General features: G+C 32.4%; 1 protein-coding gene and 1 long non-coding RNA gene across 2 annotated transcripts; one reads left to right on the top strand and one right to left on the bottom strand.

Annotated features, from left to right (window-relative positions):
- Positions 1-23,054: 23,054 nt before the first annotated feature.
- LOC132254365 (uncharacterized) lies at positions 23,055-23,753 on the bottom strand. The gene is made up of 2 exons (XR_009466643.1): positions 23,323-23,753; positions 23,055-23,222 (listed from the first exon to the last, which is right to left on the bottom strand). It is a non-coding gene; the product is annotated as an uncharacterized LOC132254365 (long non-coding RNA).
- A 21,647-nt stretch (positions 23,754-45,400) lies between these two features.
- LOC109123233 (uncharacterized) lies at positions 45,401-48,929 on the top strand. The gene is made up of 2 exons (XM_019222419.2): positions 45,401-45,886; positions 45,976-48,929. Exon 2 carries the CDS (start codon positions 47,127-47,129, stop codon positions 47,895-47,897), a length of 771 nt encoding a protein of 256 aa, XP_019077964.2. The 5' UTR covers positions 45,401-45,886; positions 45,976-47,126; the 3' UTR covers positions 47,898-48,929.
- The last annotated feature ends 23,160 nt before the right edge of the window (positions 48,930-72,089 follow it).

Below are 72,089 nucleotides of genomic sequence, written 5' to 3'. Positions count from 1 at the left end.
TCACAACTTATGCTTGGAAAACAACCAAATATCTCACTTACGAATCTTTGGTTGTGCAGTATATGTACCAATTGCACCTACACAACGCACTAAAATGGGTCACCAACGAAGACATGGGATTTATGTAGGTTTTGATTCTCCATCTATCATAAGATATCTTGAACCTTTGACAGGCAATGTTTTTACAGCCCGCTTTGCGGATTGTCATTTTAATGAGAGTGTTTTCCCATCATTAGGAGGAGAAAAGTCGATTCCTGAAGAACGACGAGAAATTAGTTGGAAGGCATCTACTATGACCCATCTTGATCCTCATACAAATCAATGTGAACTAGAAGTTCAAAGGATCATTCATTTGTAAAATCTTGCAAATCAATTACCAGATGCATTCATTGATACAAAGAATGTGACAAAGTCACATATCTCGGCTACAAATACTCCAACACGGATTGATGTCCCTGTAGGACAGTTAACAAATGAATCTAAGATACGCCTGAAGCGTGGTAGACTTGTTGGCTCAAAGGATGTAACTCATCGGAAGAGGAGAACCCAAGAAAAACTCAGCACTCTAGAAGAGGCCATCAAAATGACTGATCAGTTTAAAATTGATAAATCTATAGCCCTAGAAGAGGCACAAATAATGCAAAAAGCCCCTGAAGAGGTACATATTGAACAAGAAGCCCCCGACGAGGCACATATTGAATAAGAAGCCCATGAAGAGCTACATATTGAACGAGAAGCCCCTGAAGAGGCATAGATACCTGGAAATTGTGAGATCTCAATAAGTTATGTACACATGGGAGAAAAATGGGATCGAAATAATATTGTTATTAACAATATTTTTGCTTTCCAAGTGGCCTCTGATATTATAAGAAATGATGAAGATCCCGAACCATGAAATGTGGAAGAATGTCAACATAGAAATGATTGGCCAAAATGGAAAGAAGCTATACAGACAGAGTTAAACTCATTAACAAAACGAGAAGTTTTTGGACCTGTAGTCCAAACACTTGAAGATGTAAAGCCTGTTGGGTACAAATGGGTATTTGTACGAAAGCGCAATGAGAAAAATGAGATCATAAGATATAAAGCGTGATTAGTAGCACAAGGTTTCTCACAGAGACCTGGTATTGATTACGAGGAAACATATTCTCCTGTCATGGACACAATGACACAATCACATTTTGTTTCTTAATTAGTTTGGCAATCTCAAAAGGACTGGATATGCGTCTCACGGATGTTATTCAGCATATTTAAACGGATCCATGGATAATGATATATACATGAAAATCCCTGAAGGATTTAAATTGCCTGGAGCAAATAGTACAAAGCCTCGTAGCATGTACTCAATCAAGTTACAATGATCCTTGTATGGATTAAAGCAATTTGGACGTATGTGGTATAATCGCCTGAGCGAATACTTACTAAAAGAAGGGTATGTGAATAACCCTATATGCCCATACATCTTCATTAAGAAATCAGAAACCGGATTTGCAATTATTGTAGTGTATGTTGATGACTTAAATCTTGTTGGAACTCTTGAAGAGCTCACAAGAACAACAAATTACTTGAAAAAGGAATTTGAGATGAAAAATCTTGGAAAAAAAAAATTTTGTCTCAGCCTGCAGATCGAGCATTTTCCAAATGGAGTTTTAGTACATCAATCAACATACATTAAGAAAGTTTTGAAGCATTTTTATATGGATAAAGCGCATCCTTTAAATTCTCCAATGGTTGTCCAATCACTTGATGTGAAAAAGGACCCATTTTGTCCTTACGAAAAAGATGAAGAGTTACTTGGTCCTGAAGTACCATATCTTGGTGCTATTGGTGCACTTATGTATCTTGCCAATTGTATACGCCCTGACATTGCTTTTTCTGTCAATTTATTAGCAAGATACAGTTCCGCTCCAACTCGAAGGCATTGGAATGGTATCAAACATATATTGCGTTATCTTTGAGGGACTAGTGATATGGGTTTGTTTTACTCAAGGGAATCAAAGCAACAATTGCTTGGATATGCAGATGTAGGATATCTTTCAGATCCACATAAAGATAGGTCACAAACAGGGTATGTGTTTAATTGTAATGGTACTGCTATTTTATGGAGATCTGTCAAACAAACAATAGTGGCCACATCATCAAATCATTCAGAAATACTGGCAATTCATGAAGCAAATCGTGAAGGTTTATGGCTAAGGTCTATGATCCAGCATATTCGGGAATCATGTGGACTCTCCTCTATCAAAGGTGACCCAACAATATTATTTGAAGATAATGTTGTATGCATTGCACAAATAACAGGGGGTTATATTAAAGAAGATAGAACTAAACACATTTCACTAAAATTCTTTTATACACATGAACTCCAAAAGAGTGGTGAAATTGATGTGCAACAAATACGCTTAAGTGATAATCTAGTAGATTTATTCACAAAATCATTGTCAATCTCAACATTCAAGAAGTCAATACACAGGATTGGAATGCGTCAACTCAAGGATATCGACATGAGGGTGAGTAAGCTTGTAAAAGGGTGTTAGTGTACTATACTCTTTTTTCCTTCGTTCAGGTTTTGTCCTACTGGGTTTTACTGGCAAGGTTTTTAGCAAGGCGGTCCTAATATACCAAGAAAAGAATATTGTACTCTTTTTCCTACACTAGGTTTTTCTTATAGGGTTTTTTACTAGCAAGGTTTTAATGAGACATATTCTTTTAATATGGTGGTCATCCAAGGGGGAGTGTTGTAAATGAAGAGTAGTGAATGACCACATTGATGGTCATTATGAACTCCATTTACTCATCTTTAAGATAAGTAATGGGAGTTCATATTATGAAGCCTATAAAAGGCTTCTTACACCCCATGTAAGAGCATCCCGAGAAAAAGAAAGAAAAGTTCTTCCTCTCATTCTCTCTCTCTCTCTCTCTCTCTCTCTCTCTCTCTCTCTCTCTCTCTCTCTCTCACTCACTCACTTTCTCAATTCTTTTCTTTGATTCCTTCTTCTCTATTATATATTATTATCAAAGTAAGATATATTTTATTTCTACTACTTTGATTTGCATTATATTTGTCATTGTTTTACAACAATAACTAATTTTAAAAATATTTTATTTTATTTTTATATTTCTAATATAAGAGTAAATATAACAATAGAATTTTAATAAAAAGTGATTCCCACCTTGATGCATTTCATCATTTTCCTTTCCTTTTGCTTTTTCTTTTTCCAAATACTTTCTTTTAGTTTATCTGATGTATAAAGCAAAAGTAGAAACTAAGTGGATTCGTGTTGTTCTTTCCAAACTTTGCCTTTTCTTCTACCATAAGCTAAAATGATTGGCCATGAATATATTTTTACAAGCTTCAGGAGGAGGACTTGTGCTTTTCATTATATTTATTTATTTATTTTTATATTTTTCATAGCAAAAATAAAAAATATAATATAATATTCTTCTGTTCTCTTATTTTATGATAAGGACATTAACATAGAGTTAATTAAGACATTACTAGTGAAATGACTCAAAAAGAATAACTTAACTCTTTGTATTAATTTAAAGAGTATTTTAAGGTTATGTTTGGTTTCTGAAAATTATTGAGGAAAAAAAATTGTTAAGGAAAATGGTTTTCTCATATTTGATTTTATTGTAGAAAATCAAATATAATTAAAATTTGTTAAAATTTTATATTTTTTAAAATTATTTAATCTTTACATAATAGAAAGAAATAAATAAAATGAATTTGAAAAATATATAAAAATAATTTATTAAATTTAAACCTACTTTTTTTATTTCACTTCACTTTTTTTTTTCTTCTACTTTTCCTCTATATTTTCTCGAACCAAACTTGACTAAGGAAAATAATTGTTCAATGGAAGTGAAATATATATAAATAATATTACCTATATAAAATGTAGTGAAAAAAAAAGTTGCTAGAGATGTTGGCCTTAGGTTCCATTCTATGGTGAGTTCCTCATCATGAAATGAAACATAGAGTGATGATATTCAAACATAAAAACAAGGGCAATTTATTTATTTTTTCTAATTATATATGTACATAACCATTTTTTCTTTATCACATCTACTATATATATATATAAACCAAAATTTATCAATTTCTACAAATTAATAAACTCTTTAGTAAATTGAATACATCATTTTTTGTTTGATTTGGAGTGTATTAACCTAAATTAAAATTAGGGAGAATTGTGTTTTGGGCCCAACTGGGCCCAAAAATTAACATTTGGTCCTCCAACCACCCATATTTAAGCCCAAGACCCAAACAAAGTATGAAAATTAAGATGAAGGATATTGTCTTTCATTAATTCCTAAAATACCCTTATCCTTTGTATGCCTACAAGTGAGTGTGAATTTTAATTTTTTTTGTATTTTTTTTCCTTTTCTATTCCCTATTAAATATTACTCATTTCTAACTTTTTTTTTTTCCTTTTTATTCCAATATATATTTCTATTTTATGTCAAATAAAAAACAATAATATTTTTTTATTTTTCATTTTTAAAGATATTGAATCTTTTTGCTCTTATTAAAAGCAATGATAAAAATTTTGGGATTTTTCATCCAAATATTTTTTATCTTTTTGTATTTATCTTTTAGTTTAATTTTCATTTTTTATTTTAAATTTATATTACCTTTTCATCTATATTTTTCTCTTATTTTTTATACTTTCTACATTAACCATATTTTAAAAAATTTTAAAATTAACTATCACTTCACTTTATTATATATATATATATATATCTTTTTAGCTTTTTAATTTTTAATGTTTTTATTTTAAAATTTTTAAAAAGATAAATTTATTGAAAAAAAATAACTAAGATATGAAGTTCTAATATTATATTAATAATTTTTCTTATCTAGATAGACTAATGCAAAGTATTTTGACCCACAACAAGAAAATTGTCAATATAATTTTTTAGTTAAACTTTAAAAATTAAGTTTCAAATAAAATATATTATATAAAATTTTATCTAAAAATTATTGAAAGTAGTATTTAATTTTTTTATTTATTGACTTTGAAACTTATCTAATTTTTTACTTGAAAGGTAATAGAACATGTTTAAAAAAAAATTAGTTTTTCATTTTTTAAATAAATGAGTATAAATATATTAAAAAAATTAAAGATAATCTTAGTAAAAAATTTGATAAATATGATTATAATTTTAAATATAGATTCATTTGGATAAAATTTCACTAAAAAAAAATAGTGGAAAGAAAGAACATTGCTAAAACTACAAAAACAAAATATGCAATTACAAAAATTTGATGATGAAATTTAAAAATAAAATTCGAAACAATTCTTAAGTGAGAGAATTTGAGTGGGGAAAAAATATTTGAGTGGAAAAAAATGGGAAAGTTTTTCGAAATCACTTTAAATCCTTAACAAAAAGTAGTCTTGTACACTCTTGTACAATTAGTAAATTTGTCTTGTACACCCTTGTACAATTAGTAAATTTGTCTTGTATAGTTAGTGTAATACCCTTGTACAGTTAGTGTAATACCCTTGTACAATAACTCAAATTTCATACATCATTTTATGAATATCTAACAATAGGTCGGTTAACCATGTTTGCATCGGTTTGGTTTTAAAAAGGAAAAAAAATTGTTGTATAATTTTGTTTTACAATCATCATAAGTGAGGTACCTATTAAAATGACCATATACAAGTTAGATAAAATATATGAGATGAATGTATGTTTAACCAATGTGTGTAAGGAATGTCATTTATCATCGGTTAAGGGAAATAAACAAACAAGTTTTTTAGAATCACTTAAAATCCTTCACAAATAATAGTTTTGTACACCCTTGTACAGTTAGTATATTTGTTATGTACACTTAGTGTAAATACCTTGTACAGTGACTAAAAAAAAACGTTATTTTATTTTATTTTCAATGCAAAATGTAATTAAAAATAAGACAAAGAAATTACTTAAAAACTATTATTTAAGCCAAATTTATTTATTTATTTCCTTTTATTTTTGGAAATAAAGAAAAAAGAATAAAAAATTTATTTAACCATAAGAAATATGAATATAGGATCAGTTGGAAAATTCTAAATTTATTTATTTATTTCATTTTATTTTTGGAATTAAAGAAATAAAAAATAAAAAATTTATTTAATCATAAAAAATATTGATATAAGATATATTAAAAAATAGAAATAACCCCAAATTTATTTACTTATTTCATTTTATTTATTAAATTAGAAATTAATTTATTTTAATAGATTAAAATGTGCACAATTGATTTGTTACTTTGTTAATTATGGATATATTAAAATTTTCGATAAAAAATAAATAAAGAAAATAAAATTAAAAAGAGTAATAAATATATATAATTTAGTTATTTAATTATTTTTCATGTAAAAGATAGTCCCACAAAAAACACATAATTGATCAATTTCTTTGTTTAATCGTAAACATACTATATTTTTTTATTATTATTAAAATAACTAATGAAAAAAAATAAAAATGGATAATCAATGAATGAAATTTAGTTCTTTTTATTATTTTCATATAAAAAATAGTACTAAACAAGATTTTCAATTTTTATTTTTTAAAATAGTTTTCATTTTTTAATTAAATGTTTTTTCAAAAAGAAAATATAAAAAATATAAATCATATTACTATTTTTTAGAAAGTATTTTTTTAAATAGCTTTCGAACATAATTTTTCTTTATTTATAATTTAAAATAGAAAATAATGTTGATTTTCAATTATTTATAAAAAAAATTAAAATAATGAAAAATCCAAATTGTTAAAATAAAATTATTATGGTTGCATGAATAATGGTGCAATAAAGACAAAAAAAAAAGTTTATGTGAAAGGTCATTGGGTATTTTAGTCCATCACTATTTTATGTCCTTAAAAGGTAATGTATAGAAATTTGAAGGATATATTGGTCTTTTAACATCTCATATCCTTTTCATCAATTATGGAAGTTATATGGACCAAATATTAATTTTTGGACCCAGTTGGGCCCAAAACACAATTCTCCCTTAAAATTAACCAGAAAAAGTATATCACTATGTGTTGAAGAAACTTTCATAATCGTCCCACTCTAGTTTTATTCATAAAAATTTTGGTATTAACCAACTTAAATTTTGATATCTAAATTATTATTCTTTTGTTAAAAAAAATGATTAATAAATTGAACACATAAATCTCTCCTATTTAGGGTTTCTTTAACTAGTGAAAAATATTGGAAAAATATTGTTGGGCATACTAGACAAATTAATATAATCATTCTAGATGAATTTTAAAATGAAACTAATATTGGTTGGATTTTTTTAGCTTTAGATAAATTTTAAAAATTATTAGATTTATTAATGATAAAATATATATAAATATATTGTATTTAAAATCGCAAATATTAAAGGTTTAAGCTTAACGAAAGAAATGTATATGTACTCACTCCCTTGTCAAGACAGAATTCACACAAATATCTTTTTACAATCTTTACTCATTCTAGCTCTCTTGTTTTGCCTGTTTATATCATACCAATAGGGTATTGGATGTTGTATCTTAACAACCCCACCCAAAACTACGAGCGTTATTGTTTAAGTTAAGGCATGTCCAGACACCGACAATATCCAAGCTCAAGATGAATTCTACACTGGTAAAACCTTAAAAGGAAGAAAAAAAAAAAAAAGAATTTTAAAAAATGATTTTCTTTTTTAATTGTCTTAAGAAAAATATAGAAATATATATATATATATATATATATATATAATTAAGATTAATTCAAATTTTATGTATTTCAAATTATTTATTCTTTATATCCAATAGTTAAAATAAGTGGAATGAATTTAAATTAATATATAAAAATAATTTTTTGGGCTTAAATTTATTTTTTATTTTTCTTTTCTTTTTTTTTCCCTTCTACTTTTTCTTCTTATTTTCTTTCCTCCACATTTTTCAGAACCAAACTGTGGACCCCGCATTTCGGCTCAATGCGTTTCCCACTCGATATCGAGCTCGATTTTTATTTGAAAAATTGATTTGTTGATTAAAAATGACTTAGAGTCGCCACTTATTTTTGTTTTATTTTTAAAGGGTAAACAAAATAAGAAAGAAAAACCCTAAGTGTGACTCCTTGTTTTGGAAGAGGTGGTCTGTGAAAACCGGATCGGGTTCGGGGGTCAGGTTACTTATCGGGAAGGTACGGTAGAGACCGTAGCACCCCTCTAAGTCCTTAAAGTCGGGTCTCTACTAATAAAGTGAAATTGATGTGGCAATCGAATAAGAAAGTCAATGGATACTCGCATCAATCATGCATATATGAGAATCAGAATATGTATAGTGAATGATCAGAATGAGTGAATGCGTACCTGGGCAGCAAACAGCAACGCGCTATCAAGAAACGGGATAAGTGCACAACTAATGAATACAAAACATAGCTCATACATATCGGAGTGCAAAGCGAAGCTCAAGCAAAATACAGCAAGCACGATAATTGACAGTCAAAAGGGGTCAAACATAGGGCCCTCAACAAAGCCCGATTTATTGTTCATGAGCTAATCCCACAAATCCCGTGTTTTGGAATTATGAAGGAATCACTATTGCTTATGTAAGGTCAAGAAGATCAGAAGATTATTTAGGAACTAAAATGTGATTAAAAACTATTCGAGTGAAAACTGGATTATTGGAGCTTATTTGAAAATTGGAGTATTTGGAATTAAATTTTGAATATTAGAGCTCCCGTGATTAAATTGGAATTTGTTAAAGAAAATGAGAAATGGAATTTAGGAAATTGAACTGCGAGACCATAGACTTGTGAAAGTTGAATTTATAATAATGATAGTAATAAGGTCTTGAGAGTTTGAATTAATAATAATAGTAATAATAAGATTTCGAAAGTCTGAATTAATGATAATAATAATAATAATAATAATATTTTGAAAGTGTGAATTAATAATAATAATAATAAGGTTTTAAGAATCGAATTAACAATAATAATAATAATGGTAATAATAATAATAAGATTTTAAAAGTTGAATTAATGATAATAATAATAATAATATTTTGAAAGTGTGAATTAATAATAATAATAATAAGATTTTAAGAATCGAATTATCAATGATAATAATAATAGTAATAATAATAATAAGATTTTAAAAGTTGAGGTAATAATAATAATAATAATGAGATTTTTGAAAGTCTGGATTAATGATGATAATAATAATAATAAGATTAATGATGATAATAATAATAATAAATAGATTTTGAGAGTTTGGATTAATAATAATAATAATAATGAGATTTTGAAAGTTGGGTTAATAATAATAATAATAGGATTTTGAAAGTTTGGATTAATGATTATAATAATAATAATAAATAGATGTTGAAAGTGTGAATTAATAATAATGATAATAATGAGGTTTTGAAAGTTGGGTTAGTAATAATAATAGTAATGAGATTTTTGAAAGTTGGGTTAGTAATAATAATAATAGGATTTTGAAAGTTTGGATTAATGATTATAATAATAATAATAAATAGATTTTGAAAGTTGAATTAATAGTAATAATAATGATGAGATTTTAAAAATTGGGTTAATGATGATAATAATAATAATAAATAGATGCTGAAAGTGTGAATTAATAATAATGATAATAATGAGGTTTTGAAAGTTGGGTTAGTAATAATAATAGTAATGAGATTTTTGAAAGTTGGGTTAGTAATAATAATAATAGGATTTTGAAAGTTTGGATTAATGATTATAATAATAATAATAAATAGATTTTGAAAGTTGAATTAATAGTAATAATAATGATGAGATTTTGAAAGTTTGGGTTAATGATGATAATAATAATAATAAATAGATGCTGAAAGTGTGAATTAATAATAATGATAATAATGAGGTTTTGAAAGTTGGGTTAGTAATAATAATAATAGGATTTTGAAAGTTTGGATTAATGGTTATAATAATAATAATAAATAGATTTTGAAAGTTGAATTAATGGTAATAATAATGATAATAATAATAATAATGACAAGAATAATGATAATAATAATAGTAATACTAGTAACAATGATAATAATAATTAATAACAGTAATAACAATAATAACAACAATGATAATAATGACAATAACAATGATAATAATAATTAATAATAATAATAATAACAATGATAATAAATATAATGATAATAATAATTAATAATAATAGTAACAATAATAATAACAATGATAATTAATAATAATATCAATGATAATAATAATTAACAATAATAATAATAATAATAATAATAGTAATAATAGAAAATGGGCTTAAGACAAAGGCTCCATCTTTAGCATAGGCTTGGGCCCGGGCTCCAAATCCAAACCTAAGCCCATAGCCTTCATAAGCAAACCCAATGCAAACACCCATCACAAACCTGGGCCTAGTGCCCCCAACTCAAACCTGAGCCCAAAGCCAAAACCAAACACAAAATTGGGCCTAGCCTTAGCCCAAGCCCAAAAACCAAACTTCATCTTCCCCACAACTCCTCTTCTCGCCTGGAAATCACCCTCCGAGGGAACTCCTACCGCCGACGGCACCAAGAGACGTTGCCGCCGTTGCCGATGACTGGCGCGGCTATCCACCTGGCCGGAGCGGGTCAAGACGCACCATGCCTGCGTCAGAGAAGGAGTTGCTGGCGGTCCGAGGGTGGGATTGCTGCAAGCAATGGACGATGGAGGACGGGGCTGGCGGTAAGGCGGCCTTCAGATGCTTCCATGGCACGGTGAGCGGGCTCGCCGCCGACGTAGCGGCACCAAAACGCGAGCTGGCTGTGCTTGACAGAAGCCTCCTCACGAGGCATGCTGGAACTCGCCCCGGCGTCGTCTCGAACGGTGGTGATAATGTCGAAGTCTTCGGCGGGGGATCGTCTGCATCCTCCAGACAGCGCATGGAGGTGCGCTCGGCGCATCGCGGCGGCAGCTTTGATAGCTTCCAGCAACCCGATGATGAGAGATGGCTTGGCGGAGGTGATATAGGTGGCCTCAATAATGAGAAATGCATGAAAACAGAGCATAGAAGAAAACAAATAGAAAGGCTCATCAAGGAGGCTTCTCGTCATGAATCGTCAGTGAACCTTCTAGGTGAGAAAACGGCATCAAATGCAAGTATTGGAGGGGTTCTCGGGCATTTCACAATCACAATAGAAACAGAGCATATAAAGATTGACGATAGCAAGCATGAATTCATGGTTATAACTCAACAAGCAACAATCCACTCCAAGCAAAACAACAAATATCCAAAATATCAACAAGAAAATGCAGAGGGATAGCTAAGATCCGAATCTAACAATAAACCTGTTGCATTCATACCCGAGAATACCTTTCTCCCGTAAAGCCTTGTTCGGCTTCAAACGCCTTAGATCCACCTCCAATGTCGACGAAACTGCTGAAACCGTGAAGCTATCTTCCTCAGCTGGATGCTCTGGGTCGTCTCTCTCTCTGAGAAATCCTCTCCTCGCCTTGCTCTGTTCCCTGTCCTCCAGAAAAGCCTCCCTGCCCAAGCCATGTCTATCCCGTCCCATCTAGCCGCCCGAGAGCAGCCCACTTGAGAGCAGTCAGAAAAGCAATAAAAAAAATGATAAATAATCCAAGAAAACTCTCTCCTCGGGGGGGTCTACACAAACATGTTTGGTTTCTGGACGGTATTAAAGAAAAAAAATATTAAGAAAAATAGTTTTCTCATATTAAATTTTATTATAAAAAATGTGAAGGAAAATCAAATATAATTAAAATTAATTAAAAATTTATATATTTTAAAATTATTTAATCTTTATATAATATAAGAAATTAAGTAAAATGAGTTTGAAGAAATATATAAAAATAATTTGTTGATTTTGAAATTTTATTTACCTTCACTTTTTTTATCCCTATTTTTTCTATTTTCTTTCGCTCACAATTTCCCTTAAATTTTTTAGGAAGCAAACATAATCTTAATAGTTTTTTTTTTTTTTTTTTTTTTTTGTAGAAAACCAAAAAAGAACAATTTACAAGATCAACAAAGAGTCACAGAGTCAAAATTTGTCAATTTAACTAGTGAGCATGTGCATTAAGGAAGCTTGACTTAAATTGCATTTTATAGTCATTTTACTTAAAATGTTTGTAATGTAAGTGAATTATCTAGAAGTGATTTTAGGAAAATTTTTGAGAGTGCTTTTAATCGTAATTCTAGGAAGTGTTTTCAATTTTTCTAACACTTAAATTTTTTTATCTTTTAAGTATTAAAAATACTAGAAACACTTTTTAAAATTAATACCAAACATACCTCAAGTGGTTTTTAAAAAAATATTATAAGTGATTTTTCAGATTTTTAAAAATATTTTCTAAATTTTATAAAATATTAATTTTTTTTAAGAATACTTTTGAGGTTAAAAACGATTTTTAAAATCAATGTGAAATGTACTGTTATTTAGGTAGAAGTAAAACATAATCAATGTGAAGTCCTCTTCTTCTCCACCTCTTCTTCTTTGGGCAAGTGTTGTTACAAATTAGATTTTTATATGTGTTAATTTTATATATATCTATATAAACTATTTTTCTTACTTCTTGGACTGTTTGGTTTACAAGAGAGTGAAGAAAAATATTGTATTATATAACTTATGATTAGTTATATTGGTTTTTTAAAAAACATTATAAGTGTCAGATTTTTTAAAATATTTTCTTAACTTTATTAAATATTAATTTTTTTTTAAGAATACTTTTGAGGTTAAAAACGATTTTTAAAATCAATGCGAAATGTACTGTTATTTAGGTAGAAGTAAAACATAATCCACATCCACTTACGGCAACAGATGCATATTCGTATAATGTGTTCGGATTAAAACTTTGCATGGTCCACCTCTGCATATTGGCAATAGTAGCTGATCACTTTTGCCGCTAACCGCTTCCCTCTGCCACTATATCCAGCGATCCAATAAAGTAAAAAGTCTTCATGGCCTTAAATAAATTCTACTATTTCATCATATACACCCTTAACATAAATTAGTAATTGATTTTTGGTTTTGGTAGGAAATCCACCTCAATGAATATGATCATGACATTTCAATCAACCATTGCTTTATGATTACCAATAAATTTAACGGGTGAGAGTGGAAAGTGATTTTGAAACGTGTTACGTACTAAAAGAATAACTTTTAGAAGAAACACCTAATTTGATACATCTATTTATCAAATTTTAATTTAGAGTGGTATTTATTTTTTGGTTAAATATAAAAAGTTAAAATATTTCATTTTTTTTATTTCGTTAAAAGTAACCTATTGATATCAACCAATATAACTTATGATTAGTTAAGACACAAGAAATATGGTATAACAACTGAAGTTCAAATGAAATGAATTTTTCATTTTTTTCATATGTTTGTATCTTAAATTTAGAGTAAGTAAAATCTTTATGAAATAATTAAATCCCTAATAATTTAAGAGAACTAGGAAAGTTAAATTATCGCAAAACTATACAAAAAAGCCAGCAAAGCGTTGTATTAACTAGACTATTAGTATAAGTAATTAATTTGGGAATATACAAAAAAACGCCACATGTTACACTTAGGGGTTGTCAAATGTTACACATAGAGATGAAGAATTGTTGAGAATGTACTAGAAGCGCCATATGTCACACTTAAAGGTTGCCACATGTCACACATGAACACTACAAGACAAGGGGGTATGCTCGAAATTTTGGTGGTAACCAAGGGCGGTTTGATCACATCCTAATGTAGATAAAGGTAATTATTAGTTCATATTTGAAAAGAAAATATAAAAAAAAAATTAAAAAAATAATCATTTCTCTTCATTTTCCCTAGAGGTTTCTTCTTCTTCTTCTTCTTTGAAAATCTGTTGAGAGAAAATGGTGTAAAAGTTGGAGTCAAACATTAAGGAGTAGAGATTTTCATCTCTACTTAAAGGAGACATTAGAGTTAAATAATTTCATCTTATATTTTTTCTTCTTCTATCCTCTTCTTCTCCACCTCTTCTTTGGGCAAGTGTTGTTACAAATTAGATTTTTATGTGTTAATTATATATATTTAAACTATTTTTCTTACTTTTTGGACTGTTTGGTTGACAAGAGAGTGAAGAAAAATATTGTATTATAAGTTTGATTCACATATAAATTGTTAGAAGTATTGGATGAGAATGATATTCTATGATATTGATACTCAAGAGGGATGTAGTAATACCTTTTAACCCATAATAGGTGAACCCCAATTTGTTCCAGTTTTGAAGGACCCAAATCAAGTTCAAACAATCTAATATAATAGATTAAGTTGAGTTTATGGAGGTAACTTCATGAAAAAAGGGGATTTCCCAATAATGAGGAATACTTTGTTTTTGTTTTTGTTTGTTTGTTTGTTTTCTTTTTTTAATTCCAACTAGTTGGAAGTTTTTAAATTTTTGTGAATTTTTGGTAAAGTATTAAAATCCCTTATTATTTTACCAAATGATGGAGTCTATAATAAGCTGTCTGACCATTCAAGTATTGTTACATTTAGACCATATTTACCCTATGAGAAAATTCCAGACATATTTGGAAATTATAGGGGAGAGGTTCACAGAAATGGCTTGGACTAATTATACTTCTCAAAATTGTTAGGATTAGTTTTGAATAAAATTATACTCCAAAGTATTTTTCATATAATATTAGACTCTCTAAGGAATCGAGGCTGTAAATTTCACATCGTTTGGACTTTGATAGCTTAGAACAAAAATTCCAAACCAATAGGTAAGAAAATAGAGTGGTTCAAGTAAAACAGTTTTAAAACCACTCAACTTCAAACTTTCCATTTGGATTTCTTATTTCTATCTCTTTTCTTTTCTTGTAATTTTTCCCCACCTATGTTTCTCTATTTTTTTTTTCTTCTTTTTTCCTTTTTGGTATATTTCCTCAATGTTTTCAAGATCCAAATGAAAGCTAAAGGAGTTGTTTAGCTTAGTAATTCATTTTATATCTATGCCTATATACATTAAAAGAAGGATGAATAGTGTTTTGTTATGGCTATTATTTAGCATCATATGATAAAAAATTACAATACTAAAACATTTATTAATTTTGAGCCTGTCATGAAAAGTCATGTTTTACAATATTCATTGTCAATTCTTTCCTAAATTATGAAAAATCAAGAATTTCAATCAATTAAAGTTAGAATTTTCTTTTAAAAATAGTGGAATTAATAAGGTTTTAAATAATTATAAACTATTAAAAAAAATGCTTTCCATTAACTTGTAGTATATATATATATATATATATATATAAATTAATAATAGAAAAATCATCTCAACAAAACATTATGACTATGTTTGGTTCCTAAAAAGTATTAAGAAAGAAAAAAATAATATTAAGGAAAATAATTTTCTCATATTTGATTTCAATATGGAAATATGAAAGAAAATAAAATATAATTAAAATTAGATTTTAAATTTTTTACATTTTTTAATTATTTAATCTTTATATAGAAAATGAAAAATAAGTTAAATGAGTCTAAAATAGCATATAAAATAATTTATTGATTTTAAATATATTTTTTATTTTTCTTTGTTTTTCTCTCCTTTTACATTTCCTCTCTATTTTTATTTCTTCACATTTTTCCTCATATTTTTCGAGAACCAAACATAATTTATGTGTTTTCTTTCTCTTCAATAAAGGGAGAGATCCTCTTAATAATAATATTATGTATTCATTTTCTTTGATATTTATGTGGATTTTGAGTTAGTTCTAGCTTGAGTTATAGTCTAAAAGAAATTTAAAATGACTAAAAATGAATATATTTATTATTTTTGTTTTAAAAACTGTTTTGAAAAAACTATTTTTACTTTTTCTCTCGAATAAGCTATCAAACCATTTTCACTTGTCATAAAATCCGTCTTACAAATATAAACAAAATTGTTAAATTTGTAATTTGGCATATTATCCAAATTATAGAATTGTACTTAGATTTTGGAAAGTTTGAGCAAAATATATGATCCAATTAAATGTGACATAAAGAAAAGGGAAAGAAAAGACACAGTAAAAAAAATTGAAAAAATGTTTAAACCCACTAAAGTTTTCTCATATATTTATTCAAATTTATTATTATTTTTATTTGACAAAAATTATCAAACAAGAAAGACTAAAGAATAATTTACATATAGTATTTTTGGATCAACAAATGAGGGAGGAGAAAAAAAAGTATAAACTTTTATGTAATGGAATGTGTTCTCATCACAACTTTACATTCATTTATCATGAAATCCAATACAATGATAGACTTACTTTCATACCAAAAACTCAATTACATCTCTTCATTTGAAAGGTTGTTTTAGATGGAATATGCCCCATGGAGTCTCATACCTGCATTTCATCAATTATCACAGTCAAAAGAGAATATTCTGACTTAAGACTTAAGGAAGGAATAGAATTTTCCAACTACTTATTTCTCAAGCCTTTGGGAAATTAAATTAAATTTATTTCAAATAAAAAAAATCGAAATTAAAGAAAATTTTACTTTGAAAAACAAATTGATTTAAAATGGAAAACTGATATGGTTTGGATGCACTTTTTATTTTATTTTTATTTTTTAAAAATAATAGTAACTAATATCTAAAATAAAGAAACTTTTATGTACTTACCTTCAAAGATTTATGATTTTTAAAAATAGTTTTAAAAATTAATTTTAACATTTTTATATTGAAAGTAGTTTTCAAAAATATATGGAGGATAAGTTCATAATTTGGTATTAAAAATGATATATTTTATATAAAAGTTATTATTACTTCATAATTTAAAAAATAAGGGACGACAAACATACGAATTTACATTTATAAATAATTAACTAAAATATATGGTTAAACTTACTATTAGTAATTAGGGTATTGCCAAAATATATAAATAAATTTATAAAAGAGGAAAAAGGAAAAGGAAAAAAAAAGAGATGAGATAAATAATTATAGAAAAGCAAAATTAAAAAGAAAAGAGAATAATTACTTGCATGGAGGGCAACCTGTGCAGAGCCAATGGACAAATGTTAAGAGCTTCCACCTATTTCCTCTTTACCCCACTTTTTTTTCAAATAAAAATAACAAGAGAAAAGAAAAAGGTGATGACAGAAGAAAAAGAGAGAAAAGACAAGGTTAGGTAAGAGAAAGCTTAATTGGTGGTGTCCTCTAGAGCAGGAGGTCCGGTACTGCCGTAAGCTCTAGACTGTGATCTATTTTCAAGGAAAGAAGACATGGCATTACTTTCTTCCCTTTTTCTTCTTTTACTTCCCAATTTTCCCACTCTAACATGCCTTCAAAAGACAGATGCTTCAGCCTTGGAAATGCAATTTTTGATGATGATCCCAAGAACTCACCACCAACATATTTCACCTGCTCCATCCGTTTTATTTCCAAGCTCTCGAGAAGTGGGAGATCCCCCAGAGGAGGCAAGCACTGACATCTATCACAATCTGAAAGGAAAAGTTGTGTTAGTTGGAGTAATGATGGCTCCATCATCCACCTGGGCCATTCCTTGACTTGATACCATGCTATGTGCAGAGATTTTAAGTTTGGATGGGGTTGTAGGGCTTCAGCCACTTCCTTCATCCCTACTGGTTGACTCGTCCATGGTTCGAAACTTAATGTCAGACCATAGAGCTTTTTCTTATTCTTCAATTCTGCCTTTTCAGCCTCCCCTGCATCTTCCACTTTGCTCAAATCCTGCTATTTCTTATTCTTCAATGTCAGACCATAGACCATAGAGATTTTAAGTTTCTCATTTCTTCCATTTTGCACACATCACTTCCATTCTCATCATCAGCAATAAAAAAGGATAAGGTTCGAAGAGATGTTAATCTTCCGACTCCCTTAGGCAGGCCTCTTAGAATAGAAAAACCGGCCCTAATTTGAAGATGTCTCAAATTAATTAGACTTCTTATCCCTTGAGGTAGTTTTCTAAGCCTCAGACAATAGCGAACATTTAAGGTTTGCAGATTGCATAACTCACTGATTGGTTCGGGCAATGTTTCCAATCTCTCACAATATGATAGATTAAGGTACCTCAAATGTGTGAATTCACCCACCTGGCTTGGGAGATCTTTAATTGAGGTATCCTTGCTCAAATCCATTGCTCTGAGATATTTGAATTGCTGGAATGAATCAAGTGGAAATGAGTCAATTCTATACCCGTTAGACACAACTAAAAGTGTGTGTAAATTCCTCGCGTTTTTTACGGAGAAAGAGGATCTGGTACTTCCATGCACAATTACAGTTGCATGACGGCCCTTTTGACGGGACAAGTTTGTCTTTAGGTTTTCACAATCATCCTCCACAATTAAGCATTCATTGTTGGTCAAAAATTGAGCAAAGTCATGCACTATATCATGCATCTTGCACCTTACTATGTTACCCTCTTCATCTTTCTCAAAATCTTGGAAGAAAGACCGAGCTGCTAAGTTTTCAAAGTACTCTCTCCCAATTGTCTCCATCTCTCTGCCTGCCTTAGAGTTGAGGTAGCTTTGAGCCATCCACAACTTAATCAAGTCGTCTATTTGAATGGTGCGATCTTTGGGAAAGACCACACAGTATGAGAAGCACTGTTTAAGTGGCGGGGGCAGATCATAATAACTCAACAATAAGGCAGGGGACAGTTTTTTCTCAAAAACATCCAATTCCCACATTTCACTATTCAACACGTTCTCCCAATCTTGTTTATTATATTTGGACTGCATCAGACTCCCTAAAGCTTTAACAGCAAGAAGTAAGCATTCTCCCCTGCACTTGTCTGCTATTTTTTTGCCAATTTCTTCTAGTTCTTCAATTTTGTCGGCGCTCTTCCCGCAAAAAGCTATTTGGGAAAATAATGCCCGACATTGCTTTAATGGTAAGCATCCTAAGGAGTGCATGTATGTGCTTCTCATCATCCTAGCAACGCTCTCACTGCGAGTGGTCACTAAAATTCTACTCCCACCACCTCCACACTTGAGACAATTCTTCTTGTTCCCACAACTGATAGTCTTCATTCCACACGTCATCCAGCACAAGGAGAAACTTCTTCCCATCAATACATGCTTGAATTTTTTTCTGTAGAACTTCAGGATTATGGACATCGGAAGACTTTTCATAGAGGGCTTCAAAAATATCCCTAAAAATTCTTACTGGGATAAAAGGATCAGACACGCAGACCCAGATTCTTATATCAAAATGGGCCTCCACCTCATGGTGGTTAAAGGCTAGTTGAGCAAGAGTTAGTCTTGCCGACACCAGCCCAACTAGGGAGATGATGTAGGGGCCCAAGTTTTGTTCACAACTCTCACCCAACAGCTGCCTTAGTATGGTGTCCCTGTCCTTATCCCGACCACATACCTCTGAAATGTCAACTGCAGATATAGTTATAAGCCTCTGTGGTTCCTCGTTGCTAAATCTGGATGTAAAATTGAACCCATTGCTCTGGTTTGCAATGTCATCAACTTGTTGTTTGATATCCTTAATCTTAAGAGCAATGTCACGACGGCCAGCAACTCGTTTGAAACAGATGCAAGGGGAGGGAATGCAGGAGCTTACCTTCTTCTTAGACATGGAAGGGCTTTCAGCTCTCTCAATCTGAGATTTGAGAAGAGAAGTGCTCCACTCATTCAGCACGTCGTCCATTTGGTAGGCGATGTCTTTAAGCCTCTGCAACCAAACTTTGACAAGTTCCTCCTTCACTTGTCTCTTCTCTGCATCTGCAACAACAGCTCGGACGACCTGGAGTGTGTCGGTGAGGCTTTGGATTTCTGTTTCAACACCCACAACCAGAGAAACTTCCTGATGAATTTGTTGTTGGATAAGAGAACCCAACTGATCTAAGACAATAGAAAGGAGAGCATCCGCCATCAGGGTGCCGGTTGAAGAAGGTGGGAATGGGATTGATGAATGAGGAGGAATGGAGGATGAATGAAGAAGACCAATGAGATGGGGGGATGGGATCTAAAGCTTTATTGCGCTGGTTGACTTGAGCAATGGAGCAGGCGTTGAATAATTTAGGCGTGTGGGGTCATTAGTTTAAATTAATGGAGCCGGTGTTGAATAATTTAGGTGTGTGGGGTAAAGTTTCTCCAATTATAACTTCAAAATATAACTCGTACGTATCAATAAAATTAAAAAATTTAGTTAATTTTGATAAGTAAACAAGTGAGAATTTCATATTCTTAATTTCTAAATTTACAAAATCTAAAAATTAATGAATTAATTTTAATAATTGAACACACATTTCAATAATAAATTCATAACCAAAATATCCACTACATAAAAATGAGCGAGTAATAAGTGAAATTAAAAACCTAGATTTCTTTTTTTTTTTTTTTTTTTGTATTTTCTTAACACTCAAAGACAATTTGGAAACCATCATTATTGGTTAATTACCAATTTCACAACTAATTATATAATTTATCATTATAAACTTTTGTTATTGTAATTTATTTTGGAATTTTGGAATATTTAGAAATATATTAAATTGCAATATTTTTACATATTAGTTTTAAAATATTTTGTCTTAATTATATAAAATAAAAATGTAAAAAATTTTGGTAATTTGGGATATTTGAAAATATATTAAATTGATTTTTTTAAATTATGGGTTTTCAATTGTATTATCTTAATTATATAAAATAATAAAAAATAAGTAATTATTTTTATAAGTTTAAAGTTCATTTATTTAATATATAACAATATTATGACATTAAATAATAACAAACAATGTAACTCAAATATTAATAAAATAAAAAACAAACTAAGTAGTAAACTCCTTACGAAAACCACAACCCATTGTTATCAAAATTATTATTGTCTTGCACCTTCAGTGTCATTCTTATGCCGATTGATATTCTTGTATATTAAAAACACTCATAATCCGTGTTTGGTACGTAAGAATAGGAGTAAGAATTAATATTTTATCTCTTTTCTCATCCATTTATAAGTGAGAATTTCATTTCTTTTCTCATTCATTCATAAATGAGAATCTCATTTCTTTTCTTATTCATTCTCATGTTTAGACAACTTTAATAATAATAAGAATGAAATAAAAAACGATTTCAACAGAAATGAAATCCTATGTATGAGTGAGATTTCAACCGATCTCCCAAAAGAGGTATTTTAATTCTCTCTGCGCAAATTGTTTTCAAAAATTAAAACACCAAAAACTTATTTATATAAGTTGATTTAAAAAATGATTTTTTATTTTGATTTTTAAAAAAATATATAAATCCAATTTATATAATATAAATTTAGTTCAATTATTAAAAATAAAAGTAATTTTATAATTACAAATAAATAAAATATGAATAGTAACATTACAACTATTAACATCCTCACAAAAGCATAATTAATTAAATCATAAATTATATTTTTTTTATAAATATTCTAAAATTGTGGCTATTAACATCCTCATAAAAACATAATTGATTTATTTTATCAAAAATAGATAATTAATAATTGCTAATACTGTTTCATTTTAAATGAATTTAAAAACAATTAAAGTTTAACCTTTTTATTTTTTTAAGGTAGAAATGAACCGTGTTTTCATTACATGCACACATTTAGTACTCAATTAGGAATATAGTATTCTCACATTTTTATGTAATCCATTATTAATTAATTAGATTTAAAATTCCAAATTATTCTTAAAAATTAAAAGATTCTTTAAAGAATTTAAAATATTAATTATGTTTCATTTAAATTTATCTACCTAGTGAGAAAATAAAAAAAATATATAGTTTTGTATGGTAGAAATAATAAAGTCACAACTCATAAGTGTAAGTTTTGGTTTATTAATTTTTATAATTATCATGCATTTTTGAGTTTTATTTTTATTTTTAAAAATATTAAGTTTATTAATTTACTAAAAAGTTTCAGTTGATTTGAAATTCATTTCACTATTAAAAAAAAAGATTCTATACAAATAAAAAAAATAAAACAATATAATCATTCTAAATCAATTTTTATCCATAAATTTCTAATATTTATTTGGCTTTTAAACTATTTTTAAAAATCACTAGACTCATTAGCAAATCCAACCCATTAAGTTTTCCTTAATTTAGAGTTTATTTACCTAGTGATAATTTTTTTTTTAAATATGATTATATATAAGGAAAAAACTCGTAAAACCCTTGAAAATGAATTTAGGTTGGTGACCTTTTAATATTAATTTGATCAATTTTTCATTCTTAATTTTCTAATACTAATTGAATGGAATCTTGAGCTCCAAATTATTTTAAAAAATTAATAATTTTTTTTTATTAAAAATTGCTAGATTTGGAATCTATTTGTTAAAAAAAAATAGACAAGTTAAAAAGATAGAAAAACACACATAATTCAAATATCATATTTGAAGATTTTTTGTATTGATATTAGGTGGTAAAAAGATAATGAAGAAAGAAAAATATTATCATATTCTATTTTATTGGCTTTGTGTGAATTTTATTTTATTTTATTATTTTTATTTCCTTTTATTTTAAAAACTAGTAAAAAATAACTTTTATTTGTTTTCCAAAAACGTTCTTTATTTCACTTTTTTTTTTAAAAAAAAAAACAAATTTCTAAATAATAACAATTAAACAGTATCATACATTTTCAAAAACAATTTTTTCTTTTAAAAAATGGGACATTGGTTTTAAAACACACAACCAAGGAGACTTCTGAATGAAAAAAAAAAACTCAAAGATATTTATTGTAAATAAAACATAAAAATTATTATAAACTATGTGTAGCTTGAAATTTTTTTTTAAATGAAAATAAAAAATAATTTTAGATTATATCTATAAATATTATTATCAATTTATTTCTTTTTTCATTCTCATTCCCATTATTATCTAATATTAACATAAAAACAAATAATCATTCCAAAGTCTTTCCTATTCAAAGAGAAATAAAAATGAAAACAAAATATTCATTCTCATTCCTCCTCATAACATATGCCAAACATGGCGAAAAGGTCTCGAGATGTTTTGGAATGACACTAGACATTTGTACCAAATAGTATTGAAGCTGAATAAAGCCCATGAAAAATTTGACTTCATGGGTATAAAATGATAAGCAAAGGGTGCATGTAATTATCACACTTCATTCATATACAAATTTCTGACAAGTAAATTTCAACTGAAGTATTGAAAAGAGAGAGAATCTGGAAGTCATGTTAAACAATAACTGAGTTTCTAGCATGGAGATGGAATAGGTACAGAAAATAAATGATCTTGAGCAGGTGAGTGCCTTTTTCTCGGTGCTCTAGAAGGAACGTCTGCAAACATATCCAACCAAAAAATTAAAATCCGATGTCACTGAAAGAATCAAAAAGAACTACAGAAACCCGTGCACATGATATATGTTGGATTCATTACCTCCACTTGCATACAATGAATTATAGTGTACTTCACTCCAGAAGCTCAACCAAAGCTCTACATCCACAAAAACAAAAACTTCAGTCACAATCCCAAAAACTTATGATGAAAATCAGAACTTCGGAAGATTCAGAAGATCAGTTTGATTCGAAGTAACAGGCGATTATGGATATGGTATTAATTTGGTCTAATCTGGATACGTAGACCAACAGATTTTAGTACAGACGGAATCTTGGATGAGTTATCTCAAAACCATGTCTATTTCCACCATCATTTGGGCAAGGGGATTTATGGTTTGGATCAGAGTAATCCCATTATGTAGCCGAGCAACTTCCCACCAACGGTAATGCTTATGGTTAATCTTTAAGTAGGTAACAGAAAACATAACATCCAAACTTAGATCAACTTTTCTCCATTTAACTGTACTACTTTTAAATGATACCATTACCACTAATACTAACACTAATATTACTACTATTACTACTACTAAACAACAATAATGTGGTCATAAGCATGATCATTATTATTGTTGTTGTTTTTGTTGTCATTCACAGTTAACTAAAGACACTATTGGACAAAGCTTGAGTAGAAACTAGCTTGGTGAGGACTTGAGATGGGGGGTGACCAAGACGACGATGCTAAGACTTCATGGTGGGTTTGTTAGCAAGAAAGGCATGTGTTTTGGTTGTGGAGGTTGAGGATGATGTTGGCCACTCTTAGACATTTCCTTTATTCCAACCTCGCACCAAGGATGCCCCCATGCTCAAATCCTTCACAGTAAAAAAATAAGGAAAAAATTCAATAGATGTGTTATTTGATGGAAAAATTGAGAAACAGAAAGAAGGCTGTTTTTAATCAAGGGTGCACACAAAACATTCTCAAGCGAAAAAGTGGTTGTGGGTGCTTCAATTGTGGTGGAACCGACATGAGTTATAGGAATGCCATTACCATCGCCAATCATAATGTTCTCATTACCACCATAATCAGAGTGTAGTGAGAGATTTTGAAGATTCGAAATGATGTGATGAGAGGCACCCGAGTCAACTATCCAAGAGTCATTGTCATTGGCTTGATCCCTGGCCATGTAGTTGGCTTAAGGTGAGAAGAGTGGTGGTGGTCAGGAATGACATACCTTGGCACTGTGGCCAGCTTTGTCACATAGTTGACAAATAATTCGGTGTTGATTGGTACCATTGTTGGGACGCCAAGAATGTTGTGAAGAATTGAAATCGTGTTAGGGATGGTGATTTCCTTGATTGGAGAATTTTTTATTACCTTGAACAATCTTTTTTTCTCTGATTGTCAAAGATATTTCTATTGCCAAAGTTAGTGGTTGATTCTTTATTGTTGAAATTGCCTCTTGGATGTCCACCAGATTTTTCACTATTTCCTTTATGATTAAAGAATTTGTGATGAAACTGAGCAATGATTGGTGGAGTTTCCTTACTTGTGCCATCTTGCTTCAAAAAAGTTTCTTCATCCTGTAATTTGTCATGAAGTCCTTCGAATGTCACTGGTGAGTCTCTGGCTCGAATGACAACATTAATTTCTTTAAATTCATTACCTAACCCATTGAGAACATGAAGGATAATTTCATCTTCACTGAGAGGATAGCCCATGAGAGCAAAATCATCAATAATGATTTTGATGATTTGCATGTATTCAGCAATGGATTGAGAACCCTTTGTTGTCTTCATCGAAATATTACATAAACTAAGCATTCTGATTCATGATCGATTTGCAAAAGTGGTCTCCAGTTTCTACCATGCTTCATGAGAAGTTGTTGCAGAGGAGATAAGTGGGGCAACATCCCATGTGACTGATGCAAGAATGGCATGGAGAATGAGACGATCCTGTCATTTCCATAACTTGCACTTAGGATTGGAGATAGGCGTTGTAGAACCAGATTGCAAGGTGGTTTCGGGAGGACAAGGAGTTGTGCCATCGAGGAAGCACAACAGATCATATCCAAATAGAAGATTGGTGAACTGGGCTCTCCAAGATGCATAGTTCATTTTGCTAAGTTTGAATGGCATTTGTGTGGCAACATTGATAGAAATGAGGGTGTTTGGTTGAGATGAGAGATTGTTTCCTATTGTGAGAACTACAAGATTTGCAAAAGATGAAGAAAGTTCATTAGCCATGATTCACAACTGTGAATAGAGAGAAAAAAAATTGGAATGATGATGAAGGTTGTTGGACATGCTGTGCAAAGCTTGCTTATAGCAAGTATGGCTCTGATACCATGTTAGGCTTATAGAAAGGATAGAAAAATAAGAGCATATCATTCCTTTGTGATTCATTGTATTATATACTAGTTACAAAAGATATGTCTGATCTTTAAATTACAACCGAGATTGGTAGAAGATTGATAGAGAATATGTATATTACAGCCAAGTTTGGTAGGAGATTGATAGAGAAAATGGGTAGTGTTTGCTACCAAAAATATATAGGTCAAGGTCAACGAGTTTTCCTTTCATTGCTAAAGGTGTTCGAAGTTGCAAGGGTTTGATGAATTACAATTGTTTAATCCTATAATTTCAAACATCCTTAAAATGTTTATAACTATACCTCTAGACACCCTAATGTGCATCTAGAAGTATAGTTCTAAACAATCGTAAGGAATTCCTAAGGGACACTCATAAAGACTTCCAACACCATACATTCCAACAACTTTTTCTTTATTTCTTATCTAAAAGAAAATTGAATTTTATTAAATTTTTTATATATGATAGAGCATTTATAAGCTTCGACAATGATAAACTACTCGATTGTCTTCACAACATATATAATTAATTGTACTAGGAAAGCATTAATCAAATGGATGTCAAAGATCGGTAAAAGAAATGAAATGGTTATTATAATTAGTAAAGGATATATATGATAGGATTACTTTTACTTGAGAATGAAATGGAGTATATAAGGATTCAAGAAAGGCTAATTTTGAATATGAGAGTAAAAAAGAAAGAGAAAAAGAGACTAATAGAAACAAAGAAATATGGGTGTCCATTTACTCTTAAGGGTATAAAACTACTAACTAATGATGATTAGATATTGGTTGTTAAATGTGAAAGACATAATTATGCTAAAGCACAATATCTTAAAGGATATTCTTTTGCTAATCATTTAAATTAAGAAGAAATGAGTATCTTAATAAAAATATTAAAGAGTGACATTAATCCAAAGAAAATAATAAATAGTTAAAAGGAGAGGAATGAACTCAACTGTAGCACATTGGGATAATATGTAATGCAAATTATAAACATAAAGTAAATGAATATGGTGAGAGGTCATAAAAGCAACAATTGATGCATAAATTAATGGAGTTGAACTACATCGAATGACATAGAAGGATGAACAAAATGACTATATTATAAACTTAATGTTAGCCAATATCCATTTATTTGTTGTTAACCTTTCCAATGGTGTTGATCATGGATTTTGCCTACAAGATGAACAGGTATTGAACAAGGAGGAAAAAATCGGCGAAATATCGCCGATATATCGCGTGTCGGCGGGGGGCGAAACGACAAATGGAGGAGATAAGTCGGTGGGGCGATTTTTCGCCAAAAATCACCAAAAAATCGGCGATATATCGCCGATATGTCAGCGACACAGGATAAATCGGCGATTTTATCAATAAATCGCCTGAGAATCCCGTGTGTCGCCGATTTATCGGCGATATATCGCCGATTTTTTGGCGATTTTTGGCGAAAAATCGTCCCTCTCTCTCCAACGTGATCTGACGGCCCAGATCACGCCCGTGTTGATCCAACGCCCAGATTTGAATCCCAACATTAACAAAGAGATCCAACGGCAAGATTGCTTCCAAATTGTGATCCAACGGCCAAAATTAATTTTAAACGGTAACTTAAGGTTCCAACGGCTATTTTGGCCCAAATTTCATCTATAAATAGCCAATTTTGCATCAATTTCATCCATTTTTGCTTTGATTCTTCATTTGCTCTCTTATTACTCCAATCTTTTCCAAGACTGCTCAATTATTCAATCATTTTAAGGTATGTTTGTTTGAAATTATAATTAATTTTGTTTGCAATAATTAATTCATGTATTTTTAATTAATTAGTATGTTTACATTCAATTGTAATTATTTTGTGAATTTTTATTGAATTAATTTAGGTTATGATATATTTATTTTAGATGATTATTTGTTATTTAAATTTGCATTTAGAATTACATTAAACTAATTAACTTAGCTAAATTATTTAATTAATTTAATTAACATAGTAAATTATGTAATTAATTTAATTAACATGGTTAATTATGGAATATTAAATATGCTCAATTTTTTATATTATCGCGATTTATTTTCATATTCAATTATGATTAATTTCAATATTTAGTAAATTTGTCATAAAATTACATTTAGATTTTAAAAATTAACTTAGCTAAATTATTTAATTAGTTAAATTAACATGAACTACTATATATGGAATATTAAATATGTTCAATTTTTTATATTATCGCAATTTATTTTCATATTCAATTATGATTAATTTCAATATTTAGTAAATTTGTCATAAAATTACATTTAGATTTTAAAAATTAACTTAGCTAAATTATTTAATTAGTTAAATTAACATGAACTACTATATATGGAATATTAAATATGCTCAATTTTTTATATTATCGCGATTTATTTTCATATTCAATTATGATTAATTTCAATATTTAGTAAATTTGTCATAAAATTACATTTAGATTTTAAAAATTAACTTAGCTAAATTATTTAATTAGTTAAATTAACATGAACTACTATATATGGAATATTAAATATGTTCAATTTTTTATATTATCGCAATTTATTTTCATATTCAATTATGATTAATTTCAATATTTAGTAAATTTGTCATAAAATTACATTTAGATTTTAAAAATTAACTTAGCTAATTTATTTAATTAGTTAAATTAACATGAACTGCTATATATGGAATATTAAATATGCTCAATTTTTCATATTATCGCGATTTATTTTCATATTCAATTATGATCAATTTCAATATTTAGTAAATTTGTCATAAAATTACATTTAGATTTTAAAAATTAACTTAGCTAAATTATTTAATTAGTTAAATTAACATGAACTACTATATATGAAATATTAAATATGCTCAATTTTTTTTATATTATCATGATTTATTTTTATATTCAATTATGATTAATTTCAATATTTAGTAAATTTGTCATAAAATTACATTTAGATTTCAAAAATTAACTTAGTTAATTTATTTAATTAGTTTAATTAACATAGATTTAAATTTAAGTGTATTTTTCTTGCAATAGATTTAGCATGGCTAGTGAAGGTGGTTCTGCCGTGCCAGGGCGAGATCCGGCTTGGAAGTATTGTTCACCAATTGAGGGTAATCGAAATGGAACAATTTGTAATTTTTGTGGGTTGGTAATGAAACGTGGAGGTATCACACGATTCAAGTCTCATTTAATGCATAAGGACCTGCATAACAACACCAAAAAGTGTCCAAGAGTGCCGCCCGAAGTGAAAGAAGAGATACGATTGTTGGTGCATGACAAACAAAAAGCAAAAGCAAAGAAAAATGTTGATATTGAAGAAATTCGTAGTCAATTACGTGGCACAATGGGGACGCATCATACACATTTGGTAAACGAAGATGATGATGATGAAGATGTTGAGGATGAAGATGTGTATATGTATCCGACAAATATGCACCTAGATGAGCGAGATGCATATCGATCTGAAGTTCGTGCCTCGAAAGCATCTAATTGGGAACGTGAACAATATGAGAATATTGTAGGAAGCAAACGCAAATTGGGAGAGTCTTCTACTGGTATACCGTCAACGATGAGAAAATCACAGAGTATGCGACATTCGCATCATTCACCCCCTATTGCCCCTTCGCTTTACAAGTCTTCTGTAGCAAAACAAAAAAATATCAAAGATATATTCAAGGGTGGTGCAATTAAAGAAACGATGGGACGCTTAATCAGCAAATTCTTCATTTATGAGAGTGTCGCACCCGCAAAAGCAAAGTCTCATCACTTCAAGAATATGATTATTGGTGCACAACAAGCAGGTAATTACTAATTTATCAAATGTTATATTGTGTTATACTTTTAGTAAGTATAGTATTTTTTGACATGTTTTACATATGAAGTGCAGGAATGGGAATCGAACCTCCATCTCCATATGAAATAAAGAACAAATACTTGGAAATGGAGTACAAAGAAATGGAAGCTTATGTGAACCAACAAAGGGAAAAATGGAAGACATATGGGTGCACAATAATGTCAGATGGATGGACAGGGCCCACGAAATTAAGTATTATTAATTTCATGGTTTATTCTAAAGGGACCACAGTGTTCCTTAAGTCAGTCGATGCATCGAACTATATCAAAGACCACAAGTATATATATGAGCTTTTGAAGACTATTATCAAAGAAGTCGGTAAGGAAAATGTGGTCCAAATTGTCACAGATAATGGGTCGGCATTCATGAAAGCAGGGAAACAATTGATGAAGAAGTATAACTTATACTGGACTCCGTGTGCGGCACACTGCATCGACTTAATCTTTGAAGACATCGGTAAAAGACCCAATGTTATCGAGGTGATAAACAATGCTCACAAGATAACTAACTTCATTTACAATCATGGTTGGTTACTAGCACAAATGAGAAAGTATTGTGGTGGAGACATTGTTCGACCAGGAGCTACAAGGTTTGCTACCAATTATATTGCTCTTAACAGTCTTCTAAAAAAAATGGGTTGATTTGAAAAAATTGTTTATGAGTGATGAATGGGCACAACACAAACTCAGTCAAACAAAACTTGGACGAGAATTGGAGCAATTATTGTTTGACCATACGTATTGGGACAGATTGACAAATATAGTTTCATTATATGAGCCATTATACGTGGTGCTTTGACTTGTGGATTCTGAAGTTGTTCCCACAATGTCATTTGTGTACGAGCTTATGCATGTGATGAAAGAGAACCTTATTCGTCAAGGAGCTGGAGATTGGATGTTCAAAATAATACAAGATCATTGGCAGAAAACACTAAAACATCCACTTCATGCAGCAGGTACTTAAATACTATATATCTTTATAAGTTTTTACTTTGTATTTAAGTTTCTTTAAAAAAAAAATACTAACTCTACTAAATTTTATTGTAGCATACTTCTTAAATCCAAGATTTCAATATAGGTGTGGAGTTGGTAGTGATCTGGAACTACTTCAAGCTGTCCATGATGTTTTTGCAAAATTAGATCCAACTACTGAATCGCTTGGTCAATTTGGAAATGAGGTGAATAAAAAATTGTTATTTTTGTCAATAAAACAATAATTTCATTCATCAATTTATTTGAACGTTTACTAACAAATTAAATGTTGAATACATAGCTTGTACTTTTTCGAGATGCAAAAAGAGGATTCGGTGATCGAGCAGCAATTGCATCAAGGTCAACCATGGTGCCTAGTGAGTCTTTATAGGAAAAAATTGATTATTATTATTATAAATTCACCACATAAGTATTTATATGATTATCAAATTCGTTGCAGCTGAATGGTGGTTTATGTATGGGAATCAAACACCTACATTGAGAAAGTTAGCCATCAAAGTTCTCTCACAAACTGTGTCATCTTCTGCATGTGAGAGAAATTGGAGCACGTTTGCTTTAATCCACACAAAGCAACGAAATCGTTTGGCTTACCCTCGATTGGAGCAATTAGTGTTTTGTTACTATAATATGAGGCTAAAGTTACGCGATATGGAGACAGAAAATGATCGAGTTGCTGAAAAAGATTACCTTGATCTTCTTGACATTTTAGCCAAGGTGGGTGAAGAAGAAGATAATCAATTGTTCCAGTGGGTTAGGCCTATACACTTGGATGACGAAGTTGGAAATCCTGATCCACGAATTGCCGCTCATGCTCGAGAATTTGGAGTTAATGTTGAACGTGTGTTGTCCGAAGAAGTTCACTTTGAAAGTTTTAGCAAAGGTACTGATGATTCACTTCATGCGACATTGCATTCCCACCAAGAGATTGACTCCACAAGTGCTGGCCATAGTAGTAGACTTAGTGCTGTAGGTACTTCTGCTTCTGGTTACGATGGTTCAAGAGGTGGAACTGATGATGGAGGTGATAATGGGGGAGGAGATATTGATGAACGTCGACATAGTCAATATCCAATCAGCCTATTTACTTGTGAAAATGATTTCACACACTGCACACAGGATGAAGACCATGGCTCTAGAAGAGCTGGTCCAGGCATAGGAGCTATTGGGAGGCCTTATAGAGGAAAAGAACGAATGATGGAACCATATAACGAGGAGTTACTTTCAGGGAGTTTTGAATCTATGAGTATAGGGACTCAATTTAGTGACTCCTCGAATGAGGCTAACATCTACCCTCCTCATGTGATGAGTTATGGTCAACCTTCAAGTTCAACATATGAAGAGTATGGTATGTCACATTATTCCCCTTCCAGACAAATACCATACCAAATTCCATATCAGATGGAAGAAGGATTTGGCGTTAACACATGGGTGAACTTTGAGTATCCTATCCATGTAGAAGCAGTAGGCAGGACTCAAGAGATATATGCATGGCATGTTAGAATTTATAACCAATATTATCGAGGCTCATTGACTTGGTACCAATATTGTCTCCAACAGCAAGTCGGGGTTCCTTCATCTATCAATCCCATTGAACCACATCGATCCTCATTTTGGTACTAAAGGGACATTGCAATGTAATGTGTACAAATTATTGTTATTTAATGAAATGAAGTATTTGATGTGACTTTATAATCAGAACAATTACGAAATTAACATTTCTTATAGATCGACATGATATAATTACATCTAATATCGCAAATTATATCATATATATATATATATCAAATTTTTCAATAAAACAACTTTAAAATGTCTATTATATTTCTAATTATATTATTATGAGGTTTTTCTTGCATTTCCATGAGTTTTTAACAATTTTAAGCCTACCAATAATATTCGCTGATATATCTCCGATATATCCAAAATATCTCCGATATATCCGTAAAATCGAATTACCGATATATCCGTGATTACCGATATTTTCATCCTTGGTATTGAATGCTTTTGCTTGAGATAGTTGGTATAACATCAATTGATAAGATATTTGATATTGCATTTACATATCTTGGGGGTGAAAAAGAAGATAAGTACACACAAGTCTACAAAATTTGAGAAATTTGATGCATGAAGACTTCTTTCCAAGAGTACTTGTCATTGATGGGGAACTTGCTCTTATGAATGAACTATAGAATGTGTTTCCAACTTCCTCACATTTTTTTATGTAGGTGACATATATTACAAAATATTCTTACAAAATGTAAAAAATACTTTTAAGTTAAAAGGAAGGCAGGAGATTTTTATTTCCATGTGGAATGTTTTGGTGCTTATTGAAACTAAAAAGACATGAGTACCGTCTTAGTGCCTTTGAGGGACAAAACCAAAGGTTTAAGCAATTAAATAATGCAAAGTGTTGGGATATAGCCCTTAAAAACATGATATAATGTAAGTAAATAAGATTTCATTAATATATCTATATACTATGATTTTTATTTTCACTATTTCATCCATATTTGCATTATTAATTTAAGCATTTGGGTCTACATCAATTGCATTGTACATGACTCAGGTGCATTAGAAGCTATATAGAAGATCAAAATTATAGATTTCTTGCAAGTTGATGAGTTGTTAATAATTGGTTCATGGATTTAGGCAATCTATTTGAAATTGTATTCTACTACCTTCTAATTAGAGGGATGACTTGTTATGGTCATTAACATAAGTTTTTCATGATGATTGCATTAGTGTATATGATTACATTGTTAGGATAGAACATTTAAAAGTATGACATGATGTAATAATAAACATATTTATCATTTAATGATATGATTCTAATTTCTCCGTTTCTTCTATCCTACTCAAGTATTATACTCTCTTAGCATTTAAGCTTGACACCTTCTACATTGTACATGAGTTAGGTACATTAGGAGATGTATGAAAGATCCAAGTCATGAGTTTCTTACAAATAAATGATTGGTTCACAAATCGCTCATGGACTTAGGCAATCCATTTGAGATTGTAGTGCATTACCTTCTAATTGAAGGGATGAAGAGTCTTAGTCATCGGGATAGGATTCTCATGGTAAGTGTACTAATGTGTATTATTACATATTGGACAGGACTTACGGTGAGTCATAAAATTAACTATTGGTAATTATGATATCACTAAGTTGCTATACTATATGGGCTCTCAACCATGAAAGGATACTGAGTTAGTGCTAAAGTCTTCAATGACTTTGACATGCGAATAAGACCCTAAGATGGTCATATATTCTCTATGGATTTGATCATTATTGGTAGAAGTTGTTGGCAACAAATATACTTAAGATAGGCACTATGATATCTCATGGGTTTGAGATATATAACATGGGTCATGGATCTGGGTTCTTATATCTCATTATAATATCATAGGATATCGAAGTGCAATTAACTCTCTATAATGGGATGTTGAGTCAACTTCAAAATTGAATTATGAGGGAGTTAGTATTTTCTTATGGGTCCTAGTGATCCCTGCTCTAGCTTGTATTCCTTGATGACATGTTTATTAATATTACATTTAACACGATTTATTTGGAGAGATTTGGGTTTTTGATTGATAAGTGTGTATACGAGTGTTTTAGTAAAAGTAAAGGTTGCATTAGATCTTATGAATTATTTTTTTAGACTAGGCTAATTAATTAATTAATTGAAACCTAATAGGACTAATTAATTAACTAGGACCTAGGTGGGATGAATTAGGTGACCCCAACCCAATTTAGGCTCAATCACTTAAACCTATAAGGAACCCTATATAAATCCCCTTAGAGGTTTAGGGTTAAGACTTTTGACACTTTTTCTTTCAAAAAAGATTTTCTACAAAAAAAACCCTAACCACCCTCAAGGAGGAAGAGAAGCCCACACTTCTCTTACATGTTTAGATCCATGTGAGGAAAGATTAGGTGGAAGGACACCAGGTAAACGAGACTTACAACTTCTTAGACAACTTCACTAGAATTTATTTAAGAACATCCAGATCATAGGTATGAGCTATTTTTCTCTAGATCAATTAATCTTATTGGTTTTCATAACCACTTTGATTGGATTAAGAGAAGCCTAAGGATAGATGCATGCATTTTATCTTATCTAAGGCTAGGAAACAGAGCAATCTAGAATTTCCAACAATATTAAAGTGTCTATCTTATGAATACCTATTGTCACATGCCTTAGTCATAAGTGACCTAATTGAAATTAGGAAATATATGACACCTTAGAGTCTTATTTCTAGGTTCAAATCCGTTGAAGACCTCAACCCTACCATTTTAACTTAAATATACATTAAGCCTTTATTGTTGGACTAATGTTTATATCCAGTGGAGAATGTAGGAAAAAAACAATAAAATGGGTGCAAATGTGAGTGCATGGCAACCTAAAGAAACAAAAATGATAGAAACAAAATGGAGAAGCCTAGATGCATAAGAGGAGATGAAAGAAGGAAGGAATAAGCATTTTGATACAAGATAGGGGATTCTAATACCATTTCTGTTGGGATTGAACTCCTAAAAGCAAGATATGACGTAATAAAGTAAGACTTAACTATCTCCTTCCTATCCTTTTGGTGTATTGACATTGATTTGAACATTCAACTCATATATCTTACATTGTACATGACTTTTATGCATTAAGAGTTGCATAGAAGATACAAGTCATGGGTTTGTCCACAGTCGGTTCATGCATTTGGTCAAGTCATGTGTATTGACTTAACTATTTCCTTGAATGATTTCTACTGCTGTTGATGCTATTGCAAGAAAGGAGAACGAAGGTCTATTCCTCACCAACCCCTTTCTTCTCATATTTTGGAATATCCTTGGTTTTAATAATATGAAGAAAGGACCTCTCACCTGCCTCTCTTTGTATTCATTTAAAATGGAAACAGAGACAGAATGATAATTAGGGCATCATTTCCATGGAAAGAAAAATGTCATTTCTTTGAATTCTTATTCATCTTTTTTGAGCAACAAAGAGAATAATTTTAACTTATCCTCCTTTGGGGTGCTATTAGATTTTGTCAGGCCAATAAGTTAGCTTTTGACAGTCCCTATTTTTAAAAATAGTTTTTACAAATTAGACAACTGAAAACATTTTTAGATAAGTTTTTTTAAATTTTGAAATTGTAAATTCAATTTATGTAATATAACCTTAATTTAATTCATGTCTTGTTAAAAATAAAATTAATTTTATAATTGCAAATAAATAGTTTTTAATAAAATATGAATATTAATAATATAATAAAATTATAAATTACATTTTTAATAAATATTATACAAATATGGATATTAACATTAATTGATTTATTTTGTTAAAAATAATTAATAACAATTCAAAATTAATAATTTCTAATACTGTTTTATATATTTCATAAATATTATTAAATATGGATATTGACATCTAATAAAAACATAATTAATTTATTTTGTCAAAAATAAAGAATAATTATTCAAAATTAATAATAGCTAATACTATTATATTTTAAATCAATTTAAAAAAAAATCAAATCTAATTTTTAAGGTATAAATGAGTCAAAATTTTCATTATATGCATATATTTATTACTCAATTACGGAGATTACACTTTGAATTATTTTATTAATCTATAATTAATTAATCAAATTTTTAAATTTTAAATTATTCTTAAAAATTACAAAATTTATTAAAGAATCTAAAGCATTAATTATGTTTATTATTTTTTTGTAGTCATTATATATATATATATGAGTTTTAAATTATTTTCTAAAGTTATTAAACTTATTAGTAAATTTAATACAAAGTCTCATTTGATTTGAAATTCATTTTCTCTAGTGAAAAAAATGAAAAAACAATTATCTATTTTACTTTTTTTTTTTAAAAAAAAAAAAATTGTTTCTAAAGAACAACTAAACAATGGTTTAAATTTTTAAAAATAATTTTATTTTTAAATCACACAGCCAAATAGGTTTTTATCATTTAACCAAAAAAACTCTAAAGGATTTTTTTAAACGAAAATAAAAGGATATTTTAAAGAGTGTGAGAGTTTTTAAAAAAAATAAAAAAAAAAATATTTTAGACTATAAGTACAGATATTATTATCTATTTATTTATTTGTTTTTGTTTTCATTCCTATTTTTACTTAACATTGAAATTGAAACAAAATATCATTCTAACCTTACATTCTTATATACATCTAAACACAAAAAAGAAATAGAATCAGCAAATTCATTTAAATCCAAGGAGACACGAGAATAGAAACAACGTAGTCATTCTTATTCCAATGTATCAAATATCACCTTGGAGTTTTAGAAGTTGTCATGTTTCAAACAAAGCCTTATCCTTTGCATGCAGGTTTGGACATTTAGATTGTTATCTTTTACTAGCTACACTAGATTTTCCTCCTCTAACTTCTACTAGTAGGTAGTAGGCAGTAGGTGGAAATTACATATTTGTACTTCTATTATCCTTTATATTTTGATCTTATCATCATTTATTATTTCCATTAAACATTTTTTTTAATGTACATATCCAGACTATCATTAATCATTTGCCTTCTAATTCAACTATACATTTCATTCTAAAAATTTTAATAATTTGAAGGAAATATTCCAATAGGAAAATTGATATTTAAAAATTCCAAATAAATACTAGGTTACAATAAAATTTCAGAATTAATGTAAAAAAATGTGAAATAAAAAAAATGATAAAATACAACATTTTGAAATATTTCAATTAATATAAAGTTGGTCTTTAGTCTACTATGGAAAATTACTTTAAAGTTTTTTTACGCACAAGGGAAGTGAAATAATTGTCATCAAACAAACCAAGAAATATTTTTTTGTATTTAAAAATCAAAAAGTTTTGTTTTTAGAAAAATAAAACATTATAGACTCTTTTGATAGTTGTTCCTTGAAAATAGTATTTAAAAATATATCAAAATTAAAAATAATTTTAGAGAATAGATAGAAGTTGTTTTAAGGTGTTTTTAAAAATAAAAGGAAAATATGGAAAAATAAAAATTAATTTTAAAAAAGCCATTAAAAAGGAAATAAAATATGACATGAGCAACTTTTTTTTATTCTTTCTCCACTAACTAATACAAAAATATTCAATATGATTTATTTCTTAATTACACATATTTTTATAAATTTATTATAATATTAGTATTTATATTTTATTAAAAGATATTTGTTTTTAAATTTATTTGTAATTATAAATTACTTTTAATGTCTATATACATTAAAAGAAGGATGTATAGTGTTTTGTTATGGCTATTATTTATCCTCATTTGATTAAAAATTACAATATTAATACTTTTATTCATTTTGAGCCTTTCATTATTTTGATGATAGTCATCATTTTCAATTCTTTCCAAAATTGTTGAAAAATCAATCATTTTAATCAACTAAAGTTAGTGTTTTCTTTTAAAAATAGTGGAATTAATAAGGTTTTAAATAATTGTAAACTATCAAAAGAAAGAAAGAAAAAAGTCGCTTTCTTTTAATTTGTAAAAATAAAAAACTAAAAGATATTATAAACTGGCAAAACAAAAACAAAAATTTAAAGTCAAAATAAATACCCTCACTATTAATTTGTAGTATATATAACAAAATAATAATAATAATTGAGAGATCCTCTCAACAAATATTATGATTATATTTGGTTCCTAGAAAGTATTAAGAAAAATGATTTTCTCATATTTAGTTTCAACATAGAAAATAAGAAAGAAAACCAAATATAATTAAAATTAGATATAAATTTATACATTTTTAAATTATGTGATCTTTACATAGATAAGGAAAAATAAATAAAATTAATTTAAAGTAGCATATAAAAAATTTATTGATTTTAAATATTTTTTTCTTTTTACTTTTCCTCTCTATTTTTTTTTCTTTTGCATTTTTCCTCATATTTTCGTGGAAACAAACATAACTTGTGTGTTTTCTTTCCCTTCAATGAAGTAAAAGATCCTTTCCATAATAATACTATGTATTCATTCTCTTTTATATATATTTCCCTGGATTTTTAGTTAGTGTGGCTTGTACTTATAGCCTAAAAGAAATTTTAAATGACTAAAAATGAAAACATTTATTATTTTTGTTTTAAAAACTGTTTTGAAAAAAACTATTTTCATTTTTTCTCTCGAATAAGCTATCAAACCATTTTCACTTACAATAAAATCTATTGTACAAATATAAACAAAATTTGTTAAATTTGTAGTGTGACAAATTATCCAAGTTATAGAATTGCATTTAGATTTTCGAAAGTTTGAGTAAAAAATATGAACGAATTAAATGTGATATAAAAAAAAGGGGGGGAAAGAAAAGACAAAGTAAAGAGAATTTGAAAAAATGTTTAAACCCACTAAAATTTTCTCATATATTTATTCAAATTTATTATTATTTTTATTTGACAAAAAATATCAAACAAAAAAAAAAAAAAAAAGGATTTGTATTTCCTTCTTGCAGTACTTCCTATACTAAATTGTATTTTATTTTTAAAATTTAAAAAATGAAAAATAATAATAAAAAAAACAAGAAAGACTAAAGAATAATTTACATATAGTATTTTTTGACCAACAAATGAGGGAGGAGAAAAAAAGAAGATAAACTTTTATGTAATGGAATGTGTTCTCATCACATATGAATCACAACTTTACATTTATTTATCATGAAATTCAATACCATAAACTCAATTACATCTCTTGATTTGAAAGGTTGTTTTGGATAGAATATGCTCCATGGATGGATCCGTTTCATACCTGCATTGCATCAATTACCACATTCAATAGAGAATCTCCTGAGTTTAGACTTGAGGAAGGAATAGAGTTTTCCAACTCGTTATTTCTCATGCCTTTGGGAAATTAAATTAAATTTCCTTCAAATAAAAAAAATTTTAAATTAAAGAATTTTTACTTTGAAAAACAAATTGATTTAAAATGGAAAACTGCTATGGTTTGGATGCACTTTTTATTTTATTTTATTTTATTTTTAAATAATAGTAACTAATATCTAAAATAAAGAAACTTTTACATACTTACCTTCAAAGATTTATGATTTTTAAAAATTAATTTTACTATTTTTATATTGAAAGTAGTTTTCAAGAATATATGGAGGATAAGTTCATAATTTTGTATTAAAAATGATATATTTTATATGAAAGTTATTATTACTTCTTATTTTAAAAAATAAGGGACGACAAATATATGAATTTACATTTATAAATAATTAGGGAATTGCCAAAATATATAAATAAATTTATAAAAGAGGAAAAAGAAAAAGGAAAAAAAGAGATAAGATAAATAATTATAGAAAAGCAAAATTAAAAAGAAAATAGAATAATTACTTGCATGTAGGGCAACCAGTGCAAAGCCAATGGACAAATGTTAAGAGCTTCCACCTATTTCCTCTTTATCCCACTTTATTTTAATTGGTGGTGTCCTCTGGAGCAGGAGGTCCGGTACTGCCGTAAGCTTTGGACTATCTTCTATTGCCAAGGAAAGAAGACATGGCATTACTTTCCTCCCTTTTTCTTCTTTTACTTCCCAATTTTCCCACTCTAACATGAATACAAAAGACAGATGCTTCAACCTTGGAAATGCAATTTTTGATGATGATCCCAAGAACTCACCACCAACATATTTCACTTGCCCCATCCATTCTATTTCCAATCTCTCGAGAAGTGGGAGATCCCCCAGAGGAGGCAAGCACTGACATTTACCACAAAATGAAAGGAAAAGTTGTGTTAGTTGGGGTAATGATGGCTCCATCGTCCACCTGGGCCATTCCTTGACTTCATACCATCTTATGCGCAGAGATTTTAAGTTTGGATGGGGTTGTAGGGCTTCAGCCACTTCCTTCACCACTACTGGTTGACGGCATGGTTGGAAATCTAATGACAGACCATAGAGCTGTTTCTTATTCTTCAATTCTGCCTTTTCAGCCTCCCCTGCATCTTCCACTTTGCCCAATCCTGTTATTTCAAGCTCTCTAAGCTCCTTCAAGTTTCTCATTTCTTCTATTTTGCACACATCACTTCCATTCTCATCACCAACAATAAAACAGGATAAGGTTCGAAGAGATGTTAATCTTCCGACTCCCTTAGGCAGGCCTCTGCACATACGAAGACAGCCTGCAATTTGAAGATGTCTCAAATTAATTAGACTTCTTATCCCTTGAGGTAGTTTTGCAAGATGAAAACAACGCCGAACATCTAAGGTTTGCAGATTGCATAACTCACTGATTGTTTCGGGCAATGTTACCAATCTCCAACAAGCTGATAGATTAAGGTACCTCAAATGTATGAATTCACATGGTGGAAATGAGTTCTACAATTGAGCCATTGCCTCTCAAATCCATTGCTCTAAGATAGTTGAATTGCTGGAATGAATCAAGTGGAAATGAGTCAAACATATGCCCCCCGTACACGACTAAAAGTGTGTGTAAATTCCTCCAGTTATTGACGGAGAGAGAGGATCTGGTACTTCCATCCAGAATTACAGTTGCATGACGACCCTTTTGAAGGGACAAGTTTGTCTTTAGGTTTTCACAATCATCCTCCACAATTAGGCATTCATTGTTGGTCAAAAATTGAGCAAAGTCATGCACTATACCATGCATCTTGCACCTTACTATGTTACCCTCCACATCTTTCTCAAAATCTTGGAAGAAAGACCGAGCTGCTAAGTTTTCAAAGTACTCTCTCCCAACTGTCTCCATCTCTCTGCCTGCCTTAGAGTTGAGGTAGCTTTGTGCCATCCATAACTTAATCAAGTCATCTCTTTCAATTGAGTGATCTTTGGAAAAGACCGCACAGTATGAGAAGCACTGTTTAAGTGGCGGGGGCAGATCATAATAACTCAACAACAAGGCAGGGGACAGTGTTTCCTCAAAAACATCCAATTCCCACAATTCACTATTCAAAACATTCTCCCAATCCTCTTTATTATTTTTGGACCGCATCAGACTCCCTAAAACTTTAACGGCAAGAGGTAACCCCTTACACTTGTCTGCTATTTTTTTACCAATTTCTTCTAGTTCTTCAATTTTGTCGGTACTCTCCCCCCAAAAAGCTATTTGGGAAAATAATGCCCGACATTGCTCTAATGGTAAGCTTCCTAAGGAGTGCATGTATGTGCTTCTCATCATCCTAGCAACGCTCTCATTGCGAGTGGTCACTAAAATTCTACTCCCACCACCTCCACACTTGAGACAATTCTTGAGTTGTTCCCACAACTGATAGTCTTCGGTCCACACATCATCCAGCACAAGGAGAAACTTTTTCCCATCAATAGATTCTTGAATTTTGTTGTAGAGCTTCAGGATCATGGAGATCAGAAGACTGGCCTTGGAGGGCTTCAAGAATAGCCCTCAAAATTCTTATTGGGACAAAAGGATCAGAGACGCAGACCCAGATTCTTTTATCAAAATGAGCCTTCACCTCATCGTGGTTAAAGGCTAGTTGAGCGAGAGTTGTTTTGCCGATACCTCCCATCCCAACCACGGAGATAGTGTAGAGGCCCAAGTTTTGTTCACAACTCTTACCCAACAACTGCCTTAGTATGGTGTCCCTGTCCTTATCCCGACCACATACCTCTGAAATGTCAACTGCAGAGATAGTTACAAGCCTCTGTGGTTCCTCGTTGCTAAATCCGGATGTAAAATTGAACCGATTGCTCTGGTTTGCAATGTCATCAACATGTTGTTTAATATCCTTAATCTTAAGAGCAATGTCACGACGGCCAGCAACTCGTTTGAAACGACTATTAACATCCTCACAAGAGCATAATTAATTAAATCATAAATTATATTTTTTTATAAATATTCTAAAATTGTGGCTATTAACATCCTCATAAAAACATTATTGATTTATTTTATCAAAAATAGATAATTAATAATTGCTAATACTATTTCATTTTAAATGAATTAAAAAACAAGTAAAGTTTAACCTTTTTATTTTTTTAAGGTAGAAATGAACCGAGTTTTCATTACATGCACACATTTAGTACTCAATTAGGAATATAGTATTCTAACATTTTTATGTAATCCATTATTAATTAATTAGATTTAAAATTCCAAATTATTCTTAAAAATTAAAAGATTCTTTAAAGAATTTAAAATGTTAATTATGTTTCATTTAAATTTATCTACCTAGTGAGAAAATAAAATAAAAAAATATAGTTTTGTATGGTAGAAATAATAAAGTCACGACTCATAACTGTAAGTTTTGGTTTATTAATTTTTATAATTATCATGCATTTTTTAGTTTTATTTTTATTTTTAAAAATATTAAATTTATTAATTTACTAAAAGGTTTCGGTTGATTTGAAATTCATTTCACTATTAAAAAAAATTGGAAAAAAAAAAGATTCTATACAAATAAAAAAAATAAAAAAATAAAACAATATAGTCATTCTAAATCAATTTTTATCCATAAATTTCTAATATTTATTTGGCTTTTAAACTATTTTTAAAAATCACTAGACTCATTAGCAAATCCAACCCATTAAATTTTCCTTAATTTAGAGTTTATTTACCTAGTGATAATTCTTTTTTTAAATATGATTATATATAAGGAAAAAACTCATAAAACCCTTGAAAATGAATTTAGGTTGGTGACCTTTTAATATTAATTTGATCAATTTTGCATTCTTAATTTTCTAATACTAATTGAATGGAATCTTGAGCTCCAAATTATTTTAAAAAATTAATAAATCTTTTTATTAAAAATTGCTAGATTTGGAATCTATTTGTTAAAAAAAAAAATAGAGAAGTTAAAAAGATAGAAAAACACACATAATTCAAATATCATATTTGAAGATCTTTTGTATTGATATTAGGTGGTAAAAAGAGAACAAAGAAAGAAAAATATTATCATATTCTATTTTATTTGCCTTGTGTGAATTTATTTTCTTTTATTATTTTTATTTCCTTTTATTTTAAAAACTAGTAAAAAAATAACTTTTATTTGTTTTCCAAAAATTGTTTTTTATTTCACCTTTTTTTAAAAAAAAAAACAAATTAGTAAACCCTCAATTTTGTCCCTTTAGCACATGTCTTTAAGTTCGTTTTCAGTGCTTCAAAATAGTTCCTTGTTGGCCCATGACTACTCATACCACTTACCTTTTTTTTTAGTCACCTCGGAGATTTTGGTTGAGGGATTATTTGATCCCTTATTGTGACCCTTGGCAGCCCTAACTTAGACTTAGGCTTTTCTTGTTTTTTTTTAGGATAGCTTTTAGATACACTTGGCCCATTAGACACCACCCTAGGCCCACTTAGTCTCACCTTAGGCCCGTTTAGGCACACTAGGCCTACGAAGACTTTTATTTTATTTTATTTTATTCATTTATTTGTTTATTTTGTTTTTAGTTTTAATTTTATGATTATCATTCACTTTTTATTGGTTATCTTCCTCTTTTTATTATTTTCCTTAACTTATTTAGTTATTTATTATTTTTACCTTTTTCTAATTTATTTACTTATTTATCTATTCATGCAATTATTTAACTTCTAAAATTTCATGCTTTTGCAAGGAAACTTACCATTGGAGTTTAAGGAAAGTGGGACTCTCCTTGGAAGGTTTTGGAGGGGAATTTGAAATTGGGAAGATTGCTTTTGAACGAGAAGGCTAAAAAAAAATAAGGAAACAGAATATTCTACAAGAAGGGGCTGCCATATAAAAAAGAGGTTGGAGAATTAAAGAGGGAGGCACGCATTGGAGGAAGAGGGAGGAGATTCCTTTTGGGAGAGAAGCACGTATTAGAGGATTCTTCGGATTGCTTTGGGTGGGAGGAACAAGGACTGATGTACACGAGTTTCTAAAGGATTTGGGAGAAGAATCAGATCTAGAAGAAAGGAATTGAGTCAAAGCTGCCGGGTATGCTTCTTGCTACTTTTTTTTATTCCCGTTTACATTCAATACTCCATGATCCTCTGACCATTTTTGAATATTCAATCTTTGCTGATTGGTGTGGACGTTAAGGGCCACAAATTGCTTTATTGAGATTGGTAGATCTTTTGTGTGTCCTATTTTGGTTCTGATTATGTTTCTTTTACATGTCGTTGATGTCTTCTAAAATTCATGAATTTGAGCATGCTCTGTTTTCTTTCAAATCCCATTCTGCATCGTCCCTCCAGTTTTTAGCCCAGGTTTAATGTTTGAAGTGAGGCTATTTATGTTTACTGATCAACATCTTCCGCTATTTTCCTTATCCGAGTTTTGCTTCGCTTTTACTTTATTTTATTTCCTTTCTGTCCCTTTCCGGAATGCTTTCCGAACCCTTGTCATTGCATTTGGGTATACACTGAGGAATGATGGAAGTGTCAATGTGAGGGATGAAGTATGCAGCAACCTCACTCAAATATCGGATAGTTGATTCCAAGGCATGGTAGTGAACTGCAGAGATCTAGAACGCGGATCATTAAAATTCGGACCTATCACACGTCACCGATCTTGGAAAAATGGGAGAAATTCTGGAAGTTTGATTTTCGTTTCTGATTGGAAAAGGGAAGTTCATGATACGACTGGTGATTTTCATGGAAGCAACCTTGTTGCCATTCTCTGATCTTATCAACATATGGAGAAGGATCACCGACCTTGAGGAGAAATTTTGGTTTCTCTGCAATGGAAAAATAAAAATTCTGGTTTCATCTCATTAGAAGATTTAGTACCACGCATAGTTCCTGTGGTCATTTATGAGATTCAATATGTTCAATATTTGGCAAGCAAGAGTCTCGCGGGACATGAAGATCAACTTGGGAAAATATGTTTGGATTCTATCAGTTTTTTTGCTTGTCGAATGTGCCTGAGATTCATTGAATGACGTTTGTGCTAGTCAGAATGGTGACACTTAGAGATGCTCAGACGCTTTTAGTCTAAGGAATGTTCAGTTACTATAAGCAAAGGTTGTATTTTTGAGAAATCTGGTTCAGTTCTTCTTTTCATTGGTGGAGTAAAGTGGTCCTCTGAGAGTCCCAGTCTGAGAGAAGAAATCAGAGAACAATGTGCACATGCAACTACAAATTCATGCGTGATAGTTGACCTGAATTCAAATTTGGAATGACGCGGTCAAAAGAAAGGTCCATCAGAGCTTTATGAGTGGCTTCAAAGACATATTCTTAAGTGTTTGGTTGTGGACCACGAAACGTATTGGAAAAATGCATAGACCTTGCCTTGTCATTCCTCCAACTATTTATGTATGAAGGTTACACTTTGTTTGAGCAGCTGTTAAATGTTCCAGAAATTTGCTTCGAGAAGAGGTTACTGATCAATCTGAAACAAGAGGCATCTAGCATGATTCAACAATATAGATCGATATATTTATGTACTGGTGATCTTTCAACTGTATTGAAATATTATGCATGAGCTGCTGCTGCAGGTGGGCATGGAAAACTTACTGATCCAAACTCCAAAAATTCCAAGGTTCATCGGAAACCTCCTCAGAGTTTTGTAAATATGAATGAGTTTCTTTTGGATTCATTAATTAGTTTTGTACCTCCCTCAAAAGATGAAACTGTGGTAAATATGCCCTTTGACAGCCTCCCATTAGCTGCCATCGACATTGATGTTGCCGCAAGTAAGGGGAAAGGAAAAGCCATTGTTACTACACCTGAAGAGAATGATTTCAATAACCGGGAAGCCTCTGCATCTCTTGCTAAGATTGTGTTCATTTTGAAGCTTTTGACAACGATTCCCTTGATGTATTCTTCATCTATTGATGTTCTACTCCGAAAGGATGCTGAAGTTAGTGGTTGCAGGGCTCCCCTTAAAAGGGCTCCTACTGTGTACTGCATTACTGGAATATTCCTCCATATTCTTCACAGGTTTCTTCCGTATTCCAGAAGTTCCAAAAAGGAAAAGAAAAACTGATGGTAATTGGATGGCAAAGAGTGTATCCATCACAAGACAACTGAATCTGTTTCTAATTTGGCATCTTATTGCCATTCATCAACCTTGGCTTCTGCTTCAGTTGCTACTGGTGAGGTGATACCAACTTGTGAGAGTTTTGATGCAGACTTTTGTTCTACAACAGGGCAAGAATCGGTGATAGATATTCTGCTACCTCATCTTATATCAGATTGGGTGCCATTTTCTGTCAATGACCAGAAAGAAGAGGAGGTAGCTTTTGGGTGCGATAACTGCAGCATCCAGTCTTGCATCTGGATCTTTGTATGTCCCCACCGCAGCATGTTGAAACTAATCTTAAGGCAACTATTGCTGGAATTTCTGTTGTGTTTGCCTTCCATGATGAAAATAGAGGCATTCATGTGATCTGGGTGGTGCTCAGGCAAATGTTGGTTCGAATGTTCATTATCTTGGTGCAGGATGCAGAGACATGCTTTTTATCTTACAGGTATCTCCTCAAAATATGAAGTTTGAAGTGTACAGAAACCTCACTCGAATATTAGATAGTTGAATCCGAAGTATTGTAGTGAACTGGAGAAACTGGAGGGCCATATGCTCTTCCCAAGTTTGATTTTGATGACAGCCACCAGGGGAATCTAAGGTTTGATAGTTTAGTCGAAATTGAGGTTTTCCTTGGCATTAAAAGTCAAGAAGACAACCAGTAGATTGAGGATTTCTCTCTGGAAATAGTGGGATGGAGTTTAGTTCAAGTGCTGCAGAATTTTGCTCTATATCCAGGCGGAACAATGTTTAGTCTGAGGCCACATCCTCAGAATATGCTGAAATGCTATTAAAACCTATTGGGCAGGAAGAAATTGTTCCAGGTCAGACTACTGTCAAGGACTCAAGTATCTATGGTGAGTTGGGTCAGGGCAACAGAGGTGCAGAAAATTGTGCCATATCAGAGCAGAGAATGGACTCTCATGTGCACCTGATTTATGGAAAGAGCAGTTTTGTGAAGAAAAATGATTATTTGTTGGAAAGTGGGAGCCAATCGAATAGTGAGATTTCAACCAGTCACTTGAACACTTCTCTGTTATCTGAGGAAACCAGTAAACTTTCTGAAGGTAATTATGGTGGAAGTGGAAGCCATCACGAGGGAGATGTTTCTAGTAAGCTTGTGGTATCTTCTTCAGCTGAATTGTGCGGGGAATCACATACAACTGAAAATGTAGAATGTGCAATTAGAGTTCATGGAAAAGATTTAAATGCTAGAGACCATGTTCCAATTTCCACTCCATCTGAGTCTACTCAAATACGCATTCTAAATGCAGTCTTCAGGCAGAGTGGTATTCATAACTTTGATTCAGATGTTCCTGTTGTTGAGGTGCGGAATGTGAAGTTGAATACTGATTTGAGTAATATGGAACATGAGGTTGATGGGTCCTTGCTTATTGGTGAATGTAGCAGAGAAAATGAGGATGATAGTGCTAGCTTTGGATTGATTGCTATGGCAGTGGATTCTTCTTCTGAACATGATATGATGCCTTTTATATTAAATGAAGGCAAGGTAAAAGAATTAACTTTATGGTTGTTTGAAGAAGCGAAGAAGTAGGTAACTACAGGAGCCTGAATTGTCTCTCAGTATTGATACATCAGAGTCTGAATTTGATGATGTTCCCAATCGTTTTATAGCAACAAAACTCCCTTTAAATCCAAACCATGATTCTGAAGCAAGAAGTAACATGGAACAATTGCCTAAAGGTTAGAAACTTGGGAAGAAACCAGCTTTTATAGTGCTTGTGCATGAATTGAAACTTGCAGCCGAACTTGAACCACTTAATCTCCATCAACACGTATTTTCAGAGGATAGAGATAGCCAATTCAGATATATGCCCTTCTCATTGATGGATCAAACATCATATGTGTTTCTGATGTTTAGCAAAATTCAATTTAGTCATGTGGTTCACTTCAGTATGAATGTGAAGAAGTCTTGTGCAGGACAACTCAATTCTGATCTTGTCCATGAACAGAGTCATTTAACTGAAACCAATCCTTGTTCAGATTCCTCGAAAGCTGTTGATGCATGGAAAAATGTGGTCCTTGTGGCTGAAGCTTTAAAAGAACAAATAGAAAATCTTCGCATTTCTCTAAAGGATGCCCTTTGTAACAAGAGGGTGGAAGATGGAACTGTAGATTTGAATAGATTATCTTCTCGTGTCATGCTTTCAAGGGTTTATGTGAGGCCTTGCATCTGCCATGGCCATGAGAGTTTTCTGCCAAATGCAGTCAAAAAAAAAAAAAAAAAATCAGTACAAACCAGATTCAGTCACAATGATCTCATTCATTCAGGCCTCTGCAGCTATTTTGACCAGTTGTGGTGCTCAAATTGCCCATGGTTTCATAGGTAAGCTAGGACTTAACTCTGAAACACAGGTTATGAATTCTCTAATTGATGCATATGCAAAAAAAAACTGGTTGTATAGAAAAGGCAAGAAGCTTGTTTATGCAGATGGGTAATTTGAGGGACCAAAGCTCCTGGAATATAATGATTGCTGGATGTGGAATGAAGGGTCAAAGGAGAAACCCTGCGAGCTTTAACTCTGAAATGAATACGGACGGTTCTTTTCCAATCATGCCAGCAATATACGGAGATCTCTTCACACAACCACCAGCAACGTAGTCACAGCCAAACCCCCAAACCCCACTCGCCATGGCCAGTCCGGTGCACACTACTCCCTTCTTTTCACACCCCTTTTGTTTTCCTCATGATTTTACGTGTTTTGAATTGTGTTTTCAAAATCGTTTTCATCCAAATAATCCTGATTTTAGAGAAATCATCTTTGGACCTTCTCTAGGGAATAAAATCCAGCTTTCAACACCCTTTTGCTGCCATTTTCCTTCCGGCACGCGTTTTCACTATTTTATTTGATTTTCAACTGATTTTCTTGATTTTCAACAAGCATGAATAAACTTCATAATTCCAAATAATGGAATTTATAGAATCAACTCATGCAAAATTAATTAGGGCTTTGGAGGGGGGCCCGACATTCATGATACTTCCTCAAATATTTTTTGTTTGATATTTGATTAATTGTGCTTTCTCTTTGAGATACGTGAGATTATTATGCACCTATCATTAAGCAATCTTGTTTCCCATAGAGGCATTTTAGCTTGCTATCCAGGTACACTCCTTCACACCTATTTTTGAGAATTCTATTGACACATATGTCATTGATGACCATATCCATATTTGACGTGATTCTTGGATGTCTTGATATATGCTTGATTTGCTTAAATAAAACAAAAGTTGTGTGCTACATTTCTACACTAACTTTTATGTTTTATGATAGCGCTTGAGAAGCCATTCGGGTACGCATTTCGACTCTCTCTTATGGTTGGTTTTCTTGTTAGACATGCAATATTTGAAATCACCTAGCCTACTTAGGTATCCATAATTAACTGATTAATGGCCACACTTCCCTTAACTTTGTCAGTAGAGACCTTTATAGGGCTTAGAGGGGTGCTACCTCTTAGAGGTATCTTCCCAATAGGTAACCTGATCCCCGGACTGAGACTCGGGTTTTTTCAAAGACACGCTTTTCAAAAAATTATGGAGTCATTTTTCTAGGGTTTTATTTCTTGTTTTATTTTCCCTTCAAAAATAAAAATAAAATAAGTGGCGACTCTAACTTTTTTTCAAAAATCAATTTTTCACAAATAAAAAGCGAGTCTCGCCGATCGAGTGGGGACGCACGTGAAAAATGCGGGTCCACAAAATTATTTCCAAATAATAACAATTAAATAGTATCATACATTTTCAAAAACAATTTTTTCTTTTAAAAAATGGAACATTGGTTTTAAAACACACAACCAAGGAGACTTCTGAATGAAAAAAAAAAAAAAAAAAAACTCTCAAAGATATTTATTGTAAATAAAACATAAAAATTATTATAAACTATGTGTAGCTTGAAATTTTTTTTTAAATGAAAATAAAAAATAATTTTAGATTATATCTATAAATATTATTATCAATTTATTTCTTTTTTCATTCTCATTTCCATTATTATCTAATATTAACATAAAAACAAATAATCATTCCAAATTCTTTTCTATTCAAAAAGAAATAAAAATAAAAACAAAATATTCATTCTTATTCCTCCCATAACATCTGCAAAACATAGCCCAAAGGTCTTAGGATGTTTTGGAATGACGCTAGACATTTGTACCAAATAGTATTGAAGCTGAATAAAGCCCATGAAAAATTTGACTCCCGCATGCTTCTAGGATTAATGGGTGTAAAACGATAGGCAAAGGGTGCATGTAATTATCACACGTCATTCATATACAGATTTCTGACATCTAAATTTCAACTAAAGTATTGAAAATAGAGAGAATCTGGAAGTCATGTTAAACAATAACTGACTTTCTAGCATGGAGATGAAATAGGTACAGAAAATAAATGATCTTGAGCAGGTGATAACTCTAAAAAAGCCAGTGCCTTTTTCTCGGTGCACATGATGATATATGTTGGATTCATCATATAATGAATTATAGTGTACTTCACTCCAGAAGCTCAACCAAAGCTCTACATCCACAAAAACAAAATCTTCAGTCACAATCCCAAAAACTTATGATGAAAATCAGAAGTTCCGAAGATTCAGAAGATCAGTTTGATTCGAAGTAACAGGCGATTATGGATATGGTATTAATTTGGTCTAATATGGATACGTAGACCAACAGATTTTAGTATAGACGGAATCTTGGATGAGTTATCTCAAAACCATGTCTATTTCCACCATCATTTGGGCAAGGGGATTTATGGTTTGGATCAGAGTAATCCCATTATGTAGCCGAGCAACTTCCCACCAACGGTAATGCTTATGGTTAATCTTTAAGTAGGTAACAGAAAACAGAACATCCAAACTTAGATCAACTTTTCTCCATTTAATTGTATTACTTTTAAATGATACCATTACCACTAATACTAACACTAATATTACTACTATTACTACTACTAAACAACAATAATGTGGCCATAAGCATGATCATTATTATTGTTGTTGTTTTTGTTGTCATTCACAGTTAACTAAAGGCACCATTGGACAACGCTTGAGTAGAAACTAGCTTGGTGAGGACTTGAGATGGGGGGTGACCAAGACGACAATGCTAAGACTTCATGGTGGGTTTGTTAGCGAGAAAGGCATGTGTTTTGGTTGTGGAGGTTGAGGATGATGTTGGCCACTCTTAGACATTTCCTTTATTCCAACCTCGCACCAAGGATGCCCCCATGCTCAAATCCTTCACAGTAAAAAAAATAAGGAAAAAATTCAATAAATGTGTTATTTGATGGAAAAATGAGAAATAGAAAGAAGGTTGTTTTTAATCAAGGGTGCATACAAAACATTGTCAAACGAAAAAGTGGTTGTGGGTGCTTCAATTGTGGTGGAACCGACATGAGTTATAGGAATGTCATTACCATCGCCAATCATAATGTCCTCATTACCACCATAATCAGAGTGTAGTGAGAGATTTTGAAGATCCGAAATGATGTGATGAGAGGCACCCGAGTCAACTATCCAAGAGTCATTGTCGTTGGCTTGATCCCTGGCCATGTAGTTGGCTTAAGATGAGAAGCGTGGTGGTGGTCAGGAATGACATACCTTGGCACTGTGGCTAGCTTTGTCACATAGTTGACAAATAATTCGGCGTTGATTGGTACCATTGTTGGGATGCCAAGAATGTTGTGAAGAATTGAAATCGTGTTAGGGATGGGGGTGATTTCCTTTATTGGAGAATTTTTTATTACCTTGAACAATCTTTTTTCTCTGATTGTCAAAGATATTCCTATTGCCAAAGTTAGTGGTTGATCCTTTATTGTTGAAATTGTCTCTCGGATGTCCACCAGATTTTTCACTATTTCCTTTATGATTAGAGAATTTGTGATGAAACTGAGCAGTGATTGGTGAAGTTTCCTTACTTGTGTCATCTTGCTTCAAAAAAGTTTCTTCATCTTGTAATTTGTCATGAAGTCCTTTGAATGTCACTGGTGAGTCTCTAGCTCGAATGGCAGCATTGATTTCTTTAAATTCATTACCCAACCCATTGAGAATATGGAGGATAATTTCATCTTCACTGAGAGGATAGCCCATGAGAGCAAAATCATCAATAATGATTTTGATGATTTGCATGTATTCAGCAATGGATTGAGAACCCTTTGTTGTCTTCATTGAAATATTACATAAACTAAGCATTCTGATTCATGATCGATTTGCAAAAGTCATCTCCATTTTCTACCATGCTTCATGAGAAGTTGTTGCAGAGGAGATAAGTGGGGCAACATCCCATGTGACTGATGCAAGAATGGCATGGAGAATGAGACGATCCTATCGTTTCCATAACTTGCACTTAGGATTGGAGATAGGCGTTGTAGAACCAAATTGCAAGATGGTTTCGGGGGGACAAGGAGTTGTGCCATCGAGGAAGCACAACAGATCATATCCAAATAGAAGATTAGTGAACTGGGCTCTCCAAGATGCATAGTTCATTTTGCTAAGTTTGAATGGCATTTGTGTGGCAGCATTGATAGAAATGAGGGTGTTTGGTTGAGATGAGAGATTGTTTCCTATTGTGAGAACTACAGGATTTGCAAAAGATGAAGAAAGTTCATTAGCCATGATTCACAACTGTGAATAGAGAGCAAAAAAAAAAAAAATTGCAATGATGATGAAGGTTGTTGGACGTGTTGTGCAAAGCTTGCTTATAGCAAGTATGGCTCTTATACCATGTTAGGCTTACAGAAAGGATAGAAAAATAAGAGCATATCATTCCTTGTGATTCATTGTATTATATACTAGTTACAAAAGATATGTGTGAGCTTTAAATTACAACCGAGATTGGTAGAAGATTGATAGAGAATATGTATATTATAGCCAAGATTGGTAAGAGATTAATAGAGAAAATGGGTAGTGTTTGCTACCAAAAATATATAGGTCAAGGTCAACGAGTTTTCCTTTCATTGCTAAAGGTGTTCGAAGTTGCAAGGGTTTGATGAATTACAATTGTTTAATCCTATAATTTCAAACATCCTTAAAATGTTTAGAACCATACCTCTAGACACCCTAATGTGCATCCAGAAGTATAGTTCTAAACAATCTTAAGGAATTCCTAAGGGACACTCATAAAGACTTCCAACACCATACATTCCAACAACTTTTTCTTTATTTCTTATATAAAAGAAAATTGAATTTTTTTAAATTTTTTATATATGATAGAGCATTTATAAGCTTCAACAATGATATATGAGGGTGTTTGGTTGAGATGAGAGATTGTTTCCTATTGTGAGAACTACAGGATTTGCAAAAGATGAAGAAAATTCATCAGCCATGATTCGCAACTATGAAAAGAGAGAAAAAAAAATGGAATGATGATGAAGGTTGTTGGACGTGCTATGCAAAGCTTGCTTATAGCAAGTATAGCTCTGATACCATGTTAGGTTTATAGAAATGATAGAAAAATGAGAGCATATCATTCCTTTGTGATTCATTGTATTATATACTAGTTATAAAATATATGTGTGAGCTGTAAATTACAATCGAGATTGGTAGAAGATTGATAGAGAATATGGATATTACAGCCAAGATTGGTAGGAGATTGATAGAGAATATGGGTAGTGTTTGCTACCAAAAATATATAGGTCAAAGTCAACGAGTTTTCCTTTCATTGCTAAAGGTGTTCGAAGTTGCAAGGGTTTGATGAATTACAATTGTTTAATCCTATAATTTCAAACATCCTTAAAATGTTTAGAACTATACCTCTAGACACCCTAATGTGCATCAAAAGTATAGTTCTAAACAATCTTAAGGAATTCCTAAGGGACACTTGTACAGACTTCCAACATTATACATTCCAACAACTTTTTCTTTATTTCTTATCTAAAATAAAATTGAATTTTATTAATTTTTTATATATGATAGAGCATTTATAAGCTTCGACAGTGATAAACTACTCGATTGTCTTCACAACATATATAATTAATTGTACTAGGAAAGCATTAATCAAATGGATGTCAAAGATCGGTAAAAGAAATGAAATGGTTATTATAATTAGTAAAGGATATATTCGAGAACTTCATTGACAAAAGCCTAGGATTACTTTTACTTGAGAATGAAATGGAGTATATAGGGATTCAAGAAAGGCTAATTTTGAATATGAGAGTAAAAAAGAAAGAGAAAAAGAGACTAATAGAAACAAAGAAATGTGGGTGTCCATTTACTCTTAAGGGTATAAAACTACTAACTAATGATGATTAGATATTGGTTGTTAAATGTGGAAGACATAATTATGCTAAAGCACAATATCTTAAAGGATATTCTTTTGCTAATCATCTAAATTAAGAAGAAATGAGTATCTTAATAAAAATATTAAAGAGTGACATTAAGCCAAAGAAAATAATAAATAGTTAAAAGGAGAGGAATGAACTCAACTGTAGCACATTGGGATAATATATAATGCAAATTATAAACATAAAGTAAATGAATATGGTGAGAGGTCATAAAAGCAACAATTGATGCATAAATTAATGGAGTTGAACTACATCGAATGACATAGAAGGATGAACAAAATGACTATATTATAAACTTAATGTTAGTCAATATCCATTTATTTGTTGTTAACCTTTCCAATGGTGTTGATCATGGATTTTGCCTACAAGATGAACAGGTATTGAATGCTTTTGCTTGAGATAGTTGGTATAACATCAATTGATAAGATATTTGATATTGCATTTACATATCTTGGGGGTGAAAAAGAAGATAAGTACACATGAGTCTACAAAATTTGAGAAATTTGATGCATGAAGACTTCTTTCCAAGAGTACTTGTCATTGATGGGGAACTTGCTCTTATGAATGAACTATAGAATGTGTTTCCAACCTCCTCACATTTTTTATGTAGGTGACATATATTACAAAATATTCTTACAAAATGTAAAAAATACTTTTAAGTTAAAAGGAAGGTAGGAGACTTTTATTTCCGTGTGGAATGTTTTGGTGCTTATTGAAACTAAAAAGACATATGAGTACCGTTTTAGTGCCTTTGAGGGACAAAACCAAAGGTTTAAGCAATTAAATAATGCAAAGTGTTGGGATATAGCCCTTAAAAACATGATATAATGTAAGTAAATAAGATTTCATTAATATATCTATATACTACGATTTTTATTTTCACTATTTCATCCATATTTGCATTATTTATTTAAGCATTTAGGTCTACATCAATTGCATTGTACATGACTTAGGTGCATTAGGAGCTATACAGAAGATCAAAATTATAGATTTCTTGTAAGTTGATGAAATGTTAATAACTGGTTCATGGATTTAGGCAATCTATTTGAAATTGTATTCTACTACCTTCTAATTAGAAGGATGACTTGTTATGGTCATTAAAATAAGTTTTTCATGATGATTGCATTAGTGTATATGATTACATTGTTAGGATAGAACATTTAAAAGTATGACATGATGTAATAATAAACATATTTATTATTTAATGATATGATTCTAATTTCTCCATTTCCTCTATCCTATTCAAGTAGTATACTCTCTTAGCATTTAAGCTTGACACCTTCTACATTGTACATGAGTTAGGTACATTAGGAGATGTATGAAAGATCCAAGTCATGAGTTTCTTGCAAATAAATGATTGGTTCACAAATCGCTCATGGACTTAGGCAATCCATTTGAGATTGTAGTGCACTACCTTCTAATTGAAGGGATGAAGAGTCTTAGTCATCGGGATAGGATTCTCATGGTAAGTGTACTAATGTGTATTATTACATATTGGACAAGACCTATGGTGAGTCATAAAATTAACTATCAGTAATTATGATATCACTAAGTTGCTATACTATATGGGCTCTCAACCATGAAAGGATACTGAGTTAGTGCTAAAGTCTTCAATGACTTTGACATGTGAATAAGACCCTATGATGGTCATATATTCTCCATGGATTTGATCACTATTGGTAGAAGTTGTTGGCAACAAATATACTTAAGATAGACACTATGATATCTCATGGGTTTGAGATATATAACATGGGTCATGGATCTGGGTTCTTATATCTCATTATAATATCATAGGATATCGAAGTGCAATTAACTCTCAATAGTGGGATGTTGAGTCAACTTCAAAATTGAATTATGAGAGAGTTAGTATTTTCTTGTGGGTCCTAGTGATCCCTGCTTTAGCTTGTATTCCTTGATGACATGTTTATTAATATTACATTTAACACGATTTATTTGGAAAGATTTGGGTTTTTGATTGATAAGTGTGTATACGAGTGTTTTAGTAAAAGTGAAGGTTGCATTAGATCTTATGAATTAGTTTTTTTAGACTGGGCTAATTAATTAATTAATTGAAACCTAATAGGACTAATCAATTAACTAGGACCCAGGTGGGATGAATTTGGTGACCCCAACCCAATTTAGGCTCAATCACTTAAACCTATAAGGAACCCTATATAAATCCCCTTAGAGGTTTAGGGTTAAGACTTTTGACACTTTTTCTTTCAAAAAAGATTTTCTACAAAAAAAACCCTAACCACCCTCAAGGAGGAAGTGATTACTACTCAAAACATGCTATTTTGTAGCTTGTAATTAGCTCTTTTAAATACCATTGAGTAGTAATTATTACCTTTTAATCCAATTAGCATGTTAGGAGCCCTTGCAATCGTTTCTAACAATTGTGTTAAGTTTTGGTGCTTTTTGATAGCTTTATGCTCACCAAAGCAATTTAAGAATGAGGGAGAGCTATTTATAGTTCAGGGCAAAGCTTTTGAAAGCTTAAATTTATGAAGAAGTCAAGCTATGGAGCCTCATAATCCTTTGCCTTAGTGGTTCAAAGTATACAAGGAAGAAACAATGGAGAAGAGGAAAACAGGGGATGAAAATAGGGGACACAGCTGCAGTCTTTCATTGCACTTTTGGAGCACTTCCCGAAGTTCATTTTTTACATTCTATATACCATTTCAAAGCTCAGAAAGTCAAGAATCCAACGGTTCAAACCATGTATGATTTGGAGCTGAAATGAGAAAGATATGGCCTTCGGAAGACAACTGCATCAGGCTGAGCGAAAATTTCGCACGATGGAAATCAAGGTGCGAAATCCTCAGTCCACTGTGCGACAATTTCGCACACCTCAAATCAACGTGCGAAATTGGAACTCCAGCGTGCGAAATTTGGATATTTTTGCCGACTCTTTTTCTTCTGATATTTTTGTGTCCAAATTTCCATTTTCTCCTTGTATTCAACCAACCATGTAATTCCTTAGCTAGGAAGTATCCAAGGAAGGGTAAAACTACCTTCCTATATAATTTCTCTTGTAATCACTGAAAATGTATCTTTCGGGGAGCTTTCTCCAGGAGACCAAATGATGTAAATTTGATACTTAGTGAAATACAGAGATCTCTTTTGCTTTCTTTTTCTCTCTTCTATTTTCTATTTTCTTGCAAGCCAAACACCCTTTGAGGATGTTTTCCCAGAGGATGAGAGGCTAAACATTTAGTTTCTTGGAGTAAAGGAAGCTAGGTGAAAAGTCCAGATTAAAACATGGAAAGTTTCCGTGCATTAAATTCAGGTAGTTGGAGTCCATAAATGGTTTATAAAGCCAAGGTTTTGCCTTAAATCCCTTAGAATCACTTTGACTGGCCAATACATGGTAAGCTTAAGGTCTCTGTGGATGCTTATTACTAGATCCATATCAGTCCATTAGTTATCATGTACGAGCCATTGGAAAGTGATTCAAGGTGATAGCCCATAGTGTCTTAAGCCATTAATGGACCTTGACTACCATCTCTAGTGACTTTTTATGGATTAAAACTTCTTTGTCAAACCTATACCGGTTCGGGAAATAACTATAGGTTAAATCCCCAATGCGAGGAGAAAAATCCGGAATTTTCCACTTTGCATTTGGTACTTGAACCTAGCAACCTTTAGCTCCGGGAGACTTTCTTTCTTCCACTTTTTACTTAGTTCTATGTGAGTTTAGTTTAAATCACCACTTTCAAAACAATTTTAGTTTCTTTTAAATTTCAAGTTTGTGCTAAAGGAAATCATCAGAATCAATTTCTAATTTAGAGTCTGTCACTGATAGAGTGAAAACCCATCCCTGAGTTCGACCCTAGAACTGCTATACTATAGTAGCTTTGCTACGCCAGTATAAAGTCATAGGTTTTATAAATATTTTTGATTAAAAGACCCGGCTGGGAATTCAAGCGAATCAAATGGCGCCGTTGCCGGGGATGGTGCCACAATACAGTGATACAACCTTTTAGAGGCTACTTGTGATTTTCATCACAACCAGGGTGAATTCCTTTTTCACTAATTTCATTTTCTTTCATTTTCCTTTTGTTAATTTTATTTTCATTTTCTTCCTAACTTTAACCTTTTCTTTAGTTTCCTTTTTGTTTTTACTATTACAGGAATTGTAACTTGTGCATGCCCTATTGGATTAGGGACCAAGAGGGAAGATTAGTAAGGATTGAGAATCCTCAAGACACAAAGTTGGATATCTGTGTAAATATCATGGACCCTCCACCAGAGGATCAGAATTCTCAACAAGGTCAAGGGGGTAATCCCAATGCATACCTATCCATGAGGGATAGAATGCATCCCCCAAGGATGAGTGCACCCTCATGCATCCTGCCCCCTCTTGAGCAGTTGGTTATAAGACCCCATATTGTACCCCTCCTACCAACTTTCCATGGAATGGAGAGTGAGAATCCATATTCTCACATCAAGGAGTTTGAGGAGGTGTGTAATACCTTTAGAGAGGGAGGAGCTTCAATAGACTTGATGAGACTAAAGCTATTCCCTTTTACTTTGAAGGATAAGGCAAAAATATGGCTTAATTCTTTAAGGCCAAGGAGCATAAGGAATTGGGTTGATCTTCAAGCTGAATTTTTGAAGAAATATTTCCCCACCCATAGGACTAACGGGTTGAAGAGACAAATCTCAAACTTTTCTGCAAAAGAAAATGAGAAGTTTCATGAGTGTTGGGAAAGGTATATGGAAGCCATCAATGCTTGTCCTCATCATGGTTTTGATACATGGCTCTTAGTGAGCTATTTTTATGATGGAATGTCTTCCTCCATGAAGCAAATTCTTAAGACCATGTGTGGGGGAGATTTTATGAGTAAGAATCCTGATGAAGCCATGGACTTTTTAAGTTATGTGGCTGAGGTGTCAAGAGGATGGGATGAGCCCAACTCAAGAGAGAAAGGAAAGTTTCCCTCTCAACAAACCCAAAATCCAAAGGCTGGAATGTACATGTTGAGTGAAGACGTGGACATGAAAGCTAAAGTGGCAACATTAGCTAGGAGGTTGGAAGAACTTGAATTGAAAAAAATACATGAAGTCCAAGCCATTTCCGAGACTCAAGCCCATGCCATGCCATGCACCATTTGCCAATCATGTGATCATGTGGTAGATGAGTGTCCAACCATGCCAGCTGTGAGAGAGATGTTAGGTGATCAAGTGAATGTTGTGGGGTAATTTAGGCCCAACAACAGTGCATCCTATGGTAACACCTATAATTCAAGCTGGAGAAACCACCCAAATTTCTCTTGGAAACCAAGACCACCTCCATACCAACCACAAGGCCAAATCCAAGCACCTCAACAACCATCTTCAGTGGAGCAAGCCATTGCAAACCTAAGTAAAGTCATGAATGACTTTTTGGGTGAACAAAGGGCAATCAACTCCCAATTGCACCAAAAGATTGAGAATGTTGAGAGTTCTCTAAATAAGAGAATGGATGGGATGCAAAATGATCTATATCATAAGATAGATAATATTCAGTACTCCATCTCTAGACTTACCAACCTCAACACAGTGAATGAGAAAGGAAAATTCCCCTCTCAACCAAGCCAAAATCCTAAGGGTGTTCATGAAGTTGAAACCCAAGAGGGGGATTCTTCAAATTTGAAAGAGATCAAAGCTGTGATCACTTTGAGAAGTGGGAAGAAGGTTGATCAACCCTTGCCTAACTTGGGGCCTGATGAAGAACTCAGATCAAAGGGACCCTTGATTAAAGAGGGCAAAAACCAAGAAGAGCAGAGTGGGAAGAAAAGTACATCCAAATCAAGCATTGAAGAAGAACCAAGGATAGTGATTAAGGAGGATATGATGAAGAAACATATGCCTCCCCCTTTTCCTCAAGCTTTACATGGAAAGAAAGAAATCAAGAATTCATCAGAAATTCTTGAAGTGCTGAGGCAAGTGAAGGTAAATATACCTTTACTTGATATGATCAAACAAGTCCCCACATATGCAAAGTTTCTAAAGGACTTGTGCACAGTCAAGAGAGGTTTACAGGTGACAAAGAATGCATTCCTCACTGAGCAAGTGAGTGCTATCATTTAGAGTAAGTCCCCAGTTAAATATAAAGATCCGGGATGTCCCACCATATCAGTCAACATTGGAGGGACACATGTGGAAAAAGCTTTACTAGACTTGGGAGCAAGTGTGAATTTGCTCCCATACTCTGTGTATAAACAATTGGGACTAGGAGGATTAAAGCCCACAACCATGACCCTCTCTTTAGCTGATAGGTCTGTCAAAATCCCAAGGGGAGTGATAGAGGATGTTCTAGTTCAAGTGGACAAATTCTACTATCCTGTGGATTTTGTGGTGCTTGATACTGATTCCTCTGTCAAGGAAGAAAATTATGTACCAATCATCCTAGGGAGACCTTTCCTTGCTACCTCCAATGCTATTGTTAATTGTAGGAATGGGGTGATGCAGCTCACATTTGGAAACATGACATTGGAATTAAACATATTCCACTTATGTAAGAGGCATCTTTACCCTGAAGAGGAGGAAGGATTTGAGGAGGTGTGCTTGATCAACACTTTGGTTGAAGAGCACTGTGACAAGAGTTTAGAGGAGAGCTTGAATGAAAACCTGGAAGTCCTTGAAGATGGGTTCTCTGAACCCTCTGATGTGCTAGCCATTATGTCTCCTTAGAGGAGACGGGAAGAGATCTTACCACTGTTCAACCAGGAACACTCACAAGGAGTTGCTGTGGAGAACCCTCCAAAGCTTATTTTAAAACCACTTCCTCTGGAGTTGAAGTATGCATACTTGGAGGATGATGAGAAATGTCCAGTGGTAGTTTCCTCAACCCTCACTAGTGATCAAGAGGATAGTCTTTTAGGAGTCCTCAGAAAATGTAAGAAAGCCATTGGATGGAAAATTTCTGATCTGAAAGGGATTAGCCCTTTGGTGTGCACCCATCATATTTATATGGAGGATGATGCAAAACCAGTGAGGCAACCCCAAAGGAGACTGAATCCTCACATGCAAGAGGTGGTGAGGAGTGAAGTTTTGAAGCTACTTCAAGCTGGGATCATATATCCCATTTCAGACAGCTTGTGGGTGAGTCCCACCCAAGTAGTCCCAAAGAAATCTGGAATCACTGTGATCCAGAATGAGAAAGGGGAGGAAGTCTCTACACGTCCTACCTCAGGATGGAAGGTGTGTATAGACTATAGAAGGTTGAATTCAGTGACTAGGAAGGACCATTTTCCATTGCCTTTCATGGACCAAGTCCTTGAGAGAGTCTCAGGACATCCTTTCTATTGTTTTCTAGATGGTTATTCAGGGTACTTCCAAATAGAAATTGATTTGGAAGATCAAGAAAAGACAACCTTCACTTGTCCCTTTGGTACTTTTGCTTATAGGAGAATGCCCTTTGGTCTATGTAATGCTCCTGCAACTTTCCAAAGATGCATGCTAAGCATCTTCAGTGACATGGTCGAACGCATCATGGAAGTTTTCATGGATGACATCACTGTATATGGAAGTTCTTATGAGGAGTGTTTGATGCATTTAGAAGCTGTTCTCCATAGATGTATTGAGAAAGACCTAGTGCTAAATTGGGAGAAGTGCCATTTTATGGTACAAAAAGGAATTGTCTTAGGACACATCATCTCCAAAAATGGCATTGAGGTAGATAAGGCAAAGGTGGAACTTATTGTTAAGTTGCCACCTCCCACAAATGTTAAAGGAATTAGGCAATTCCTTGGACATGCAGGATTCTATAGGAGGTTCATTAAGGATTTCTCAAAAATCTCAAAACCTCTGTGTGAGCTTTTGGTGAAGGATGCCAAGTTTGTGTGGGATGAGAAGTGTCAGAGAAGTTTTGAGGAATTGAAGCAATTCCTCACAACTGCACCAATAGTGAGAGCCCCAAATTGGAAATTACCTTTTGAGGTAATGTGTGATTCAAGTGATCTTGCTATGGGGGCTGTTTTAGGGCAAAGAGAAGATGGAAAGCCCTATGTGATCTATTATGCAAGCAGAACTTTGAATGAGGCTCAAAAGAACTACACAACTACTGAGAAGGAGTTGTTGGCAGTAGTTTTTGCCTTGGATAAGTTTCGTGCTTATTTGGTAGGGTCCTCTATAGTAGTGTTCACTGACCATTCTGCTTTGAAGTACTTGCTAACCAAGCAGGATGCCAAGGCAAGATTGATAAGATGGATTCTTTTGCTCCAAGAATTCAATCTCCAAATTAGGGATAAAAAGGGGGTAGAAAATGTGGTAGCTGACCACTTGTCCAGACTAGTGATAGCACATGACTCACATGGTCTACCTATCAATGATGACTTCCCTGAGGAGTCTCTCATGTCAGTAGATTTAGCTCCATGGTATTCTCACATTGCAAACTTTTTGGTTACTGGAGAAGTACCAAGTGAGTGGAGTGCTCAAGACAAGAGGCATTTCTTGGCTAAGATCCATGCGTATTATTGGGAGGAACCTTTTCTTTTCAAATATTGTGCAGATCAAATTATAAGGAAATGTGTTCCTGAGCAAGAGCAATCGGGAATTCTTTCCCATTGCCATGATAATGCATGTGGAGGTCATTTTGCCTCCCAGAAAACAGCTATGAAAGTGATCCAATCAGGCTTCTGGTGGCCCTCTCTTTTCAAGGATGCCCATTCTATGTGTAAGGCATGTGATCGGTGTCAAAGGCTTGGTAAGCTAACACGCCGAAATATGATGCCCTTGAACCCCATCTTAATAGTGGATATCTTTGATGTTTGGGGTATAGACTTTATGGGACCATTTCCAATGTCATTTGGACATTCCTACATCTTGGTAGGAGTGGATTATGTCTCTAAGTGGGTAGAGGCAATCCCATGTAGGAGCAATGATCATAAGGTGGTACTTAAATTCCTCAAGGACAACATCTTTGCAAGATTTGGAGTGCCAAAGGCCATTATAAGTGACGGGGGAACCCACTTTTGCAATAAACCTTTTGAGACTCTTCTAGCCAAGTATGGGGTTAAGCATAAGGTAGCTACACCTTATCACCCTCAAACAAGTGGCCAATTTGAGTTGGCCAACCGTGAGATCAAGAATATATTGATGAAGGTAGTCAATGTGAATAGGAAGGATTGGTCTATCAAGCTCCTGGATTCCTTATGGGCTTATAGGACCGCTTACAAGACCATTCTAGGAATGTCTCCCTATCGCCTTGTCTATGGCAAAGCGTGTCATCTTCCAGTAGAGATTGAGTATAAAGCATGGTGGGCAATCAAAAAGCTCAACATGGATTTGACAAGAGCCGGGTTAAAGAGATGTTTGGATTTGAATGAATTGGAGGAAATGAGGAATGATGCATACCTCAATTCAAAAATTGCCAAAGCAAGATTGAAAAAATGGCATGATCAGTTGGTAAATCAGAAAAATTTTACCAAAGGACAAAAAGTTTTGCTTTATGACTCTAAACTTCATCTCTTTCCAGGAAAATTGAAATCCAGGTGGACGGGTCCTTTCATAATTCATGAAGTGCATCCCAACGGAGTGGTGGAAATATTCAATCCCACAGGCAATCAAATCTTCAAAGTCAATGGCCATCGTCTCAAGCCATTTATAGAGCCTTACAGTACAGACAAGGAGGAGATCAACCTCCTTGAACCACCACAACTCTGAGGGAAAGTAGGGTATCATGGGCTAAATAAGTCCATGAATTTTTTGTTATAGTTTTATAGTTATATCATTAATTCTATTTCTTTTTATTATAATTTTTCCTCAATCTTAGTTTATTTTGTCTTAATTCAAGTCAATTTTGATGATAAATTTCAGAAAAAAATCATGAAAGGTGAGGAGAGCTCTTCAAAAGCAGAACAGGGGAGTAAAACCAGGGAAGCAGAGCACCTGATTTCAAGGTGCCAAAATTTCGCACACCTGATTTCAAGGTGCGAAAATTTCGCACACCCCAAAACCAAGGTGCGAAATCCTTGGGCCAAAGGAAGCAATTTTCGCACACCCCAATTTCAAGGTGCGAAATCTGTTTTCAAGGTGCGAATTGCCTAAAATCCAATTTCGCACACCACTGTGTAAGGTGCGAAAATTTTCGCACTGTGCGAAATCCTCTCCTAGCACACGTGTGCCAATTTCGCACACCTCAAGCTAATTTTCGCACTGTGCGAAACGGTGTGCGAAAATTTCGCACACCACTGTTCAAGGTGCGAAAATTTCGCACACCTCATTTCAAGGTGCGAATTCTATTGTCCAAAGGGGGCCATTTTCGCACACCTAAATCCAAGGTGCGAAATTTCCAGACCAAGGTGCGAAAATTTCGCACGGTAAAATTTTAAGTTCAAAAAATTTAAAACGGACTTTTAAATTAAAATTTTACCCCCGAAATTGTGCCTAACGTCCAAAAACGACTTTTCGGTTGCCTTGGAAAATTTTAAAACATCATAAACCCCCCCAAACCCCATTCCTATATAAGCCCTTGAAGCCAAGGAACTCAACAGTCTCCCCCGCGCACAAGCTAAGACACCTCTGGAATCCCGAACACCCACTTCCCTTCATTTCGGCCATGGCAAAGACCAGAGGAGGCCTTTCCGGCTCCCCATCCTCACCGACACCGCGACCACATCAATCTGCCATGGGAGCCGCAGCTTCGCCCCCTCTTCAGGCCCCGGCCATTCCCCCATCTGAGGGGGAAGCCCTTTCTCAGCGCCGATACCCCACTAGGAGACCACCCACGAACCCTGTGCCACCCACCGACCGAGCTCAGAGACCGGCTCCTCGACCCCCTGCCAAGAGAACCAAGTTCTCGGGTCCTGGAGAGTCATCCCATGCGCCTCAGGCAGAGCCGCCTACAGAGGAACCTCGAATTCCTGTGGGGATTCCTCCCGAAACCGTTATCAGGTGTCCCATGATAGCTGGACCACCGATAGAGGGCAACCTGGATTGCAGAGATCGATCCTTCCACTCCGAGACCTATTTTGATATAGAGGCCCTCAAACAGCAGCCAGAGCTCAGAGATTCATTCCGACTGCTGCAGAGGTATCACATGGAGGATCTTCTCACTCCTAGGCAATTCTACTATCCCAGAGTAGTTTTAGATTTTTATCAATCTATGACTACTCGAGGCCTCCACAATCCTACTCTCATCCAATTTACCATAGACGGACGCCAGGGTGCCATTGGAGCTCGCCACATTGCTGAGGCCCTCCATATACCTTATGAGCCCGTGTTTCAGGCAGACTTCAGGGAGTGGTCCTCATTCTCTTAGAGTGACATGGTCCGCATTTTGTCCAGGGGGACTTCTACAGCCTCGGTATTGACCAGGAGAGAGCTTCCATCTGGGATGCTCCTCATTGATGTGCTCCTGCGTGCCAACATCTTCCCACTTCAGCATAAGGTTCAGAGGAGAGGAGCTATACTTGAGGCATTATTCAGGATTTCTGAGGGCTATTTCTTCGGCCCTTATCATTTGATTATGACTTCTCTTCTTCATTTTGAAGAAAAAGTCCATCAGAAGAAGCTTCAGAGGGCAGATGGCATCCCATTACTATTTCCGAGGCTCCTCTGCCAGATTTTAGAGCACCTGGGCTATCTTGAAGAGCCCCGTCTTGAGAGGTGCCGTCATTGCCGAGAGGACTTCTCTCTCGACAAATGGCATCACTTGGTAGCCTACTTTGCACCCGAGGGAGCACCAGCTGTGCCTGCACCTCCAGAGCTACCCCGAGATGAGCAGATGCCTCAGGCCCAGCAGGATGAGATTCTCACAGAGACACCACCTCCTGCCCCTGCAGCACCCACCTCAGTTCACATGCCCGAGGCTATACATTCTACCTCCCCTATCACTCAGGGTGCTCCACCAGTCGTACCAGCTACCCCAGCACCTCCTCCTTCATCTGATCCCACTGTCACCGTTTCTCTTACGGAATTCAGAGGCTTAGAGCGCTCATTGTGGACACTGAGTACTGCTCAGGATTCTATTATCCACCAGATGGCCACTATTCGGGCACACCAGGATCAGATCATTACTACTCAGGCCCAGCATACCACGATCCTTCATCAGATTCAGCAGCATTTGAGTATGCAAACACCTCTTAGGCATGATAGGTCTGCACCATCCGAGCCTCTAGTGCCAGATGAGGAGAGCTTGCCAGCTGAGCAGCCTATACCAGAGGAGGAGATCAGAGCAGAGCCATCACATGACCCCACTCATATCTGATCTTTTTATGTTTTACTTTATATATTAGACTTGTAAATCCCATCTTTTGCATGTGTTATAAACTGGGATTGGAAATAGTACTTGAAATCATACATTGTATATTTCTTTTCCAAGTAATATATATATATATATATATATATATATATATATATATATATATATATATCCTTTTTGATTATATTCCCTTTTCTCATTACTCTTTTGTCTTTGGAACATGTGGTTTAAGGTATTCCATACCTCCTTTACACTCAGACTTTGTCTCACTCAGGAGGTACCACTTCCTCCCTTTATTTTTAATCGCTTTTGAAACATTGAGGACAATGTTCAACTTGGTTGGGGGGAGAGTTGAGAAAGGAAGTTTTGTTGTTAATATTAAGTCATTTTGGTATTTTAGTTGATTTTTCCTTAAAATTTAAAATTGCTAAAAGTTTTTTGAATCATTCTCTTTGGTTGTTAAAGATAATTTCTCAAAAATAAAATAGGATAAGTCGAGTTTTAACTTAATTATTTAAGTCTTAGAGTTTGTTTTATGCTTTCAAAGTTGATAATCTATTGAAACCTCTTTGATTTTGAACTTTCTTCTTCCATTTCGAGCTTTACACACACTGTGCACATTAGATCCCGGATATAAGATGTAAAACTTTCTCACTTTCTAAGCTTAGGAAAATTTTGACTTGGTTGATTACTTAACCTCTCTTTAATAGTGTTGGGACACCTCATAAAGACCAATGAGTCTTTGAAAAAAAAAAAAAAAGAGAATAAGCCTCTATTCTTTCCTTGAAACCTAAGCATGATCCGAAGGGGTGGCGAAAGCCTTTAAAACCCGATGCCCTAAACCTTGATTGGTTGGGAGTCATCGATCCTCTGCTTGCTACATAGGTGAATTGGTTAAGTTTAGTGAGTAAAAAGAATTGTGAATAAGAAGGTGTGTTCCTAACCTATTAAGAGTTGGTTAATTTTGCCAATATTCGAGAAAAGCTTAGGTTGGAAGGTGAGGATAGTTGTATATACTATATCCGGAAGCTAATTTCATTAACACTTAGCTTATTATGGAAGAGTTTGATTTGAAACCTTGAGAGTAGAGATTCTTTTGATACTTAATTGCATAATCTCCACTCTTTGTACTTTTTGTTTAAGTTTAAGCTTTGACAACTCCTATTGCATTTTGAATCTTCATATCTTTAGTTCACCAGGAGAGATGTGTTTGGATATCAGTCATGCCACTCAATTATTTTTTGGAATGAATTGCATGACTTCTTTTATGTATATTATTACGTTTGCTTAGTTTTTCTCTCCTTAATTGCTAAGGGACTAGCAATATGTCGGTTGGGGGGAGTGATTACTACTCAAAACATGCTATTTTGTAGCTTGTAATTAGCTCTTTTAAACACCATTGAGTAGTAATTATTACCTTTTAATCCAATTAGCATGTTAGGAGCCCTTGCAATCGTTTCTAACAATTGTGTTAAGTTTTGGTGCTTTTTGATAGCTTTATGCTCACCAAAGCAATTTAAGAATGAGGGAGAGCTATTTATAGTTCAGGGCAAAGCTTTTGAAAGCTTAAATTTATGAATAAATCAAGCTATGGAGCCTCATAATCCTTTGCCTTAGTGGTTCAAAGTATACAAGGAAGAAACAATGGAGAAGAGGAAAACAGGGGATGAAAACAGGGGACACAGCTGCAGTCTTTCATTGCACTTTTGGAGTACTTACCGAAGTCCATTTTTTACATTCTATATACCATTTCAAAGCTCAGAAAGTCAAGAATCCAACGGTTCAAACCATGTATGATTTGGAGCTGAAATGAGAAAGATATGGCCTTTGGAAGACAACTGCATCAGGCTGAGCGAAAATTTCGCACGATGGAAATCAAGGTGCGAAATCCTCAGTCCACTGTGCGAAAATTTCGCACACCTCAAATCAACGTGCGAAATTGGAACTCCAGAAGTGCGAAATTTGGATATTTTTGCCGACTCTTTTTCTTCTGATATTTTTGTGTCCAAATTTCCATTTTCTCCTTGTATTCAACCAACCATGTAATTCCTTAGCTAGGAAGTATCCAAGGAAGGGTAAAACTACCTTCCTATATAATTTCTCTTGTAATCACTGAAAATGTATCTTTCGGGGAGCTTTCTCCAGGAGACCAAATGATGTAAATTTGATACTTAGTGAAATACAGAGATCTCTTTTGCTTTCTTTTTCTCTCTTCTATTTTCTATTTTCTTGCAAGCCAAACACCCTCTGAGGATGTTTTCCCAGAGGATGAGAGGCTAAACATTTAGTTTCTTGGAGTAAAGGAAGCTAGGTGAAAAGTCCAGATTAAAACATGGAAAGTTTCCGTGCATTAAATTCAGGTAGTTGGAGTCCATAAATGGTTTATAAAGCCAAGGTTTTGCCTTAAATCCCTTAGAATCACTTTGACTGGCCAATACATGGTAAGATTAAGGTCTCTGTGGATGCTTATTACTAGATCCATATCAGTCCATTAGTTATCATGTACGAGCCATTGGAAAGTGATTCAAGGTGATAGCCCATAGTGTCTTAAGCCATTAATGGACCTTGACTACCATCTCTAGTGACTTTTTATGGATTAAAACTTCTTTGTCAAACCTATACCGGTTCGGGAAATAACTATAGGTTAAATCCCCAATGCGAGGAGAAAAATCCGGAATTTTCCACTTTGCATTTGGTACTTGAACCTAGCAACCTTCAGCTCCGGGAGACTTTCTTTCTTCCACTTTTTACTTAGTTCTATGTGAGTTTAGTTTAAATCACCACTTTCAAAACAATTTTAGTTTCTTTTAAATTTCAAGTTTGTGCTAAAGGAAATCATCAAAATCAATTTCTAATTTAGAGTCTGTCACTGATAGAGTGAAAACCCATCCCTGAGTTCGACCCTAGAACTGCTATACTATAGTAGCTTTGCTACGCCAGTATAAGGTCATAGGTTTTATAAATATTTTTGATTAAAAGACCCGGCTGGGAATTCAAGCGAATCAGGAAGAGAAGCCCACACTTCTCTTACATGTTTAGATCCATGTGAGGAAAGATTAGGTGGAAGGACACCAGGTAAACGAGACTTACGACTTCTTGGACAACTTCACCATAATTGATTTAAGAACATCCAGATCATAGGTATGAGCTATTTTTCTCTAGATCAATTAATCTTATTGGTTTTCATAACCACTTTGATTGGATTAAGAGAAGCCTAAGGATAGATGCATGCATTTTATCCGATCTAAGGCTAGGAAACAAAGTAATCTAGAATTTCCAACAATATTAGAGTGTCTATCTTATGAATACCTATTGTCACATGCCTCAGTCATAAGTGACCTAATTGAAATTAGGAAATATATGACACCTTAGAGTCTTATTTCTAGGTTCAAATCCGTTGAAGACCTCAACCCTACCATTTTAACTTAAATATACATTAAGCCTTTATTGTTGGACTAATGTTTATATCCAGTGGAGAATGTAGCAAAAAAACAATAAAATGGGTGCAAATGTGAGTGCATGGCGACCTAAAGAAACAAAAATGATAGAAACAAAATGGAGAAGCCTAGATGCATAAGAGGAGATGAAAGAAGGAAGGAATAAGCATTTTGATACAAGATAGGGAATTCTAATACCATTTCTGTTGGGATTGAACTCTTAAAAGCAAGATATGACGTAATAAAGTTAGACTTAACTATCTCCTTCCTATCCTTTTGGTGTATTGACATTGATTTGAACATTCAACTCATGTCTCTTACATTGTACATGACTTGTATGTATTAAGAGTTGCATAGAAGATACAAGTCATGGGTTTGTCCACAGTCGATTCATGTATTTAGTCAATCTAGTAGAAATTGTAGTGCACCACCTCTTAAATTTAAAAATAAATAGCTTTTTTTTTTTATAATAAAATATGAACATTAATAATATAATAAAATCATAAATGATATTTTTAATAAATATGTAAAAATATGGATATTAACATTAATTGATTTATTTTGTTAATAATAGTAATAATAATAATAATCCAAAATTAATAATTTCTAATACTATTTTATATGATTTTATATATTTTATAAATATTATAAAAATATGGATATTAACATCTTATAAAAACATAATTAATTTATTTTGTTAAAATTAATGAAGAATAGTTATTTAAAATTAATCATGGCTAATACTATTATATTTTAAATCAATTTAAAAAATCAAATTTAATTTTTTAAGGTTAAGTTTTTCATTACATGTATACATTTATTACTCAATTAGAGATGATATTTTGAATTATTTTATTAATCTATAATTAATTAATCAATTTTTAAAATTTCAAATTATTCTTAAAAACTTCAAGATTTATTAAAGGATTTAAAGTATTAGTTATGTCTATCATTTTTTATAGTCATTATATATATATATATATTGAGCTTTAAATTATTTTTTAAAATTATTAAACTTATTAATAAATTCAAAACAAAGGCTCACTTAATTTGAAATTCATTTTCTTTAGTGAAAAAAAAAATTCGAGAGTATAGTTCTCTATTTTACTTTGTTTTTAAAAATTATTTCTAAAAAATAACAACCAAATAGTGGTATAAATTTTTAAAAGCAATTTTGTTTTTAAATCACACACCTAAATGGGTTTTTATTTTTTAGCAAAAAAAAAAACGGATTTTTTTAAAATAAAAAAAAAATTATTTTAAACTATGTGGAATGTGAGAGTTTTTTTAAATAAAAATATATATATTAAACTATATTTATAGATATTATTGTCAATTTATTTTTATTTTTTTCATTTTCATTCCTATTTTTACTTAACATTGAAATGGAAGCAGAATATCATTCTCTAATACAAGTTATTTTGAAAAGTATTTTGAAATAACTTGCACTAGAGAATCAAAATACCTCTTACAAATGATTCCATTTCCTTTGGAATCATTCTTAATTTTATTCCCTTAAGTATTTTAGTTATCTAAACATAAGAATGAATGAGATGTTCATTCCCACTCCATATTTACGCATACTAAATTAGAATTCAATACTCAAACAACACTTTCATCTTGAAGATCAAGATGCTCCCAAATTGGAATTCAATAGCAAGAAGATGCAAAAGATGAAAATGTTAAACAAGATTGCAATAGATATTTCTTCTTGTGCCCACCCACCATAAGAAGTGCCTATTATGTTCGAGAGTTGTATCAAAGCATTAAAGTATAATGCAGAACCATTTCTTTAAAGAATGACTCAAACTCATCTCATAATATTGTTTGACAAAA

This window comes from Vitis vinifera, chromosome 9 (assembly GCF_030704535.1).
Source record: "Vitis vinifera cultivar Pinot Noir 40024 chromosome 9, ASM3070453v1".
NCBI lineage: Eukaryota > Viridiplantae > Streptophyta > Magnoliopsida > Vitales > Vitaceae > Vitis > Vitis vinifera.
The sequence above is the reverse complement of the archived record's forward strand: the minus strand, read 5'-3'. Positions and strand labels throughout refer to the sequence as shown.

Coding starts and splice junctions, on each gene's coding strand:
- LOC109123233 (XM_019222419.2), top strand. CDS start 47,127: ATGCTATTAAAACCTATTGGGCAGGAAGAAATTGTTCCAGGTCAGACT.